This window comes from Lissotriton vulgaris, chromosome 2_1 (genome assembly GCF_964263255.1).
Source record: "Lissotriton vulgaris chromosome 2_1, aLisVul1.2, whole genome shotgun sequence".
Classification (NCBI taxonomy): Eukaryota; Metazoa; Chordata; class Amphibia; order Caudata; family Salamandridae; genus Lissotriton; species Lissotriton vulgaris.
This window is the reverse complement of record NC_141687.1, coordinates 187,343,467-187,415,555: the sequence shown is the minus strand read 5'-3', so window position 1 is coordinate 187,415,555 and position 72,089 is coordinate 187,343,467.

Here is a 72,089-nt window from a genome sequence, read left to right as displayed (position 1 = left end):
GCAACAAATTATGTGGTAAATATTTTACCGTATACGAGTTTGCCATATAATTTCAAGTATAAGAATAGCTCATTAAAATGAGAGGCAGAGTCCGGGGTGTCTGAGTCTTTAAGGGCTTTAATTCAGAATGACTCGAGTCAATGGAGATCTATTCCATCAATACAAGGGTTCGGATATGCAAGGAAAGATGTCAGGAAAGATGTCAACGATTTATTAACAGTACATGACATATATAGTAAAATGACACGATGGCAGTGAATACAGTAGGCGTGACAAGTGAAATGTATATGATAAGAACACATGTGCGTAGCAAAAAGGCGTGAACAAGGGTGTGCACAGAGGCGTGTACTAGAAACGTCACAGAAAAGTGTCAAAAGCGGGTGTATGCTTAGAGAATTCTTGCAGAGTCAGCTGAAACCTGTGGCCTGGATGCGCGTGCAGCTAATATGACGTGTGATTGACGTGCATCTGGAGGAAGCTAAGGGTCTGACTTTTAACACTAGTAGAGGAGACAGAAGTCTGGCATGTCAGATCGACCCGTCCCTATAATATATCTGATATCTAGTATTTGGAGGATGTTTAATCTAGAGTAAAAGGTCTCTTGGGCAGAGGCTATTCTATACTGAATGTATGCGTGTCTAGGTGCAATGCGCGGAGCCAGGGCCCACCATGGTAACGGGAGCAATGAATTCCATGAGGGAGGACAGGAAGGCTTGGCCCTTGCTCTGCAGTCGGGGATATGTTTACTTGTTTCACTAGACAGGAATGTGTTTTCGAGGAGCTGAGCTGGCTACACTGATAACTTGAAGGCAAAATACTGTTTGGCAGGCAGGCTAGGCCAAGCCAAGCACCGCTTCGCTTGGCAGGAAGTAAGGCAGAGGTCAGGGATGCACCTCATCTCCACGTTGCAGCTTTCGGAGACAAAGACAGAAAGTGGTTCAATGGCAGGAATCAGGGCCTAACGCGGAAAAGCCAGGAAAACGTGAAAGTGCACCACATAAAGACGGTGGCACGGCATACTTAGGAACGGAATTAGCGATCCATTCATGGTGGATCTGATAGAGGACATGTTAACGTTAGACGCAAATGTATTTGCGTCATCAAATTCGGTTGCGGAGGGAAGTTACATGCACTTTTGACTCGTACATGGAGACGATGGGGTACTCGTTAGGGGACATACCTGACCATAAAAATTTCAATTACCTCAGAACCACCACCGGAGGAAGATCTTTCTCCTACCTGGCTGCCAAGACATGGAACTCCCTCCCCACCCACCTCCGGCTGACCCAGGACCACCTCTCCTTCAGGAAGCAACTCAAGACCTGGCTCTTCAAGCAGTAGCACCCCCCCTCTCCTCCCAGCGCCTTGAGACCCTAGCGGGTGAGTAGCGCGCTCTATAAATGTGTTTGATTGATTGATTGAATATGCTGCCGTGTCTGTAAGACACCGCCAACCATATCAGGATGCAGGCTGAAAGCAGCCTTTCCATGGCGGCGTTGCCGCCATGGAAAGACATTCGAGTTTTTGCTGTTGGGGGCCTATAGTGGGCCCCCAGGATATTGAGGGGGTGGGGGTACACATGGGGGGTACCTATGGTACCCGCCTGCATTGGGATGGACATGGTGGCAGGCACTGCGTGGTGCCTGGCACCTTGTGCATACCAATGCACAAAGTGCATTCCTGGCATTGTGGCGGGCGGTGCTGTGAGCACCGCCCGCCACAATGCTGGGAATGGGGGATGCCACCGCCATGGCGGCAGTGGCATCCTAATTGCAGGTGTGGGACTGCCGCACCCCTGACGGACAGTCCCGCATACCGTTACGGTGGCGGGCGTACTTTGTCTGCCCGCCATTGTAATAGACCCCTCTGCTCTAAGAAACGGGATATCAGACTCATTCTAAATTAGTGAGGCTGTACTTGTTCCCCTGCTGTGTCTCTCTCCTCGGTGCACTCTCCTGCGTGTTACACTCCAGTGCCTACAGTAAAGCTCTATGGAAGCCCGTGGCTTACAGTATTTGGCACCGGCTTTTTAGTGTCAACACCGGCACTTATGACAGTCTTCCACATGGTGGTGCTATTTGTGTATTTTAGAGACAAGGACAACAATAGTTGTTTATTAATTCAATATATATATATATAAAAAAAATACTTACACCTACAGCCCAAGCAAGAGCTTGGAGGGCCTAGAAAAGTCTGTATTGTCATACTTATACGTATGTGATGGTTAGTAGTAGGTTTTGTGCTGTTATTGACAGAGCAAACGGGGAATTGATGGCGTAAGCACCACTGTCCTGACAAGAGCCCTGGTACTTATTACTTCACAAGAGAACTAAAAAGTAAGCAGAGTCTGACCCGAACAAAGATAGGGTAATTCAACAGAAGAGTTTTAGTATACACAACGGAGCTGCTTGAACGGTGGAAAGGGAAAGCACAAGACAGAATTTGTGGACAGGAACAGGTCAGGATTGGGTCCATAGAACTGAATATTATAATTACTGCAAACACACAACTATGCAAACAAGACATACATCGAACTATAAATCATGAGAAGGCTAGATGGCCGTACAAACTGTAGCACGATTAATAACCTATTTTACATGATAGTTTGTGTGCTCCTTGGGAAATCTCTGCAAGAGGAACACATTGTACAAAAGCCAGACAACAGTTACTCTCACAGAGTCCGGGAACACACCCAGCAGGCTTTATGGGAAAAGAGTGCTGAGTGAGTCTCTGTGGAGAATCACCAAGCCTCAGAATCTCACTAGCACCCTCAGTGAGAACAACAAAGACCAACACAAACACAAGAGGACAAAACGAAATAGAACAAGGAACACTGAGCTCAGGGAAAAGCAGGACCAGATTCAAGAACAAGGACAGAACTGAACTTGTGGTGTGGAAATAAAACAATTAGCAGGTGTAACGAGGAGAAATGTTTTCATTTCCCCAAGTTTTCTCCTCATTCATGTGTGCTGAATTCTGAGGCAACACATAGAATGAGGACAACACCTCCATGGATTGTTTTTGCATAGGAAGGTGTCCCTTCCTGCACAAAAACAATCCTGCCGACAACGCAGAACAAGGTTACCTGTATTGGTGCTTGGCACCAAATTGTGCGCCTGCGCTGTCTGAAAGCACAGGAATGCACAGTATCTCATAGATAGTGCATTCCTGCCCTTTTGAATTGGCGTAGAGCAGCAAAGCAAAAAGATATGTGGCACTGCCCTACAGCAAACGTGAAAGAATCCTTCAAGAATAAGCTCACTGTAATTCGAACTGAGGATTACGTCACCATACGCCATTGATCTAGATTGGAAAAATGCACTATAAGGACTCATTAATGTCCTCTTTTCAAACCTTAGACCTAAACATTAATTTTCAGATTGTCTCAATTTTCTTTACATGTGTACTTAAAGTTCCTCTTCATTATTCAATCCAAATGGGGTCTTAGTTTTTAATCAAATTATGTATTTGGATTCAAGTCTGCTCAAAGCTTAGTTTGTGTGTGTGTGTGTGTGTGTGTGTGTATATATATACACACACACACATTATATATTCCAAATGAAAGTGCCAGAAGGATGAGGCGCCACACACAACGTGAGTTTTAATCCTTTTTAGGTCTCGCCTGTCAAGGCGCATGTGCATTGAGCTTGCGAGACTATGGGGGCTTAAACAGACTTTAACCAACTTGCGATTCCAGGACGATTCCTTGCAGTGCCCGTGAAATTCAAGCTCAATGCGCAAGCGCATTGACATTAAAAGCGCGTGCACATGCCACCAGCCGCCTGCCTTGCATTACACATCAAAGGCAGCCCAGCCTCCCTCCCGCATCCCCTGCTGCTTCACACCCTCATCGCCGCCTGCCGGATCAAAGGCTTTCACGGCCGGCCGGCCGTGCTTTCAGTTTCATGCCGGATCAAAGGCTTTCACGGCCGGCCGGCCGTGCTTTCAGTTTCACGGCCTGTCTCCTTATTTAACTTGTTTTATAATTTAACAGACCCTTGTATTCTATACCCTCTTAGCCCACGGCCTCTTCCAGTCCCCAGCTCCCCAGCTTCCCCCAGCGCCCACCCAATACCCCCTCTCCCCTGCGTCCTTACCCCAGCCCTTGCCTGTTGAAGCCCCAGCTATTCCCACAGTGTTTACAGAGCTCTGACTAACTGGCAGGAAAAAAACGGAGCACGTCAACCCTTCAAACTCTAAAAATACTATGACTGCTACTAATAAAAACATCCACACATTACATTATTAGGAACTTGTCTGACCTTGAAAATAGTAGCAGGGAAACAAATGTGCAGACACCGGCTCAGCCAGAGCTGATCAGGTAATTACATCTCACTCATATCACTACCAGCCACTGCCGCCCGCGCCTCGCCGCCCGCGCCTCGGCAACCGTCGGATTACTCCGTGGCACCCCCGCTGTCTCTCTCCCGCTCTCGCTAGAACTCTCTCTTTCTCCCACACTCTCTCCCTAAAGCTCTCTCTTCCTCTCCCTCTCTCTCGCACTCTCCCCCGTCTCTCCCTCTCTCTCTTTCTCTCCCTCTCTATCTCGCATTCTCTCCCGTCTCTCGCTAGAACTCTCTCTTTCTCCCCCATCTCTGTAGAGCTCCCTCTCTCTCTCACACTCTCTTCCATCTCTCCCTAGAGCTCTCTCTCTTTCTCTCGCACTCTCTCCCGTCTCTCCCTCTCTTTCGTGCACTCTCTCCCGTCTCTCGCTAGAACTCTCTGTTTCTCTCCTCTCTCTCGCACTCTCTTCCGTCTCTCCTTAGAGCTCGCTCCAATGTTAGTTAATGTTAATGCAGAGGGTTTTGCCCAGGCCACACCTAGGAAAATGCAACTCGCAAATCACATCAGTGTGAACCGAATTTAATACACTCTGCTGTCCTAGCGAGTGTTTGAGCTGGTGCGACTTTTTTTAGTTTTTTAATGCATTTCGCTTCTCTCTTTAATGCCCTCATGAGAGAGGGTGGCGGCGGTGAAAGGGGGAAAGTATTTAAGCTATAAACCTTTTCATTCCGCCCCAGGGTCCACTGCAGCGGCTTTTTCAAAGTATGCACAGCACCCTGTAATCACAATGCATCGATACCCACCATCGGATCGGGCTTTCATTGGCTACAACTACGTAATTTTTTTTTCAGAATTGTAAGTTTCTTTTTTCTTTTATTCCAGTCTTGAATTCTCATGTCTATAGCAGATCATTACAAATGTCACCAAAAAAATGTTTATATTTCACTTCTGTTCTTGGATTTTCGTCACAATAAAATACAATGAACATAATCTTACCAAAAGTTATTTACAAAAATTTAAGCTAGTGCCATTATAAATTACAATAACTTTTATTTAAGTATTAATTATTTTACAAAATAAAAGCCATTGTTCTTTGTAATATCAATACATCTAAGTCATGTAAATACAACACATATTTCATTACAAATGCTAAAGATGTCACATTTGCGAAAGTTAAAACTATTGGCATTATAAATGACAAAGCTATTCATTTCGCTATTCTCAAAACCAACACATAAATAAAAAAAAAAGTCATTTACAATACTAATAGCTCAAACTTTCCTACTGCGAGACCTATTGACATTACAAAGTAAAAAATTATTTAAGTATTAATTATTTTAAATAATTAAAAGCCATTGTTATTTCTAATATCAATATATCTAAGTCTCGTAAATACAAAACATGTTGCATTACAAATGCTATAGGTGTCACATTTGCAAAAGTTATAACTATTGGCATTGTAAATGACAAAGCTATTATTTTAGCTATTTCAAAAAACAACACAAATGAAAAAATGTAATTTGTAAGACAAAAAGCTCAAACTTTCCTAATGCAAGACCTATTGCATTTCCAATGCTTGTTATTATGGCAGACAACAGCATACTTAGTGAAGCCCTCTCAGCTACATGTCTTTTGCCATACGCGTTTTGGGTTCTGGAGTCCCTTGTTCACTGGCTTACATCGGGGAAACAGATGTGAAATTTCAATCGCACTCACGATATTTCAATTAAATTCCGCCCTAATGGGCGTGCAGTGCATTGTGGTCTTTGCGGTTCAGGTAGGTATTAGATTCAAAAGAGAATACCAATGTACATCCCTCATATTGTCTTTATATTGGCGTCGCTGTTTGAAGCTGGGCTGAGCTGCTGCCACACTCTGTCTCACCAGGACAGATACACAGTTCCACTTGCACCCTTGATTCACGGGTGCACTGGCCCGCTACTGTCTGTGGTGAGGCACTCCTCGCGGCCAGGGCAGACGCCAAACATTCAAAATGAAAGCGCCCGAAGGATGAGGCGCCACACACGACATGAGTTTTAATCCTTTTTATTCTGGCACACAACAGCATACTCAGTGAGTCCCTTGTTCACTGGCTGATATTGGGGAAACAGCTGTGAAATTTCAATCGCACTCACGATATTGCGGTTCAGGTAGGTATTAGATCAAAAGTGAATACCGCTGTATATCCCTCACATTGTCTTTATTTTGGCGTCGCTGTTTGAGGCTGGGCTGAGTTGCTGCCACATTTCGTCTCACCAGGACAGATATGCCGTTCCACTTGCACCCTTGATTCGCGGGTGCACAGACCCGCTACTGTCTGCAGTGGGGCACTCCTCACGGCCAGGGCAGGCCGCCAGGGCCAGACTGGCTACCAGGCAGTTTTGGAAGGCTGCTGAGCTGGGGGCTTATTTCGTTGATGGGGACCTGCGTGTGCTAAACGAAATTCGTTTTGTTTTATTAGGTATATATAGTTAGGATTTTTTCTCTATGGAACTTTTGAAAATTCTATGTCTAATAACTTTGGCGTTTGTGGACGGAATCGGCTGAAATTTTCAGGAAAATGGCACATTTCTGAGCAGCCCCTGAAAATTTGGGGGGGTTCTGTCAAGGGGGGGCCGAGAAAGAAGGGGGGTCCCAAAACGCATTTTTCCCATTCATTTTTCCGTAGGGCCTTTGGCCTCACTTTTAGCTCGAACGGCTGAATGGATTTACACAAAACTTGGCAAAATTGTAGGGACTGTTTGCCCGATGTGCCTTTGCTGGGTCTCAATATATGTGCTCCAGTGGATTTTGAGAAATTAACGTTTAAAAAAACAGATATATCTGTGACAGCGTCCCAGATAGCGCACCAGATCGCGTACTTTTCGCGTAATGGAGCTTTGCGTAGCGAAGCTGATTGGCTCTCCGGTGTCTGTCAACATTCTAAACAGTCCGGTGCGGCCGCCATCTTGTCTCTCGGTAGGATCGAGAGACAAGAGGAGGAGAAAAACGAAGGGGGAATTTAATGAAAGGGGGCAAGGTAGATCTTTCTTGACCCCCTAGGAATGATGTTGGGGTTATTAAAGGGTACCGTGGGGCAAATAATAAAAATTTGATTTTTCGCGGTAGAAGCGCTTCTCGGTTCGCGAACCGGGTCGCAAACTGGTAGCGAAACGTGAATTCGCCATTTTGTGTTTCGATTTAATTAAATTACTAGGTATAAGGGGGTACAGGAGACGTATCCTGACCCCTTATGTTTTCTGAGGGTGGGTGAGGAGGCTCATATATGTTGATACATGTCTTCCAGCGGCTGTGCGTGAGCGTTTTTTTTTTTGCTGCGTGACGTCTGTTAACGTTCGATTCGATGGAAATCAGGAACTGTTGACCGCCATTTTGTCACTGCGAGTAAATATTTTGTTAAAAATAATTGTTATAAATTAATCCTTATTGATAAACATTGTCTGCGCCATCTTGCCTTTTTTGCAATGCCAGACTTTTGTCGAGCACGGCAGCCATTTTAGATGCCTTGACCAGACCCACTCTCTGCACGCCGCCGATCCTCAGCATGGCTCCCCACCCTTGCAAGCATCTCCCCCACGCACTGGTTACCCCCGCTCTCTCTCTCATGCATGGGCCAGAAACCTCCTCCCATCTGCGCTGTTTGTGAGCGTTTTTTTTTTTTGCTGCGTGACGTCTGTTAACGTTCGATTCGATGGAAATCAGGAACTGTTGACCGCCATTTTGTCACTGCGATTAAATATTTTGTTAAAAATAATTGTTATAAATTAATCCTTATTGATAAACATTGTCTGCGCCATCTTGCCTTTTTTGCAATGCCACACTTTTGTTGAGCACGGCAGCCATTTTAGATGCCTTGACCGGACCCACTCTCTGCACGCTGCCGATCCTCAGCATGGCTCCCCACCCTCGCAAGCATCTCCCCCACGCACTGGTCACCCCCGCTCTCTCTCTCATGCATGGGCCAGAAACCTCCTCCCATCTGCGCTGTTTTTCTCTGAGAATCACACCCTGTGCCCGCCCGACACCTCCCTTTCACCCTATTCACTACCGCACCCTCTGACACTCCTCTTCCTCTGTGTCCGATTGTCCAGGCCGGTCCCAGGCTATCGCCTAGCCCTGCAGATGTAGTTTATGGCCCCAGCTGTAGAGAATCACCCCTCTTCAAAGGAGTTACAGTAGATCAAGGCCCCCACCCGATGAGATCCGTCACACCACACGCGTTCCTACTATCTGATAACCATCCTGTATTGTGCTTGGGGAGGGGATTCTCACTGTGAGGGTGTGTGGGTCCGAGCCTGAAGCGGAAGATTCCAGGGATGCCTCTTTGTACATCAAAGTTTTTACAATTATGTGTCACATTATAAATATATAGCACTCCAACAAAGTTGTAGGATTATAACATTGTAATAACTTATAAATATATACAACGTAACAAAAACAGTAAATACATTTAAACATTTTTTTTTAAAAAGAAGCAACAATGGTCAGTAGCTGTGTTTTGTGCGAATAGTCCCAAGGCAGCACAACGTGCTGATTTCTGGACGGCACCCAGGTGATGTTACCTGGGTGCCGCACTGGTTTTTGGTATCCTACAATGCAGCTCCGAAAAACGGCGTGGGGCATCCCAGGTGGTGTGGGGGGAGGCCTCGTCAGTAGCGGTCTGTTGTGCGAATAGTCCCAAGGCAGCAGAACGCGCTGAGATGTGGATGGCAACCAAGTGATGTCCGGTAAGTTGCCGCACTGGTTTTGGCATCCTACAATGCTGCTCCGAAAAACGGCGTGGGGCGCCCCGGGGGGGGGGGGGAGGCGGCGTGAACGGGTCTCCCCAGGTGGAGGCTCGTCTGCTGTACTGGGGCGCCACTTTACCGTTTCAGTTGACATTCTGCTCGCTTTTGCTACACTGTGCCTCATCCTCCATTCAGCTGTTTATCGCCCGCTCTTGCGGCTACAGCGTCTCGCTCACCATGTAGTTGAGTTGCGCCCACTCTTGCGGTGCAGCGATAGGCGGCTGCCACAGGACTCTTAAAATGGCGGACGGCTCTTCGGATTTGGGCCTGGTCCACTAAAATGGCCCTGGGACACCTTGGAACTCGGATGTCCCCTGAGCCTTGAAGATTTTACAAAAGTCTTGGGGGCCCCCGACTCCTGCAGGCTTCCGGTGGGGAGCGGCTGCCATGATTGCTCGCGGAATGACCACGACAGAGCCACGAGATGGTGGTGCTCTCATGCTGATGCCAGCTTCAGTCTGAAACATCCAGAAACAAGGTGGGGCTTTCATCGTTTGGGAAAAAAAAATGTTTTAATCCAATGAAAAGTGTTATTTTTAAGTCATATGATCAAGCCTTCTATCATTAGGAAACCAAAAGTAAAATGAACCAATGAAAAGTTTTATAAACAAGTCACATGACCTGTTATGCTTACGTTACGCGCTGCTATAAAGAGCGTAGAAAATCCGTTGGCACGTGAGGCGGCGTCAGTAGCGGACCGATGTGCGAATAGGCCGAAGGCAGCACAACGCGCCAAGATCCGGATGGCACCCAGGTGGTGTTCAGCAAGTTGTCGCACTGGTGTGGCCATCCTACAATGCTGCGCCGAAAGTCGGCGTGGGGCGCCCCGTTGGCCTGTGAGGTCGCGTCAGTCAGTGGGGGCTGTTTGAGGATCTGACTGAATTGGAAAGCAATGTGATGCTGTGCGTCGCCCCCAAGATGGAGGCTCCTCGGCTGCAGTGGGGCGCCCCTTGGTGTTTCACTCGCTATCCAGCTGAGTTGCGTGCGCACTTGCGGCTACAGTAGGCCGAAGGCAGCACAACGCGCCGAGATCTGGATGGCACCGAGGTGGTGTCTAGCAAGTTGCCGCACTGGTGTGGCCATCCTACAATGCTGCGCCGAAAGTCGGCGTGGGGTGCCCCGTTGGCTTATGAGGTGGTGTCAGTAGCGGACTGATGTGTGAATAGGTCGGAACCAGCACAAGGCGCCAAGATCCGGATGGCAAGTCCTGGATGTTGGGTGCCATAGTTGAGAGTTCTGAGCAGTGCTTGTAACACTGTCTGAAGCTTATTTGCACCTGCTTCAGCTTCACTATTGCCCTGGTGTGGCCAAAGATCGCCCATGACATAGGTGGCCGGCTTCCGAGGTCTGGCGGAACTTTTTTCCTTTTCCTTTCTCCATCTTGTCCCACAATCCGTTTGACCTGAAGACACGGCCAGGTCCCTGAATGTGTGCAGGGGGACGCTATTGATTGAATCAAAATGGCGGCTTCACACAAAGCTGACTGAAGCGTTGCTGGTGATGCTATACAGACAAAAACTGGTTTTCAGTTTGTACATTCTTCAGGATTTTTCCATCCAAGGCTGGTTGAGAGTTTGTAGAACAATGGCTTCAGATCTTGCCCTCCCCTCTTTTGACTGTTGGTTCTTGTTGCCTATCTCTTCTGTTGTCATTTAACTGAACCTTTTTTGACTGCCGAAAGGGGTTCTGGTCCGACCGCTGGTTGGTGGAGACATTTTGACTATATCCTGGACCTGCCCGGCCTCGCCCAAAATGGCGCCGGTATAAATGGGACTCGTAACTCCTTGTTGTGTACTGGTTGTACATCTTTGATATCACGAGATACGTATGCAGTTTTGAAGCACATGGCGGGCTGGGACGAGAATTGATTGAATATTTCGACATCCTTATTGATATTAAGTTCTGATGTGTTATTGATTACTGTACTATTGAAAGTTCGAATTAACGTCACCCATGGTACTTGCCCGCAAATGTATATCTAGAAAATTTTATTGTAAGTGGCCCTGTCATATTTTAATTACAAAATGTACGTCCACCGATTCCGCAACCTAATGGCCCGCTCGTTACGTTCCTCTACAGTGTAAATGTCTCCTCATCATATACGATTCCAGTTTGCTCGGTGGCCGGCCCACGTGGTTATAGGCCCGTATTTGTATACTGACATTTTCACAATAAAGGTTTTTAAAACAAAACATGGTAGTAGTATTTACATTGGTAAAGTTTTAATTTTAGTCACTGTTTTCGAATCAGTAAAAGGCAAGTGAAATAAAGCAGTCCAATTACATGACGGATAAAAGGTATAATACGCAGGAATGCAGCAAAGATAAATGGTCAAGGGCTGTTGTATTTTTTACTCCTGCAACATAAAGTGATCGATAAGAATCTGATATTCAGGCGTATCGGCGACTAAGACAGCAGGCCGAGCATCTTTTGCTCAACGGCTCCGGGAAGAAACGCCCTTTTGCTAGAAAAAGGAATATATTTTACTTGCATGACAGTTGTAAATTTTCCGGGAAAGTACATTAGCCTGGAACATTATAACATATATGTTTAAGAAAAAATAATGTTCGAAAGCAATAAAAAGCGTAATTTTTAGGTCATATGACCAAGCCTTTCATCATTAGAATAACAAAAGTAAAATGAACCAATGAAAAATTTTATAAACAAGTTGCATGACCTGTTATGCTTACGTTGCGCGCCGCGCCCCGGATCGCTTCCGGGAAGCTGCGCTTCGCGCACCGAAGCACTTCCGGGTGCGCTAACCCGGCGTGTCATATAACGCATTACGCGACAACGTAGGTCCAGAATATACTCAAAATGTCTCCACCAACCAGCGGTCGGAACACAACCCCTTTCAGCGGTCTAAAAAGTTCTGTTAAATGACAACAGAAGGGACAGGCAACAAGAACCATCAGTCAAAGAGGGGAGGGCAAGTTCTTCCCTACCGGGTCACGTTGGGGCGCTACCGGAACTGATCGAATTGGTAGTCTACAGTGTTTCTGGATGTTTCAGACTGAAGCTGGCGTCAGCATGAGAGCACCACCATCTCGTAGCTCAGTCGTGGCGATTCCACGAGCAATCATGGCAGCCGCTCCCCACCAGAAGCCTACGGGAGTCGGGGGCCCCCAAGACTTTTGTAGAATCTTCAAGGCTCAGGGGACGCTTTTGAGAATGGGGCCCAAGCCCTAGCAGACAAGCGTCCGAGTTCCAAGGTGTCCCAGGGCCATTTTAGTGGATCACGCCCAAATCTGAAGAGCCGGCCGCCATTTGGAGAGTCTTGTGGCAGCCGCCTATCGCTGCATCGCAAGAGTGGGAGCAACTCAACTACATGGTGAGCGAGACGCTGTAGTCGCAAGAGCGGGCGGTAAACAGCTGAATGGCGGAAGAGGCACAGTGTAGCAAAAGCGGGTGGAATGGCAACTGAAACGGTAAAGGGGCGCCCCACTACAGCGTGTCTTCAGGTCAAACGGATTGTGGGACAAGGTCCAGAATGGAAGAGTCATCAAAAGGCAAAAAGTTCCGCCGGACCCCGGGAGCCGGCCGCCAATGTCGGGGGCGATCTTAGGCCACACCAGGGCAACACGAATTGGGGAGGGGGCAGGAGCAAAGCGCACCCTCCCAGTCCGCGCCACCACACCGTATGTTGAAAATCTGAAGCCATCGTTCTACAAACTCTCAACCAGCCTTGGATGGAAAAATCTTGAAGAATGTACAAACTGAAAACCAGTTTTTGTCTGCATAGCATCAGCAGCAACGCTTGCTATCAGAGTGCATGAGTTTCATGCTCGATCGATTGAGCTAGCCGGATCAGGCAACAAAAAGTATAAAATAGTTATGTAAATAGTTATTTAATAAAATGTTTTACCCTGTTACTTTGATGGTGTGTTGTATATATTTATAATATTTGCATAGAGTTTATCGTTATTTTGGGCGGGGTGGGTGGCGGAGCCGAGCTGTCTTGCAGCCATCATGGTGTGGAGCTCAGTTCATCTCACTGTTTTCATATTTCTCATGAAGGGTTGTTCCCGCATGGTAAAAACAGCTGAGGACAGGCAATTTTGGGGTTCTCTCTGGAGCATGATAATGGTTGGAGACCAAATGATCCCTAAGTGATCTGGCCTTTCTAAAGGTGACTAAAGGATTGGAAGGCAAGTCCGCCTTAATTATATTGTCAGACAGTAAGATATTCTTTAATATCTTCTTGACTTGCCCTGCATTTTGAGAGAAGGTGGTAATGAGACGGAAAGCCCCGTTGTTAGATGTCACTATTTTTTTAGGCTTTAACAACTCATTTCTTCTCATCTTTTTAACTCTCTCATAGGCACGTATTAGTACACCATCACTGTAACCCCTTATCCTGAATCTCTGCAGGCTAGCGTCAGCCGCCTTCTCAAAATCACCATCATTAGAATTATTCCACCTTAACCTTAATAGTTCTCCGTAAGGGATACTATCAATTAATTGGCGAGGATGACTACTCGTAGCAAAGAGCGTGGAATTACCCGCAGTCTCTTTTCTAAACAATTTAGTCTTCATTTTACCATCCTTATCAATATACACTGTAAGATCTAAAAAATTTACAGAAGTCCTACTGATGTGCCCAGAAAATTTAAGGTTCACATCATTGCTGTTTAGAGCATCAACAAAAGTACTGGCTGTTTCTACATAGCTTTCTAGAATAATGAAAAGATCGTCAATGTAACGATGCCACCCTATAATCCGGTTGTCCCACTCCTGATTAGCACTGCTCCAGGCCACCTGCTCCTCCCACCAGCCTACGAAAAGGTTCGCAAAGCTGGGGGCGGAGCAGGCTCCCATCGCAACTCCGGACATCTGCTTATACAGCTGTTTGCCGAATAAAAATATGTTATTGTTCAGGCTAAACATCATAAATTCTAGTAACATTTTGTTGTGCTCATAGAATCGTACTGGACGTTTTTCCAAACATGATCAAGGGCATAACTTCCCAGAAATGCGTAGCTGATCTCTGTGTATCAATAAAACTTACTGATGCTGATTCGTTGTGGTCCGTCTCCCTTTGCTTGCTGGTGTGCGAGGCTGTGCCTGAGACGCTGAGAGATTCGAGGAGGAGCTACATGGTATATATATATATATATGTATATATATATATATATATATATATTCTTAGAACAGCAGGCACTCCTTCAGCTCGCAATTGAAAGGCACACACGGAGTTGTATTTCAAAACCAAAGATGCTTTATTCTGTGCTCAGCCTTCTCCCACCTATCGACAGACGCGTTTCGCCTCGCGGCTTTTTCAATGTTGATTACATATGTAAAAAACAACCATTTTAAACCCTTCACATGTCGTCATATCCATGGAAACAAAAAATGGACTTTCCACCAACCTCAATGGTGTACTTTACAAGGCGGCCATCTTATAACAGGTTAATTTTATCATACAGAAATCGTGAGTAATTTCATTTTAGCGTGCTTGTGCAAAAAGTAATAAACAGTAAACTATAATTGTGCAACAGAGAATAATTCATTTCAAACATATAATTGTGCAGAAAATTCCTCAATTTCAATATAAGTCGCCTCTTTGTGTAGACCACAGTGGGAAAAAACAAGTATGTACATTAAATTCATTTTTAATTACAAGTTTCATTATGAAAACCTCACTGTGGTTTCAAAATTGTGCCCTGAATGGGCTTTTGACTTTTGTCTAGTTGGTTTTAACTGCTCCTTATTTTCTTATTAGAAGATTCTATTCTCATTTTGGGCAGTTAGTTTACCAGGAAAAAGGAAAAAGGAAAAGGGAAAAAAGAAAAAGGAGGAGTTAGAGAATGCTGTTACTCTTTCTATAGACATCTACATCTCTACTGCTTATTCCAGATGTGTCCAAAGCTCTTCATCATTGTTGAGTCCAGCCGGACTCATGCTTTGTAGCTCAATGATGTAGCGGGATTCCATGGCTCTCAGTTTCTTCAACCTATCTCCACCCCTTTCATGTTTGTCCACCCGTCAATGCAATAGAACTGTAACAGATCCCTGTTGCTTTGATGGTATATTTCAAAATGTCTTGCGACGGGGTAGGTTGGGTCTTTGTTTGAAATGGCCCGCATATGTTCTAATATTTGTTTTTTTTGTGGGGTTCTAAGTACTGCCTATGTATCTTTTATTACACCGGCAGGTGAGACAGTAGATGGTGTATTCAGAGTTGCAGTTGAAGAATTGTTTGATTGTTCTTATTGGCCTAGGATCCCCTGGTCTGCCTTCAAAAGTGGTGACTTTTCCACTAAATTTACAAGCTTTATATTTCCGACATGGAAAAAAAATATTTATATATATATATATATATATATATATATATATATATATATATATATATATATATATATATATATATATATATATATATATATATATATATACACATTTTACTTTTTAGCATTACTTTCTAGGTTGCGTTTTTTAAAGTCCCATCTTCCATTATTTCCTAAGGGTGTGTGCTGCTCTACCTTTAAGTGGCCATATGTGGTGCTTGATTTACTCCTAGGATGCACTGTTTTGTTACCTTTAAGGCTATAGCGACTTTATAAAGGCAGTCTGTGAATAGAAATGGGTTACTCTTTTGTGGGTGGGTGTTATTTGAGGTAGCCTGCCCATCCCTAAACCTCTCCTTACTTTCCCTAAAGCCCTTGCATTTTGTAGGAAGCATTCCCTGTTTTCCAGGCATTACGCCTTGTCCCTCCCACGTCTAATAGAAAATGGGACTTTTGAGCGCCACCATAGCAGAGATCTCTGCACAGAAGAGCTAGAAGATGAGGCGGAGGTCTGCACACGGCGGTTACTGAATAGCATTTTGCACTAAATGAGTACCACTAATGTAGTACTAGTTAATGCACTACATAATGCAGTTTGAGCTCTAGGAAGGCAAAGTACAATCGGGTGTTCGGAATGTTGCCTGCACATTGACCCCTTCCAAGTGGGGCTAATTCCCCCGTGGAGGAGAGGGGCTGCGCGCGGCGCCACAGTACTCATGACGAGTCCAGCTCGTCATGCTGCACAGTGGAGCTGTTCTCATGACAAGCTGGACTCGTCATGACTCCGCCCACTCCCATAGAACGTCCGCAGAGGTGGGGAATTAGCCTTCAGTGGGCCGACCGCAGCAGTTATGACGAGCTCAGCTTGTCATGAGCACAGCTCCACTGCGCCTCATGACGAGCTGAGCTCGTCATAAGCATGCAAGGGGTTAAAGGTTCTTCTAAAGGTAAAGGTGTTTATATATGAGGATTGTCTCTTATGGTCCAATTTACCAATGTTCACATGTCTTGCTGAGGGAATGTGCATGCCTCACTGCATTGAGTGCTCATTTCGGGGTCACTTGAAGACAACTGCTGTTGTGCTAATCCACCAAAGGATGTGTGCTCCATTAAGCTTCTTTAAATGAAGAATTGCACTCAGTGACTATCTACCTGCAATCCATGAAGGCAGCAACACATTGGATGCTCTCTGGGAATGTTTACAGCCTGAATGCTTCCGCCATCAGGTGACAGAAATGGGCCTTTGTCGACCACAGTGATGGTTTTATTTTAGCTCAAATTTGAACAATGTGCTGAGTGCTTTTGTGGGTGGTGTGAATGATGGAACAACCTTACCTTTATCACTCCTAACATCACCATTATGCAACTTATTAATGTTCTGTAATCAAAGTTTAACAGCAGAGAAGCAGGAATATCCAACAGGCACTGTTTCAGGCTACCCAGTGCAGGGTGTGGTTACTGGACTCAAACTGTGTTAATAAGAGGCTTTTACCATAGGTGTGCTGGGGTTTAACTTTACTGCTGAGCCCCAAACTAAGGGCCAAGTACATCCCTTCAGCAATTAAGCCTAGGGGCAGTGAGGATTAGCAGCTCCCTAAGGAAGGCAGAGGGGGTTAGAGACTCATAACTCAGAAGTACTTACCTTAAACACAGACAATGTAATGCTGGGCATGACATCACAGAAGGCAGTAAATTATACATGGGGTTACTGATAAAATACAGTATTCCAGGGGAGGCAGTTTAAACTGTCACTGTGAAGCAACCTCTTTGGTCCTCTCTCAACAGTACCTCATTAAAGTTAGAAGTACTCCCTTTTTGGGGCGTTGGAACACAATATGCCTAAGGAGTAGGCCAGCTGGGCTGTGGACCAGCACTTGCCAGTCTTTTCCCTCCTTGAGGATTTCCTCCTCCTTCTGCCGTGGCCCATTTCTGCGCAAACATAAGTTGCAGCACTGAGCAGTGTAACACATAAGCAAAGGCAGCATGTGTCAAGGAGGTTGTTGCTGAGTTGTGGTGTTCACTCCTAGGTGGACCTTACAGCCTGGGTTCTTCCTCAAACCCACATCCAAACAAGCTCTGTGCCCACCACTCTCACAAGAGTGAATACTTAAATCCTGGTGTAGGCCTTTCAGACAATGATGTTCTCCTCCAGCACTCTAGGGAGCAGACTCTCCATATTATTGCCGTGAGTGATTCGAAGAGTGAGATCTCTATGGTGCAGTCTTCTATAAATAGTGATGGTCTATATGTTGATTTTACTTTCTTGGGATATATCAATCAAACTTCTGCTGGAATCCATTTGGTTTGGCCTAGCCCAACAAGCGTCTCCTGGTCACAGAGGCAAGGTGAGGTTAAACAAGAGATTAAACAGTTTTTTGATTGGACTACAATGTGCTCACTTCTGCAACAACAACAATCCAGGACGTCACTTCACCACATGTAACTGCTAATTCAAGCAGAAACTTCTTTAAACTAATAGATGGCTTTCTGAATGAACGTACATGTGCTCCTAATTTCATATTTATTCTTCACTGAGGGTATACACTCTATCATTAAATGGGCACAGAGGTCCATGTTTTGGTTAGCGGATTTCGGCATGCTTGCTCAGCGAAGAAAGGGGATATGCAGGCCAATCACAATCATCTGCGGCCCGTGCAGGTAACAGAGGTGGGGTGGTGGGGCTAGGTGGGAGGGGATTTCGACAGATGACGGTGAGGGAAAATTAATTATTTATTTAATTTTCCCTCGTCGGCATCTGTCAAATCCCCCTCCCCAACCCGGCCCCACCGTTCTTACCTGCACGGGCCGCGGCTGATCACAATGCATCTGCTGTAACAGCATATGTGCATAACATTAACACTGCCCTCACAGTGCAACACTAGTACGTAGAAAATGAGGACTAAAGAGGTGGTGCATCTGTTTTGAGATTACAGCACCGTTGCTTTCGCACCGCTCACAGCAGGGCTTCTTTTTATGAATTTGCATGTGCCCTAAAATCGCTTTTCTATATTTGTGGAAACATGGCAATCAAAGGCCAGCCAATATATGTTCACAATGTATCACAAATACAAACAAGCATTGGCATAGGTCTCGCCTCTGGGAGCTTATAAGTCTGTAGCCATGCAGCACATCATCCCGGATACTACAATATCTTCTGTTACTTCATGTGCCACTGGTAATGGCAATATAATACTGTTTACCTACTATTGTCTAGATTAGTACAGAATAGTCGCAAGGAGCGTGGCTATCTGTGGTGCAGCAGGTGCAGTGCAAACACAAGGAGATGATGGACTGAGTGCTGAAACTTTTTAGACACTCACCCTCAGTCACAGATCTGGGTTGAATCCATCATCGTTCTTCAGCTCACTTCGCCACCTCAGTTCAGACCCAGCTATATGCAACTCAGTCTTGACCCTGTGCCTCATGGGACCAGTCCAGCCAGAACTGCCAAGCCAGGTCTTCCCTGAACCAGACACAAGCATATGGGGACCGGTATCAGGCTAACACCCCTCATCAGTCAGGCAAGCTTGAATCCAGTGGCAAAGTGAGCAAAGGACCCACGTCTGGGCATACCCTGCCTACTTAGGGCGAACAAAGCAAGGACAAGGATATTTTGGACAGTGTGCTGAAACTTTTCAGACACTCACTCCCAGTCACAGATCTGGGTTGAATCCATCATCGTTCTTTAGCTCACTTCGCCACCTCTTTTCAAACCCAGCTATATGCAAATCAGTCTTGACCTTTTGCCTCATGAGAATAGTCCAGCCCGGACTGCCAAGCCAGGTCTTTCCTGAACCAGACACAAGCATATGGGGACCGGTATCAGGCTAACACCCCTCATCAGTCAGGCAAGCTTGAATCCAGTGGCAAAGTGAGCAAAGGACCCACGTCTGGGCATACCCTGCCTACTTAGGGCGAACAAAGCAAGGACAAGGATATTTTGGACAGTGTGCTGAAACTTTTCAGACACTCACTCCCAGTCACAGATCTGGGTTGAATCCATCATCGTTCTTTAGCTCACTTCGCCACCTCTTTTCAAACCCAGCTATATGCAAATCAGTCTTGACCTTTTGCCTCATGAGAATAGTCCAGCCCGGACTGCCAAGCCAGGTCTTTCCTGAACCAGACACAAGCATATGGGGACCGGTATCAGGCTAACACCCCTCATCAGTCAGGCAAGCTTGAATCCAGTGGCAAAGTCAGCAAAGGACCCACGTCTGGGCATACCCTGCCTACTTAGGGCGAACAAAGCAAGGACAAGGATATTTTGGACAGTGTGCTGAAACTTTTCAGACACTCACTCCCAGTCACAGATCTGGGTTGAATCCATCATCGTTCTTTAGCTCACTTCGCCACCTCTTTTCAAACCCAGCTATATGCAAATCAGTCTTGACCTTTTGCCTCATGAGAATAGTCCAGCCCGGACTGCCAAGCCAGGTCTTTCCTGAACCAGAAACAAGCATTCTGGGACTGGTTTGGGGGTAATATCCTTCATCAGCCAGACTTGGTGTAGTGGCATTGAGTTCCAGTACAATAGGGGCTCATTGCACCACACTTATTGGTGCTTTTACAAGCCAACACGTTCATTGAAGTGGTATATTTTGCATGCTTCCATTAGGGCCCATGAAACTCTAGGTATGCCACTGAATAACTCTCAACTGTTATACTAACAGAGCCCAGCGATGGCTGCAACTACCCTAAACTGTGTGCGGCCAGTAGTGGTGGACGCAACTCAAACACAACAAACATTGAAAAGTGCCACATCAACGCGGTGGTTCCCACAAAGGACCTGTGATTAAACACAACAGACTAGCAGGGTGTTTGGGGATTGTTACATCTCAATTTTGTCATTACTAATCTGTGCTCTTGTTATCCATTTTATTGCAAAGCATGTGATGCTAGTCTTTCACATAACTACAAGTATAACTGTATCACAAAAAATATGCTATGTTGGCCTGTACATGCCATTGTTGTATCATACACTAATTTGAAAACTGCAATAATATATGTTTGAAAAAAAAACTAAACAGGTGAGGACCTCAGATTGTGCCAAACTGTTCGGAAGCAGAGCACTGACTTGTGGAAAAGACTGAGATTTGCGTGTGCCAACAAAACGGCAATTTGTTTGCTAGATTCATGCATGCAGAGTCCAGTGAGGAAAACTGTTAGGACGTGCGCTTCTACAACAGACAAAAGTCACAAGAAATGCATGCCTTTTGTTTACTCTTTCAAAGACCCCTTTTACGCCCGCATTTTACTTATTAGACAGACCAACTGAATCAAAACGTGGACATCCTGCGGCAGGGGAGACACAATAGAATACTTGCGTGTGTGTGTCAGGGGTAGGGTTGGGAGAGTGTACTCCAAGCAAAGGCGTGGCTTCACAGACTAATTATCATGCAATTGTCTGATAGAATCTAGGGCTACACAGCTGCAATAACCAAACCCATGGAGAAATGAACGAATATTGCGAGTACACTGTCCTGCTGGGGGCAAAGCGAGGGAAAAGCCTCCGACACTCCATCTTCCTCACCACAGCAAACTCAGGCTGAATATACATCAGTGTGGCTTCGCAGGCACCTGGGTGATTTCTTACACAGCAGAGTTCCACGTTTGAATGAAATCAATTAGGACAAAGCAAGCAGGTGGATGGACAGTGTTGCAAAGTCATACGGTGCCCTGGGCACCACCCAACGTTTTAGTGAATGGTAATGGTGGTAACTGACTCTGACTGTCCCTGGACTCTGCCTAACCAGGCCCAGGGCCAGTGCTATACTGAAAGAGACACATTTAGAACACATTTACCTACATACACTAGTGTACACTAAGGGTTGGGGTACCCCTGTGGTTGGCATGACCTACCCTATCAGACCATATTAAAATCTTATGGCAGGAGGATTAAAACTACCTAGAAGTCCCTAGCCCACAGTAGGCCATGGCAGTTTGGAGGCCAGCAGCTTTTCTGCAATTGAATGTGTGCACTGCTGAAGCCTAAGGTCAGTTTTAAAAGTAGCTCTGGGTGGTAGGACTGCTTTTAAATAGTAAACTGTTCTCAAACTCGACTTTGGGGTGCTTAAAAATGGGTAACCTACAACGTTTTGCATATTAGGTACCCCCAGGGTCTTCCCTAGGTGTCCCAGTGGTGGAGGGTCCGGTATTTATAAGGCAGAACCCTATAAAATCAGTTTTATATGCCCTGGGTTCAGTGAAATTTCACATTTCACTCCCCACATTGTGATAAAGTGCTGCCCAAATTCGACTTTGATGCTAGGAGCCCTGTGGAGGGAGGATCTGCAATATTTCTACAGAATCAGAAACCCTAAATTTTCCCCCAGTTGTCCCACTAAACAAGAAGTTTGCCAAGTGGCATGGGTTTAACACTGACCCTCAGAAGGATGATGCACTTGACAAGCCTAAAGCAACGTCATGGCCCCACTTCGGTCCATTAGCGACACTACCCAAAGTCTCTACCCCCCCAGCATGGGTGAGAAGGCTAAGCGTCAGGAACGTAGGGACGGACACCCCCGAGGAGGAGGCTCCCCCCAAGAAGCGCTCACGCAAGACGAAACATGTGGAGCAGGAACTGCCCCAGACTTTGAATACCCCCTTTACCTTTAATCCGGCCGACATCATACATCCTAGCCTAGGTCTTCGGATTGGCTCCGGCTCCGGAGGTTGCAGCATATGCCCACGGCAACCTACGCAAGAGTTTTGATAAAGACATGCGTAACAGGTTGCGCTCAGATTGTACCAAGCCTGATATTCCGAATAAGGTGGCGACATAGACGTAAGCCTCTTTACCTTCGTAAAGAAATTTGCTGAAGACCCAAAGAAGGGAATTGATCCGGTCTGGCGCGGCTGCCAGAACAAGCTCCTGGATGTGGCGGGCCATTAGCCAAAATATTGGAAATGGCCCTCGAGGCTAAGGAATCTGGTGCTCCCCTAGATGCACTGGCGGTTTCCTTTCAGTTGACTTATTCGTCAAACCCACTGCTAGGAATACGCTATTGCATTATGATAGTTTTCACCCGGAGGTACAAAGGAACAGCATACCTTTCGCGGAATTCTTGCGACTGCGGCGCAATTGTACTGATATCAATGATTATGATATCAGGTCAGCAGATATGAAATGTAAGTTCCTGGCAGGGGCTACCCACATAAGATTGTACGGGACTCCTACAAGAGAGCCCGGTTCTTTGATAGGCAACACTTATTGGAACATACAAAAACTAGGAGACCAATGCTAGACCCACATTTATTGTTCGCCATTCTATGGTGAATGAAAGAGTCAAGCAGGCAGTGTTCTCAAGTTTTTATCAAAAAGAGGGAGGAAGGTTGATCTCCTGATCAGTGGACACAGATTACCACCAAGGATGGTGGAAGGTCCAGTCACAGCTTGTGTCCGGTACAGAGGATACAAAGGGGAGGTTGCTGTACTGTTCCTACTCGAGCTCGGCGGCGACGGGTAGGTCTTACGGCCAGGATACAGGCTTGCTGAGCCTCAACTAATGGGCTCGCCCCTGTTATCCAATCCCGCCGACCCTCATGTGGTGTCTAGTCCTTGACCCCTGGGCATAGGAGACCCCATAGAGGTAACACGCACCGCATACATGACACGAGCATGTTTCCCCCCCTTCTCACTGTTTGTAAAGGTCCTGATGAATCGCGGGTGACTCGACCCCTAGCGAGAAACATGTTGACCACTTTGACTTCTAGTCTTTTCTAGTATCACTCAACCTAATCTGTTGACATCTAGTAGGCTAGTCCCACGTTTTAATTGCAGCCAGGGGACCCCCAGAATAAAGTTAATTCCGGTACCCCTAGCTACATTTTAACAATCATCCAATCATTTCATACCCTCCTGCCCACACACCCCCACTTCACCATAAGGCTGTTGGATAAAAGATCTCCGCCAAAGAGCCCCTCTTGAGGTGAGCCCGTCGGGGATTGCACCGCCTCCCCGACGAGGAGCAAACGCCGATGATGAAGCATGACATCCTTCGGGGTGTGTGAGGCAAATACATCCAACATAATGGATGCCCCAGGGTGCTATTCAAACACCTTTGGTCATGCCAGTTAAACCTTCCCCCCTTTCTACATAGGAACAGTACAGCAACCTCCCCTTTGTATCCAGTGTTCTCAAGTTGGCACATCCTGAATGTAGGCAATCAGAACTTCCCAAAACCTATGTTTGCCTACAAACGTAACAAAAATCTAAAAGATTTTGTGGTACGTTCCCACATGAACACAAAATGTCATCCTAAACAATTGAGTATCACTGGCCTCACGGCAATAACAGGTAACTTTAGGTGTACCAAATGCAAGTCGTGTGAAACGGCGATACAAGCACCTACATTTAGCTTCAATAGTCACACAATTGTACCTACTGAACTCAATAATTGCAGAACATCCAACGTGGTATATTTATTCATTTGCCCCTGTGATTTGGGCTATGTAGGTGAGACAGGGAGATCCCTTGAATATTAGATATTAGATTAACGGAACATAGATCTGCAGTAAGAACAAACCAAACATCTGCACCATTAGTAAATCATTACATGACAAAGGGCCATACCCCAGATGACATACGCTGGTATATTTTAGAACATATACATGCAAAGGAAGGCAAATCTCAGGAGGCTATATGCAAAATGAGGGAGGTTTACTGGATTTTTCTCTTAGGTACTGCCACTAAAGGCTTAAATATGGAAATTCCTTGGGAACAAGCCATTAAATTTAACTGAGAATATTTGTTGCCAGTAGTTCCATAATTGTTGCACCTCAGAAGAGTTGAGTGGGATCAGTAGGGCCTTAATGATTTCTTGTTTGTGCTGAGTCATGTTATGATGAATATTTTCTTAGTAATCGTGAACCATTTTGATATACGTATTAAAATATTGGATATGGAAATTTTAGAATATCTATTATTTTAGATTTCAAGCTCCCAGTTATGGCCAGTGCAATTCTCACAAGAGCATATACATCTTACAAACACTAATTATTGTCTCTTAGCAAGCATTTCAAGCTCTTATGCGTTTTTAAGAGCTATACATCCTGTGATACAATAGGGTAGTATGCTTGTCCATGCGTCTTTAAGAGTTATACATCCTTCAACACATTAGGGTAGCATGCTTGTCTATGAACCATCCCTTTTTCTAATATGGGTTTTCCACAATTGTGTTTTTAACACCACTCTTGGTTATATATATATAATTCTTCTCACTATTCCTTATTGAGCTATGAGATGTTGGTTTATAATTAAAATCACGGTGTTGTGATTCAAAACACCGGTTTTTCTGAATTACATTAGATACCTGCAAGATGGCTGCCACGGGTGCATTCGACTCCGTTTTCTGCATCTATTGTGACCACTGATTAGCAAGTCTCAGTTGATAGTGCAGAATTGATTTTAGTGTAATTATCATCTCGATGAGGACACTTGCATTCTGCACTCTATTAACATACGAGACTGTATGCATTGTCATTTGCATTATTTTTCGCTTTATTTTCCATCTTCAGCTCATTATATTCTTATATTCCATCATGGCGCTCATTTGTTTGCGGCTATCGAACTACATGAAGTGGTTCTTTTTATGATGGTATCATGCTTCAGATGCACTTCTTTGTTGTATTATTAACGTGGCATCAATTATTGATATATGGGCTCCCTTCAGTCCTTTCAGTGGAAGCTGTTAGTGCATAATCACAATTGGGATTGGGTTTTGCGAGTCAGAAACTTCATTCTTGCAACTAATTAACTATCTGCAAGATAGCCGCGAGCCAATGCTTAACACCCCCCCCCCCCCCCCCCCCCGGGGCGCCTTTTCCCTGTCTTTTCTCTTGTCTATGTTTTCAGCTATCTTCCATGTATATCCTCTGCACAATGTAAATATAATTTTCAATAAAAAATTACTGAAATAAAAAATAAAAATAAAAAGATGGCCGCCATGGGCACATTTAAAGTCCGTTTTTTGCATTTAGTGGTACTATTGATCTTTATATCGTTGTTGTTAGTACAGTATTGTTCGTGCCTATGGTGGAATTATCATATAGAGAGGGATATGCCTGTTTCCCAATATATACATTGGATAGCAGCTATATAATTGTGGTTTCACGCTTATCTGGAACCTAAAACACGCCTACACTCCATCATGGCGCTCATGGTCTTACGGCGCGCGATATACGGAAAGCGCTTTCTGATGATGTTAGCATACACCAGGTGCACCTTTTTGATGCAGTAATAACGTTGCGGCAACCATATATAAACGGGCTCTCCTTACTCCCTTTTGCTTTATGAACAGCGCGGACATCGACGTGTCTGTTGATCTCTTAAGAGATTCGTTACATTCGAGACACAGGTAAGAACTAGGCTTTTAGGGTGCGCTCGCTTTTTGCTTGCATGTGCAATTGATATCGAGTCTTCAGGTCGCTCTCATCATGTTTAAAAGCAACTTTGGGGGTATGGTGCTTTTCGAGTATTTCGAGTGAGGGGCTAATGTTTGGCAGCCTAGGTAAACAAAGTTTTGCCTCTATCACTACGCTCGCATGTGCAATTCTCATCGAGTTTTCAGGATGCTCCTATTATGTTTAAAAGTAACTTTGGGGGTTTTGTGCCTTACGAGCATTTCAAGTGAGGGGCTAATGTTTGGAAGCCTAGGTAAACCAAGTTTTGCTTCTATCACTACGCTTGAACATATAGCTGGTAGGCAGTTTTCCAACATAATATTTATCTCTCGGCACAGCCTAGCATTGTGAGTCATTGTGCTTAATTAGTTTTTCCAGTGAGGAATCCATGCATGGGTGTTTTTAGGAAGCAAGGTTACGTTTCCACTACTTTGCCTGTACATATGGTTTACGTACAGTTTTCCATCTTATCTCGGCACAGGCACAGAGCAACTTTGGGGTTGGAGTGTTTAACCATTAAACATCCCCGTATTCTTTTTTGCATGACATTGAGTAGGTATCTCTATTAAATTTTAACGGCTGCGACATATAGAGTGTCATTTCTAGATATCTTCATATGTGTAGACTACACAATAGGAAACTTTATAGTAATTGATCCAGCTTATTGCATTTGCATACGTATGGTGTCTCTGAAAATTTTAGGTATATACAGTAATCTCATGACCTCCGTTTGTTTATGTTTGGCGTTACAAGCTCGAAAAAGGAAGAACCTTTTCTATGAGAAATAGGTTATAAATGTTGCAGTGGGCCTCATCAAGGAATTACCCTATTTTTTAAACCAGCCAGCGGGATAATGTGTTTCATATTTAGGATTCCCAAAAAGTCACACGAAAGGTAATAGTTGGTCAGAGCTCACTTTTGTTATTGCCTAATTTTTCTTTGTAAGGCTCTAGGCTAGATTCTGTTTCACTTTTGTTTTTACCTTTGTTGCAGATTCACATCCTTGAGCTTTATCGTTTGGAGACTTAGCAGCAGGGCACACAGTCATCATTTTATGATCATAGGACAGTACTTTCATTCAAGCAGACAATTTGATCATCCACAAGCACTAAGGTAATAGCCAGGTGCAGTCTTTACTGGGGATATGGTATAACAATTCTTCATTCTAAATTATGTTTTTGTCGTATTCATTAGGACATGTTTTGCAACTACTCCAAATTCAGACATATATGAAACAGCACCAGGTGCCCCATTGTTTTACCAATATTGGTGGTCCTTGAATGATTATAGACAGATCCACTTTTTAGGTAAGTCTGTCTCTGCTTTAGAACTGCAACTTCTTATTTAATTGCCAGCAATAGACCTACATCTAGCCCAAGCTGACACCTTGCAATTCTTTTCTTATAATTATACAGATATAATCGCATTTTTAGCACATTGGTACAGAATTCAGAGCTTGATATCAGCACAATATACTCTATTTTTGACAGTAATTTAGGTAAGTGCTCCTTTGAACACAAACCTTATCATGAGTGCGACTTAAGTAGAGGACTTGCATGCATGCGTAGCTTACAATGGAGTTCGCTGTTTGTTGTCCCCAGATCATTACATCTCAAACGTTTGGCCCTTGGATCCATCAAAACTTTGCAAGAAGCACTCTAGATTGGATTGGTAAGCGATATAGAATTGTTGAGAATCGCTAGCTCAGGTAGTGTCTTCAAATAGTAATACGATCACTCTTTTTCTCCCACTAGAGATTAGAGACAGAATTGGTCAGATATGTATTTATCGGCCTTTAATAAGATAATTCTCTTCTCCCACTAGCGATTAGACACAGAACTGCCCATATATTCATTTTGATAGTTTTTTTTTTTTTTTGGGTGTAAAACTTTTATTGATATTCATCATCCATGTTACAACAGTACAATTACACCGGAATCAGTACAGGAGATAAGAACAGAATGTCGCGTACTTCTACACAGCTATTCAGCCGACAACCCTCCGGTCCGGCAGCGCAGGATGAGGATGATGTGGTAGACCACCAGGATGTAAATATCGGAGTCATCAAGTTTTACTTTTAAAGTTCATTTTTGTTTTTGTTCCATTTATGAAAAATAAAAACCAAACCAAACATAGTGGCTCAATAATAGTGTATAGACATGAAGCAATATAGAACATAAGATGCTAGTAGAACACGCCGAACCCCGACCCCAGGCCTACCCCCTTCACCCCCCAGCATAGCATGAGCAGAATTTCCATCTATAAAAGTACATTTCTAGTCCTACCCCGCAGTGACCCACAGGTTAATCAATCATTCCCTCCTCATCTTCTGAATCCTCGTCTTCATCCTCCTGCAGCGGGTCACACAGGTCCCCCCTGTACCTATTCCAAGCCTCCCATACCCTGTTCCACTTCTTTGGGTTCGCTCTGAGTTTGTAGACAGTTCTTTCAGTTATCATCAATTTGTCCATGTTTTTACACCATAGCGCCAAAGTAGGTAGCTCCGCCACCCCCCATCTCTGCGCCACATCACGCTTCGCCATCATTGTTCCAATTGTAACCCATTGCTGTTGTCTGAGGTTAAGATCAGTGCCCTCCCATATGTTCAGGAGACAAAGGCGCAGCTCGGGTGTGAGGGAGGTATCAAGGGCCTGTGAGATCGTGCGCATGACCTGCTGCCAGTATCTGGCGATGAGAGGGCAGCCCCATAGTGTGTGCAATAATGTGCCATCCTCCCCACATTCCCGAAGACAACGAGGGGAGTCAGCCCTGTGCATTTTGTGTAGGGTGGTCCTCGTATAGTACGTTCTGTGTAGTATTTTTAACTGTATGAGCCGGAACCTAGCCGAAACCCCAGCCTCTCTCGGGGACGCCATAGCAGCGTTCCAATCCGTCTCATCCATAGCACCCAACTCATCCTCCCATTTTTCTCGCAGTTTCTGCAGGGGGTCTGGGAGATTATTTAGCAATTTACGATACGTGAGCGAGGTGGCCCTTGTTTGCATGAAGTCCGTGAGGAGCCGGTCTTCTAGGGGCGAGGATTCCGGGACTGTAGTTCCCGGTTCCAACACCGCCAGGAGAGCGTGTCTGATTTGGATATATCTGTATGTTTCTGTGGGGCCCAGGGCATATTGTTGTTGAAGTTGCTCGAATGGAACCACCCCTGTGGACGTCCAGAGATCTCCCACCGTAGAGATGCCTATATTATCCCACTGGGTGAACCCTTTACTGGTCCTCAGGCAGCCCAGTTTTTTGGTATCCCAAAGCGGGGTAAGCTTCGTGATGATTCCCTTCCACTGTAGCTTGGTGAGTGCCCTGTACCATAAGGTGACTGTGTGCTTAGTGGGGCCAATCAGGTCCTTAAGGAGACATGGGTTATAGAGGGGGGCCAGGAGACTTTGTGTTCCCAGTTGGGCCCTGTCCGCCATGTATGCCGGGTCAGTGTGTGATGCATGGATCCACTGGTTGAGTACCTTGAGTTGGGATGCCCAGTAATAAAGCTGCACATTCGGTAGTGCAATTCCACCATCGTACCAACCGCGGTTAAGTTTGAGGTGAGCTATTCTCGGGGGACGCTCACCCCAGAGCAGAGTGGTGACAACTGCGGTGATTTTCTGCAAGTAGGAGGGCGGGATTACAGCTGGCGTATTTTCAAAGATGTAGAGGAGGCGCGGGAGCGCCATCATTTTAAACAGTGCGGCGCGGCCTAAGAGTGTGAGTGGCAGGGACGACCAGTGTTTCACGTCTGCCTTCAGACGGAGGAGGGGGGGCGCCAGGTTCCGGTCGGTAAAGACAGCTGTATCGCTAGTGACATGGATGCCCAAATGTTTGAAGGAGACATCGGTCACCACCAACGGACAGTGTTCAGGGAGGACTGGCCGAGGGCCCTTCAGAACATAAAGGACAGATTTCGTCCAGTTGATTGTGTAGCCGGAGGCCGCACCGTGTTTGTCGCAGAGTGCCAATAAAATCGGAACACTCAGTTCAGGGGCTGACATGTAAACCAACATATCATCCGCATACAATGATATTCTATCTTCCCAGGTCTCCGTCCATCTGATGCCCTTCAACAGTGGTGTCGTTCTGAGAACGATCGCGAGGGGTTCAAGGACCAATGCGAACAGCAACGGGGATAAGGGGCAGCCCTGGCGAGTCCCACGCGCTAAAGAGATCGCTCGGGAGATATGGCCATTGGCCGCCACGTGGGCTATTGGGCCTGAGTAGAGTAGTCGGATCCATGATAAAAACCTCGGTCCGAAGCCCATCCGATGCAAAACTGCGAACAGGTACTGCCACTCTACCATATCGAAGGCCATCCTGGCGTCCAGCGACAAGATGGCCGCCGATTCTGTCAGGGAGTGCGCTCGTGCCAATGCGCCGTGCACTCTACGGAGATTTAATGCCGTGCTCCTGTGCGGCATAAAGCCGGACTGGTCTGGGTGGATCAGCTGGGATAGGTGTGGGGTCAATCTACTAGCAATCACCTTCGCTAGGATCTTCGCCTCTGCATTGATGAGCGAGATCGGGCGATAGGATGTACAACACTCTGGAGGTTTATCAGGTTTTGGGATAGCTACTATCGTTGCCAAGCGCTGGTCCAAGGGTAGCGTTCCGGTCTCACGGCAGTTCTCAAACATGGCCAACAATGGTGGGCTTAGTGTGTCTGACATCGTCTGGAACCATTCGATTGGTATCCCATTGGGGCCCAGCGCTCTGCCCGTGTGTAGTGCGCCTATCGCCATACGGAGTTCCTCTACCGTGAGGTCCGCCTCTAACTCCGTTTGCGCCTCCGACGTTATAACCTCCACTTCTAGATCCTGAAGTGCCAGTTCCGCCCCGTCCGCCGTGACCACCACCTCTGGGGTGTACACCCCTTGGAAGTGGTCTGCCAGGAGGTCAACGATCTTAGGAGGGTGCGTGTGATACGTCCCCATTTGGTCCCGTAACTGCAGAATGTGCCTGCCTCCGTCCCGCTTTTTGTCCAACCAAGCCAGCAATTTGTTGGCTTTGTCGCCCACATCATATACTCTGCATGCTGTTGATTCTATACGCTCTAACACCCTTCGGCGGAGAAGATCGTCATGCTTCTGCTGGCAGAGAGTCAGCGCGTGTCGAGTGGTCTCTGACGGTGTGGTCATATGAGTCACATTAGCCCGTTCCAACTGCAGTTCCAGTTCCACCAGTTCTAGTTTTTGTTTGCGTTTATGATCGGTTATGGTCGCAATGGCCTGGCCCCTTAGTACCGTCTTGTATGCTTCCCAGAGAATCGTTGGTGAGGACACCGACCCGGAGTTCTCCTGGAAATAGTGTTTAGTGGCAGTTTTGAAGGATTTTCGGATCGAGGGAATTTTGAGATAACCAGGATAAATGGGATAGAGACGTTTGCGGGCCGTGGCCGAACAGGACAGTGTAGCGATCAAGGGGGAATGGTCTGAAATACCCCGTGGCGCAATCTGTACTTTGTCAAAAGTGAGTTTGCCGCCCCCCAGTGTGAGAAAATAGTCTATGCGTGACAGGCAAGCATGGGTGGAGGAATAGTACGAATAATGACGATCAGTAGGGTGAAGTGGTCTCCAAATGTCTACCAGACCCTGTGCCTCCAGGAAGTCCCTGAATTTCGTTGGGCCAGTAGGGAGGGAGCGAGCCGGGAACCTGTCCATATCATTATCAGCCAATGCATTGAAGTCTCCGCCCACTAACAGATCCCCTTCCGGGAGTTCCAGAAGAAATTTGCCCAAGTCCGGAAGTGCCGATGAATGTAGCGCTGGTGGGATGTACACAGACACCACGTTAATGGGCACGCCCTCCCATTGCCCACACACCGCCGCGAAGCGGCCATGTTTGTCCGCTTTCGTGGAGTGATGTATGAATCGTGACGCCCTCTTCACCCAGACACCCGTCCCCCGGGACCCCGAAGTAAAGTCTGAGTGTATTAACATGCGGTATCCTCTCCTATCCAGGGCTTTGGTGGCCACCCCCACTAAGTGTGTCTCCTGGAGGAGGGCGATATCACAGTTCAGTCTTTTAATACATTGTAAGACCAGCCCTCTCTTTACTTTATCTCCTAACCCCCGAACATTCCAGGACGCTACCCGCAGTGGTGGTACCGCCCCCACCCCAGTGTCATGCGTTACTACAGCAGGTTGTGGGGGGTTCGCCATATTGTGATCAAGCGTGCAATTGGGTGTCCTAGAGGGTGGGACGGAGCCATATCAAGTAGGGAATTCCCCAACCCCGTGCAACTAAGCGTGTGTTTGCGCCGATTCAGTGTTCGAGGATCGGAGGCAATATACCCGGTGTCAGGAATACGGTCATATGTGACCACTAGCATTTTCAAAATGAGAAGTAGAGCCGAACAGTTCAAACCAATCAACCAACATAACCCCCCCATATCCAACATCCCCACCCTCCCTGCTTCCCTGCTACACGGACTCCAAACTGCCCGCCACCCCAATTTAGCAGAGTGCTTAAACCCACCCCAAAGAAAACACACAGTTACTTGCTCGTTGGGGGTGAGGATCACTCCGGAATTAGCGACCCCTCATACCCTCCACGGAAGCCCTCGGCCCAGTGTCCTTGGCGGCTCCAGCCACAGTCCCAAACTTTAACAGCACGTACATGTGTTCAGGGGTCCACCTCCAGGCTTAGAGTAGCCTCATCTCGTACAGGAGAGCTTCTGCCACTGTTTGTACCCTCGGCTCCTGCAGCGTTGCGATCAGAGTGAGGCGAGCCGTTCTTAGTCCGTCCAGGGCGGCGAGAGTGAGAAGCAGGACGCCAGCCGTCCAGCCAGTCTCGCGCAGTGCTTGGGTCGTCAAAAAACCATGTCCTGTTCTCCGCCACCACCCGAAGCCTGGCAGGGAAGATCATAGAGTAAGGGAGTTCACGTTTCCTAAGTTCTTTTTTAACGTCCAAGAATGTTTTTCGCCGCCTGGCCACCTCCGCCGTGTAGTCCGGGAAAAATGCCACCGTTGAGTTGAGGATTTTCACCGGTGGCGAGACACGTGCCGCTTGTAGGATGAGGCGGTAGTTAAACAGTCTCGCTAGGATTGGCCGCGGCGCGGCCCCTGGTTTTGGTTGACCTCCCGGGACCCTATGGGCTCGCTCCACAGAAAAGAAGGTCGACAGGCCTTTGGGTTGAAGATGAGCTCCTCCACGTATAAATCCGTAGCCCTCACACCTTCAGACTCCGGAACGCCAAGAATGCGTACATTGTTCCGCCTGGAGCGGCCCTCCTGGTCGTCGAGCTTGTCCTTAAGGAGCTTGTTTTCCGCCATGACCGCTTCCATGGCCGTCTGCAGTTCCGAAACATCCTCCACCAGCGATTTCGTGACAAGCTCTAGAGAGCCGACCTTTTCGGCCATCTTGTGAAAGTCAGCGCGGATAAGGGTGATTTCGGTCGAGATAGAGCCCACCGTTGTTTGGACCTGTGTGAGAGCCTTCATAACATCATCCAACGTCGCCTTCTTCGTTCCCCCAGTCTCGCCTGGTTTTACGGGGGGAGTCCTCCCCTCCGCCGGAGGGGAAGCGGTCCTATCGTTTGTGAAGCGGTCGATACGAGTCTGGGTTGTGCCGCCTTTCACACCTTTCCCGGCCATCGTTCGATCGCGGAGGGAATACAGTTCGTCGGTCCGGTGGGGTATCAAGTGAATGCGCAATCACAACGCTGATCTCAGTTCAAGATGGAGGGGGCTTCCGTTGCTAAAAGCGAGACGCCTTGATGGTCCCCGCAGGGCAGACTGTCGGGCAAGTTCGGATGATAGTCTTGATAAAGTACAGCCACCCTTCCAATGAGTCTCCGCTAGATATAGCGAGCCGAGTGACGCGGAGCAGGACCGTCACTGGGTGTGGGCCTCCTGCACCGACCACTTCCTGTCTGTAGCAACCGAGCAGGCTGCACTTCCGGTCGGTCTCAGCTATCACTTGAGGGCCCGGAGGTGGGACTGTGCTTCGGTCGATTCAACATTCGACGATAACTCCGTTATCCAATGCGCGATTTTCGTCTGGGAACCTGCCGCCAGTCCCGCCCGGTCCCGGGCGTGCGGTGCTGCCGTTGGAGGTATCAAATAATCACGGATTATCGTGCGGATAGATGGAGAGGTCGCTTCCCCGCCGGAGCTAGTCCTCTATGCTGCCGCCATGTTCGGCCGCCAGCCACGCCCCCTTGATAGTTTTTTTTTAGTTTTTTAGTTTTGATATGGATACACATAAACATGTCCATTTTACTTTAACATCCAGTTAGCAGTCAGCAGACTAACTTTTTGCAGAGGGATGTTGGTGTTTTGCAATGGCCAGATTGCGTTGTGCCTAATGACAGCAGAGACTTTATTAAATGTGGGGTGGTAGGGTGTGACACATTGGTTCATGTTTTATTTGTAAGTGCGTTTACAGTTGTATCACATACACATGTTTATTATTTTTTGTCTCTCTTTCAGTTTTGTAGTATGCCACTGGTAAAATCACCCTAAAGAAGGTTGAACACCGAAACGGGTTGGTGATAATGGCTGTTTTCTACCAGTGTTTTCTGTACAGTATTCATTAATTAATTGGTGTTTACATATTGGACAAATTCATCTTTACAAAGCATTATACTTAATTTGTTCATTCATTTGTGTCTTTCTTAGAGGCCGTAGTTACTCAGGAATTAATTTATACTTGTTTAGAAAGAGATTGGATCTGATTCATTGTTATCTGATCATGACTTGATATAAAAAAAGTTTTTAACACACTGTTTTATCATTTTTTGTTAACTGTGTGAGAAAAAAGAGAAAAAAAGAAAAATATATCATCAATTTTGAATGTAAGATAAAAATCATATAAGACTAAATAAAGATATATTTTTGACAATAAACATGTGTGATGCATATTAAGCCAATAATGTTGTTGTGATACAATTGTAGCACAAAATTTACAGTAGCACCGTAACCCAGTGCTTGTTCTTCTTTTCCCACATTGCTATTTCCCTGTCTTGGGTTTCATCCAATTTTGACTAGGGGCCCCAATTTTTCTCAGACTACTTGCTCCCCTAGATGCCGACGTTTTGGCTGGATGGACCCAAAGGGCAATTTGTTTGCTGGGAAACGCTGATTGTGCAATTTCCACTGAGAGGCGTAAATCGCTCCTCATGAGAATGGACTCTAACTTGACGGAGCTGGCTGCAGCAGAGTCAGGTCCCCTGTTGGTAGGTACTTTCACCTCCCTTGATAAGGCCCAATCGGTCATCAAACAAGTTTTCCAGGGTGGCCGTTTTAATCGTGCCGGGTGAGGCAGAGGATGCTCGCCAGGTCGCCAGTACAATCAAGGTCCTCCACGAGGAGACTACGGATGTGGTCGAGGAGAGTGGGACTCCACTCGAGGGGGTACCTTCTACCTCACCAGACAGCGCTTCAACAGAAGGCGCTTCCACAGAGGCAGACATCGAGGGGGCTTCCAAGCTCCAGAGTATGCAGGTAAGAGTTTATGACAAATTTCAGTTACCCTTCGGGGGTCGTAATCAATTTTTCTATCGCAATTGGGCTCTGATATCGCAGGATGCATGGGTGCTACAGACAATTCGAAGGTTTCACCTAGATTTTTATCAAACTCCCTTTCAGGACATTCCACCCCGACAACTATATTTTTCCCAACTAGAGTGCGATTTTATTGATGCAGAACTCAACGCATTGCTGCAGAAACGCGCAATTGCGACAATGGTCCTCGCGGTTTCTGCAGCAATATTTTCTTGGTTCAAAAGAAAGGTGGAGGTCACAGGTTGGTTTTGAATTTAAAGGATTTCAACCATTTTATGACGTACAACCATTTCAAGATGGAGGGCATCCATTTGGCTCTTGGCAGGCTTGCTGAAGGAAGGAGACTGGATGGTCCGGTTGGACCTGAAGGACGCCTATCTGTTGATCCCTATATTTCCTCCTCACCGTCGCTTCCTCTCATTTCAATGGCAGAACCGGTTTTTCGAATATTTGCTCTTTCCTTTCGGACTTTCCTCGGCACCGTGGTGCTTCACCAAGATGATGAAGCTGGTGATGGCGCACTTACGGGAACAGGGCATGCGCATGATAGTGTATTTGGACGATATACTCATCATGGCACAAACTCCAGCGTTGGCTGTGCAGCATGTGCACATGACCATGTCTATTCTTCAAAGCCTGGGGTTCGAGATCAACTAATCCAAGTCAGCTCTTTGTCCGGCTCAGTCCATGGACTTTCTGGGGTTTGTCATAAACTCGCAGACGGCCTAGTTGACCCTTTCTCGCTCCATATTGAAAGATATCAAAAAGGAGCTTTCCGCACTGCTGTTTAGAAGCAGACGATTTCACTGTGGGTGATTGCCAGAATAGTGGGTTTTCTGGCATTCTCGATACAGGTGATATTTCCAGACCCTCTGCATTAACGGGCCCCTCAGAGATTGAAGATTCAACACCTTTGGAAGTGTCTATCCTACAAGGATCAGGTTCCTCTTTCCAACGAGGTGAAAGAAGAGATTCAATAGTGGCTGGCCCACGTGGAAGAATGGAGCAGCAGGGCCATCTGCTGCTCTCAACCAGAAGTGGTCATAGTTTAGTTTTTGTTTAGTTTAGGTTTTAAATTTATAGTGCGCAACAGATACCCAAAAAGGGTTTCCACGCGCATAGGACAGGTCGGGGCTTAGAAAAAGACAGACAAGGCAGTTTACCTGTCGAAAATCCAAGAGTTGGACGCCAGCCATTGGGGCTGGGGAGCGCGTTGCGGAGATATCTTCACCGGAGGTTGATGGTCCCTGCGCGAGCTCGAACTACATATCAATTGTCTGGAACTGTTAGCGGGGTCGTTCGCGATCCGGACGCTCTCTCCCAAGCAGGTCTCATGCTGCATCCTTCTGCGGATGGATAATATCTCAGCGGTGAGGTATATCAACAAGTTGGGAGCAGGCGCGGTGCGTCCATTGGGGCGTTGGGGTGTAGCCCCACTAAGCAACATGGACGCACGCACGCTAAGCAGGCAAAATGCAATTGTATTTGCCAATGCTCCTTACCTTGACCTTCCGTCCTCGGCTCCTTCCTCACCTCAAGCATCATGCTGCTGAAGCCTGGGGGTGGGGCCGCGCCGGCTGGCCTGCGGCAGCTTGTTTGAGTGGCACAGGGCTATAACCAGCCCAAGCATGCGCGGCGCACAGGCTTCCACCTTTACAAGGACCCATGGGTGCTGCTTCATGCCGCCAGGGCCGCGGCAGCCCCCGGGTCTAAATGGGCGATCAGGTCGAATACTAACTGTGCCCCCCTAGCCAATCCTGGCGCTGCATGCAGCGCCAGGATTGGCTGGTCCTCCGCGCACCTCCATTATTGGGTGCCACGCGTGGGTGGTAGCATGCACTACACAGTATGGCCAATCACTGTGTGACTTCAGTGAAGCCATGCAGTAGCGATTGTCCATGGCTGCCTGTGTGTGTGTGGTGACGTCCCAGGCGCAGTGTAGCTCATAGCACCGGCGCACACAGTCACGCTAGACCTTGTGCTGGTGCGTGTAGTGAGTTTAGTGACTGTCTGCTGAGTCTGACTGCTGGCTGGCTTCGTCACGTCGTCACTGTGACCACCTCACCTGCGCTTCCTGCTGTTTCTTCTGGTTGTGTGTGTCAGGTATGTTCATATGTTGGTGTGCAACATTTTATTTATCACTCGGGTAGTGGTACGCGGCTGGCCTGTAGGGCTCGCGACATCATCCAGTACCTCCCTGGTGAAATCTCTGCTCTGTGATCTTAACACTTTGGGACTCCCCGCCGGTTGTAGCATTTGTAAAATAATTTTTCGAAACCAGGGCCCACACAGCTGCAGAGAAGCCTCTTGCCCCCGCGCACAGCATGAGGAAGAGAAAGAGTGCGAGCCTTTGTTTCCTAGGGACGCGAGGAAGGACAGGGGCCAGCGCTGATGGATCATAGGATGTGTACCGTAGAAAATAGTCTTTTAATTTTCTGGGGAGGTGTGGGGGTGTCGTCCGCACCTGCATCAATCATCATCATTAGGCTTGAGGGCCTGGCTCCCAATGTTGAAGGATCTCCCTTTCCTGACTGGGGGCTGGGATGCCTCTACACTCGATTATCTTAATATTTATATTCTTAATTTTCTATCTTGCAGTAAACTTCACACTTGAAGTTATTCTATTTATATTACAACACTCGCGCAGACTAATTGCCGGATCGCGCCTCATATGATAAAACTTGTGTCAGCGCGAAACGGAACATTAGGAGGAGGCCTGGAAAGCTGACTATGATGCCTGCGAGACGAGTGCCAGGGCCCCTTCTGGAAACGGGAAGAAAGGAAGGGAAGAGAAGGAGAGGAGAGGAGAGTTAAGGAGGGGAGAGGACAGGAGGAGGGGAGGGAGGGAGGAGAAGGAGAGAAGAGTAGAGAGAGGAGAATTGAGGGGAGGGGAGGAGAGGAGGGTAGTGGGAAGCGTAGAGAAGGGGAGTGGAGTACATGAAGGAAGTGGAGCTAAGGAGAGGAGAAGCGGGCTGGGCTGGGGAGGGTGACCGGCAGAGGAGGAGAGGACAAGAGGGGGAGGGGATGGGAGAGGAGAGGAGAAGAAAGAAGGAAGGAAGAGAGAAGGTAGGATGGAAATGCCAAGTACAGAAAGAAGGGCAGGTTGAGCAGAGAATGAAGGGAGAGATGGAGGAATTAAGGCACCCACTTCTACAGTCTTTAAATATTACCATTCTACATACTGTGGTAATTACTGTGCAGTAATACCTGTGTACCTGTCATTACAGATTAATGGCCAATCACTGTGTGACTTCGGTGAAACCATGCAGTAGCGATTGGCCATGGCTGTGTATGTGGTGACGTCCCAGGTGCAGCACAGCCCACGTCACCGGCACACACAGTCACACTAGACCTAGTGCTGGTGCGTGTAGTGAGTTAGTGACTGTCTGCTGACTGCTGGCAATTGCTTTATTAACCTTCCTGCTTTCTCAAATTTGCTTGAAAGTGCACCATTTTTCTTCTCTTTTTTCAAAAATTTCTCTTATGGTGGTTCGGGCTCACGGCGCAGTATGCCAATGATTTTACCACTTTCAAATGTCACCAGCCGCCCCTGGTTGGGACTGGAGGCATGAGGTCGTCATTACTAACCGAGATAGCAAAGGACTTCTGGCATTACTGCCTGAGTCTTCAGATTTCGGTCATAGCTGAGTACCTTCCAGGACAATCCAACGTAGTGGTGGATTGGAACTCACAATACCTAAAGGATTACAGCGACTGGCAATTCCAGCCCCAGATATTCAGTAGGCCTGGGTGGTAAATCCTGTTTCGCTCGTGGAATTTGCGGAATTTGGGTAATTTCGCGTTCCGAGGAGAACGCGAAATTGCCCAAAATTCTGCATTCCGCAACTTCATGAAATTTTTTGCTTGTTCGCGTTTTCAAATGCATGTTCGCGAGCTATTTCTCCCAGAGCAAGCAAACAGCAATTGTTTGCGGAATTCCTGCGTGTTCGCAGAGATTCTTTCCTGTTTTGAGGAGATTCGCGTAACACGATTACGCAAATTCTGGCCACCCCTAATATTCAGTTGGTTGCAAGCTGTGTGGGGCAATTGCCAGATGGACATCGTTGCTTCCAGACTGAATTGTCAACTGCAGACGTTTTTCAGCTGGGAGACCGGGTCCATTGGCGAGAGGGACGGATGCGTTTTCCCAGGATTAGTAAAGAGGTCTGCACTATGCTTTGGCCCCCTTTATATTGATTCCGAGGGGGACCACTCATGTAACCCGACAGCAGGTGTTGATTGTTCTGATAACCCCACTCTGAAAGTCGCAGCCTGTGGATCCCGTGGGGGCCGAGTTGTCCCATGTTGTGAACTTCTTATCGGAGAAAGCGTCAGAGGGTTTGGCCTACAGTTCCATTAATAATTTTAGGTCAGCCATTTCCGCTGGTCATTCCCACATAGATGGCAAACCCGTGGGCATGCACCCGGTCATTTGTAAGTTGTTAAAGGGTATCCGCGTTGTGAATCCCCCAAAACTAAAATATACTTCCTTGTAGGACGTTTCCTTAGTTCTCTCCCTATTCGATAGATGGCCAGATAATAACTTGTTATCTAGGAAACAATTCTCGGCCAAACTTGATATTTTGTTATGTCTATCTGCCTGTTGACGTTTATCCGACGTCAAAGCTCTGGATCTTACAGGTAGGGTATTTACTCCGGAAGGAGTTTCTTTTAACATTACTGCCAGAACTAAAACTTTCTCAAAAAGTGTTGATTATCATGCTTTCCCTTCTAACGCAAAGTTGTGTGTGGTTCAATGCCTTAAGGCCTATGAAGAGTGTACTAGGTCTATAAGACCGTCTGGTTCAGTCCAATTGTTAATTGCATTACAAAAACCTCATAAACCTGTGTCTGCAGCTACCATTGCCAGATGGTTAAGATCAGTCATGCAGGAAGCCGGTATTGATACCCAGGTGTTTGGGGCACATTCTGTTTGCAGTGCCGGGGCATCAAAGACTTTCCATTTAGGTTCTACCATTCTGGATTGGTCTTCCGAGTCTACATTTAAAAAAAAAAAAAAATTATAAACCGGTGGGTGACATAGCTTCAGTTGTGTTTGATACGCGTTAAACTAGCATAATCAGAAGCCTCCGGTCCTGTAATAGAATAAAAAATTAGCTAGCAATCGCACCAAGAATTTTCAATTCTATCAAGGATACGGAGGCGAGGATTACCTCACCGAGTTATATTACAATGTTTGTAACGATTACCCACCCGTATGTATTTTATATTCTGTCTAAGCAGAAATGACGGGTTTTTCCTGTGTTTCATTCCTTTCAGGTTCTGAAAAGAAGATGGAATAGGAGCACTTCTGGTTAGGAAGACATTTACTTCCAGTTGGGTTCTTTCTTCCACTTTGGAGGATTGTTGTTTGACTTGTGTTAATGTTATTGGACTAAACTGTTCGAGCAAAGAAAGAGGCTCAGCTACAGGATATGGTGGCTCTTATAGGGCTTGACAGGATGTGATGTGCAAGCTAAGCACCATGGGAAATGTAATTTATTTTGCAAACAAAAAGGTTTTCATTGGCTGCTGTGTGTAGCAAAATAAATAGAAAGAGAAGCATAATCCTCTGCTCCGTGTCCTTAATAGAATTGAAAATTCTTGGCGCGAATGGTAGCTAATTTTTTACTCTACCTTTTGCTACAGAGGTCTTTGGGTAATTTTCATTTTCTTAAGCACAAACGTGTATGTTAGGAAATTACATATTCTTTATTCAAAGTTTGCCTGGAGGCAGTCAGTCTTCGATAGGCATTGCAGTTCATACGTTTGGTGGCTGCGGGGATAGGGGAGGAGGGGAACTAGACTAGTATCGTATGTCAGAATTGAAGTCTCTTCATGTGAGAGACTTTTGAATGAGGTAGTTACTGTAGCAAGCAGGGCGGTAGCTCCGGCGCCATACTTGTGAAAGCCATCAGCAGTTTTTTTGGGGGGGGATTGATTTACGCAATGTAACTTTTCTCCAGACGATGTTCGTTGAACTGTTTGAAGTTGGATTCTTAGGGGGTTTTGAAAACGAAGTGGAACTCAGCCTTGTTGCATGTTATGCCGCTCCCCACAGCACTGATTGGTTCTGTGGGTGCTGCCCTATTGGAACTGGTTATATCGGGGCTGTGGCCCCTCTGCACCATCCTCAGTCACCTGTATCTGATTACTTTATGGCTCTAACCTCCATAAACACCGTGTTCTTAGTTTACTCATTCAGTGTGGTTTTATTGATGACCCTATTGCCACAAAGTACATTTCTGGTGAGAACTCACCTTGCGGGTGAGTGTCACCTCACTTGATCTTGATGGTCACCTGTGCTCCGTCCCAACAAGCTGGTTGGCTTGCTTCCGAAAGTTTACACTTCCCATTGTTTTTTATATATAAAGAATGGGCTCACCACACTGAGGTTAGAATCGGGCATTAATTGCTATTTCAGACTCCGGTAGTAGTTGAAAATTCCTTGCACAGCAATTAATTTCGAGTTCTAACATATGAATTGATTAAAAAATAGCATTTGAATGCAGTGTCTTGAGTTAGGTAAAACTGTATAGGCGATTGGAATGCATTTTTCCAACACATAAAACATGAATTGGCCTTTGTACCTCTTGATTTTTATGAGGAACTAGCTTACCCATCATGTGTTGCTGCGATCTGAGAAGAAAGGAAATTTAAGGAAACTTGTTATGATAACATTCAATTTACTTTGTGTCATTTTTATTGAAACTTATTCATTTTAATATGGAAAACATTTAAAAGTGTTGTTTTAATTCTGTTTATTTATTCAAGTGCTTGTGGATACACAGTATTTTTTGTTTTTCCGTCTGGTGCATACACGAATAAATCAGAAGGTTTTCCGACGCGTGAGCTGGCCACATGCAATTGTCCATGTGAGAAGCACAGATTCTCCAAATGTAGTCCGCACACTTGCAGCGATTGTCCTTGTGCTTTGTTGATGGTCATTGCAAAAGCGAGTCGCACCGTAAACTGTAAACGTTCAGTATTGGAAAGATTATGAGGCCCCCTGGGGGGTCGGGGGACCGATATTTAACACTTTTTTCTTTTTTTTTTTTGCCAGAAACCTTCGCTGAAATGTACTCAACAACTTTTAACAATTTTTTTCGCCAACAACTTCCCAAAGTTTCATGCCGATCGGATGAATGGTGTAGTAATGCATAAAGGACAAACAGACATACTTTCATTTTTTTATATATATAGATGGAATCATTAGTTTCCTAATTTGTCATGGTGTTCGTTTGGCACTCTTTGACCTATAATATTTCATTCCAGTTGATTGCTTTTGAATCATCAATCTCATGTTTTAAGTTCTGTTTTACTACCAGGTTTTAATTAGTAATAATCATGCATGTGAGGATTTAGGTTTGCCATATATATATTGCTAACTGTGTGCTTGAGACTAAGGGCCTCATTACGATGGCGGTGGCACAGAAATTGTCAGCCCATCAATGGCGGTCCCACTACTTTGGACTAGGGCTGGACTGACTGCCACGACAATGCAGGCTTCTCAATCTCCCCATCCTTTACCTCTACACATCTTTTTTTACCCCACCTCTCGTCCTGCCCTCCTCCCTCCTTACCAGAATGAACTGCACCTTGTTCTACAATCTAATGTTTAAATGCTCTCCGTTGCCTGAGCCTTACTTTACATTTGATTACTTTGGCTGAGATATAGAGAGCGACATTGTGGTATTACGTAAAAGTTTATATTCATGCTTTCAATAGCAAACGAAACTTCTTGAAGGGCGTAGAATGGTAGGATCCTTTGAAGTCCGAAGTCACTCGCAAGAATGTACTTAATTGTTTTTATTAGTATGGGCCCTTTGTTTGAAGTAAAGTCAGGACAGTCTAAATTCAGGTGATCACCAAAGAAACGTTTGGCATTAGGTCTTATAGCTAGTGTTAAATGAGGTCTTTTGACAGTTTATGGGAGAATAGTTGTGGTCATTTGAGTTTGTCAGCTTTGTGTGTTGAATGCCATCTTGACTTGGTGTATCTACACAGCTCTCTCAAAGCCACCATGAGTAGTTACGATGAGGGCTCTGAGCAAACTGGAGAAGCAGGCACAGTGCTCTTATGGATCCCAAATATATTTTTTTAGGTTAACACAGATTTTTGTGCTCTGCTCTACCTAATTAGGTTAGCTAACCATCCTAATGATAATGTCATTCTCCCATTCTCATGCAATTAATCTTGGACTTTTACGTTTACTGTCTCCTTCAAACATTTTCTTTCAATAGGGCCTATCAGAAGCCATATCATTTCTTGCCAGAAGGATGTTTAAAGTTACTCCCAGTTAGCAGTCTGATCGAAATGTACACAATGTTCCCTTTTTGCCTCTTGGCTGTTACAGGACTCAGGCAGAACAAGCATTTGCAATGCAATAGAAAATGAAAGAGGCGCAGTTACTGCCAGCCTTGCTTCTCATAAGCAAGGACTAGAAGGACAAAGTGCGTGTTTGTGCACTGCTTGCAGGTTTTCAAAACACATAAATAAAAGGCATTGTCATTTATAACTCTCGTAAATGCGAGACCTATTGCATTGCAAATGCTTGTTTCTCTGGCTGCGGAGCAGGTAAGGCAGCTTTGCACGCCACTTTTCTTTTCATCAGGGGTGCCTCAGTCCCGCTCAGGGCACCAACATGCCATTGCCATTTTTTAAGGGATCAAAGTGAGGAGTCAACAACAGCACTGCTGAATAAGCTCTTTGACCTCTACCTCCTATGCTCTGATTCCGACTTGCGGGGACAACACTGTTTTTTCTCTCCCTCAATCGTGTGGATTTTGGGAAGATGCTGTGATTGAGGGCCCTCTGCTCGCCCCCTGACACTGGTACAGGAGAGGGGGCCACCACATCGCTGCCGGGATTTCTGGCCTCCCCGGGGACACAATGAAGAGCACGACGGTTCTCCAACTACTCATCTTCTCTGTCCCCATGGGGCCCTGGCTATGGGTTCACGGGCCGAAAGAGGCTTGGAGATGTGGCTACATGCCCGCTAGTTGGAGGAGTAGACACAAGCAGGAAGGTAGAGATACTGCAAGCACAAGTCGGAATAAAGACCATTATAAACAGAGACATGCACAAGCAGGAGTAATTACCAAAGAAACAACTGAACAGTGGCAGCTAGTATGGAATAGGGTTGGCGGGAGGGGAGGGGGATAATGGGGTGGGGTTTGAAAAAATATATTTTTAAAGCACTTACCTTTTCCACCAGCCGCATCTCTCCTCCGCTTCTCTGCTTTTCCTGACTCAAGTCTGGAAGAAGCTGCAGGAAGCACCCGGCCAGACAGGCTCCCCTGAGCCAATCACAGTGCTGCAATGCATTTTGATTGGTCACAGTGCCGTGGATCGGCGCTCAGATCGGGACATGGAGCCTGTGCATACTCCCTACCAGGCTATCCAAAATGGCTGGGCAGCAGTCATGCGCACTTCCACTCCACCTCCATGAGCCACCAGCCCTGTCCCACCCTAACCTAGACCTGAAGCAACCAAAAATAAAATGATAATAACGTTCAGTTATTATAATTTTAATTTTCCCTCATTCACTGCTCTAAAAGCAGTGAGGCGAGACTCCTCTGCCCTAGCAGAGGAGCCGCCACTGCAGCAGAAGGAGCTGGCACATGTAGGAATGGATACAATGGCAACGGTTGCAGGAAGAAGTAGAAATAGACACAATTTCAACAGCTTTAGAAGAAGGCACAAGTAGGAGTAAAGGCTATTGCAGACAGAGACAGGCACAAGCAGGAATAGCGACAATTGCAACAGGTGCATGTGCAGTGACAAGTAAAACAGACATGATTGCATCTTCTGAAGGAGCAGGCACATATAGGAAGAGATACAGTCGCAAGGTGCAGGCACAAGAACACAATGGCTAAAGCTGCAGGAGCAGGCATAAGTCGGAAGATATGCAGCTGCAACAGCTGCAGGAACAGGTATTAGTAGGAATAGACGCAACTGCAACTGCTGCGAGAGAAGGCATAAGTATGTTATGTTACATTATGTTATGTTAGGACATTTTTAAAGCAGTGATTACCAGAGGTGTCTAGGCGCTATTAGAAGAGGTCAGAGAGTGGAGACTTAGATGTTAAATAGACAAGTTTTTATCTCCTTCCTGAAAGATGTCAATGAAGGGATAGCTCTGAGGTGGGGTGGGAGGCTGCTCCAGAGTTTGATGGTGTTGAGGACTATACCTCTGCCACCCCCAATGCATTTTTTTAAATGTCGGAACCGCTAGAAGGTTGGCCTTGGTCGACCGGAGTTCTCTGTTAGGCTTGTGTCTCTTGAAAGCTGTCCTGAGGATATCAGGGCCTGAGTTATGCAGTCCTTTGTGGGCCAGGCAAAGGGCCTTAAACTTAGCCCGGCTGCGCATGGGAAGAAAGTGCAGCTTGCGAAGTCCCTGACTAATGGAATGGTATTTAGGAAGCTTAAGAGCCAGTCTTGCTGCAGCATTTTGGACTAGTTGTAGTCGACTCATAAGCTTTTCTAAAACAGTTAGATAAAGAATATTACAATAGCCTAGGAAGTACAAGCATGGTTATTAAAGTTTTTCTGTGTCTGTCTGGGATAAAAGGAAGAATCTTTCTTATCATTTTAAAGATATAATAACCTGTGGAAGTGACTGATGATTGTGTGCTCATGTTCAGGTTGTCATCAATGATGATTCCCAAATTCTTAACTTTAGTCACAGGACGAGGAGGTTGTGGCAAATTATCAGGCCACCAATTGGTGGATCAGGCTGGGGAGGGATTGCCAAACACCATCATCTCTGTTTTCCCTGCATTAAGCTTCAGGCAGTGCCCACTCATCCAGCCTCTGATTGCCTTGATGCAGTTACAGCATTTTAAGGGGCCTGATGAGTCATTGTGAGCTGCAGCAATGAATAGCTGGGTATCGTCTGCATAAGAAGTAGGAGCAGCCACAATTGCAACTGCTGCTAGAACAAGCACATGAAGGAATAGAAATCTGCAGTAGCTGAAGGCGCAGGCACATGTTGGAAGAGACACAATAGCTACAGCTGTAGGAGCAGGAATAAGTAGGGAAATAATCATAAACACGGACATACAAACAAGCAGCAGAAGACACAAGTAGGGACAGCCCTAATCCCATACACAGTCAACGGCATGCAATAGTGAGCAAAAAGAGAAACAATGATAGCGACAGGTGCCTGCAGGAGGATGACACTTGCAACATATACAAGCATGTACATGTCATACACATTCCGGTGCTAATACAATGACGTGAAGGCACAAGTAGGAAGAGATAAGATGAATCGGAACAGCTGCAGGAGCAGGCACAAGTAGGAAACGACACAACAGTAACAGTTGAAGAATCCGGCAGGAAGAGTCACAAGGTAAAAGCTGGAGGAGAAGGAACACGCAGGAATAGCCACAATAACAAGGGCAGCTGCAGCAGTCACAAGCAAGAATAACGACTGTTGCAGACAGAGATAGGCACAAACAGGAATAGCGACATTTGCAATAGATGCATGTGCAGGGACAAGTAAAAACAGACACAGCTGCATCTTCTGCAGAAGCAGGCACCAGTAGAAAGAGTTACCGTGAATTTGAACAGTTGCAGGAGCAGGCACAACCATGAATAAAGCCTGTTGCAGACAGACACAACTACAAGTAGGAATATCTACAATTACAATAGCTGCAGGAGCAGGCACAAGTAGAAATATCTACAATTACAATAGCGGGAGGAGCAGGCACAACTAGGAAAAGAAACACTATTAACAGCTGAAGAATCAGGCACAAACAGGAAGTTGCCGAAGAAAGACCAGGCAGAAATAACTACAATTGCCAGCACAGAAGGACCAGGAACAAGCAAGAATAATGACTATTGCAGACAGTCACAGAGACAGACATAAGTAGGAAGAAACACAACTGCAACAGGATCAGACACGAGTAAGAAGAGAACCAATTGCAACAGCTGCTCGAGCAGGCACGCGTAGGGGCAGTCATAATCATAAACAGAGGCAGTCAAACATGCAACAGAAGGCTCAAGTAGCACTGGGCACAACCCATGCACAAGGAAGAACCTGTAAAAACAGACAACAATAGCACGTAAATAGGAGGCGCCGACAGGAACCGACGCAATCGCCTGCTGGGATAGTCATGCAGAAAGGGTCGTATGCAAGTGACAAATAAAGCAACCCCAGTCAAACACTAACATCTTTCTGTTATTTAAAAAAAAAACACTCACCCACACAGTGAGACTGGGTGAGGGGGACCCCCGCACCGCGTGGGCTGCGGGGGCCTGTGTTACGACCCTGCCACACACACCGTGTCTTGTGTCCCCGTTAGACGTCTTTAGAGAAACCGCTTCTTTCTGGCAGCGGAGCGGTAAGGACTATAATGAAAAGACCCTATCGTGTTGCTGTGACTTTTAGTGGACACTTGGTGGCAGCATAGGCCAATTCGTTTAAGGCGACGGGTTGGAAAATTGAAGGTGTGTACACTGTTAAGCATAAAATATTAAAACAGGGACATTTTTCACTGTGGTATAAAAATGTTAACCGTAAAACAATTGTGAAACAAAACTAGAGTCATCACACTAAATACAATATTATACTTCCTAGGCAACAGTTTAAGGACAAATGGCTAAAATCTGATAGTCGTGTCCATCAGTTTAGAAAGTGTACTGTTCTAACACGTTTTAAAGGATGTTCAAGACTTTTTTTCACAGTGAGTGTTTTACAGCTCGCGTCTGAACGAGTCGCCTGTGAGCCTCCAAAACTATAGAAACCTGAGGTACGTGGGATATTAAACCAAAATGTTTAGTATTCCTTTGGTGAGATAAAAACAGACTGCCAATAATAGTTTGTGCAAAATGGGGAAAAAATACAAAGGGGCAGATTTACAAGCCCCGTACGGCACATTTGCGCCGCCGTTGCGTCACTTTTGTGACGCAGCGGCGGCGCAAAGTCAGCGCCATCCAGCAGGGTATTTACAACGTGACGTATCTGGGAGATGCGTCACGTTGAAAAGCACTGCGCCACATGTGGGCGTTCCGGCACAGAAGGGGGCGTTCCAGGGCAGGAACGCCTCAGAAAAGTGGCTGAGTGAAATCTACCAGATTTCACTCAGTCACTGTTACGGCCATGCTGCATCAGAACGCTGCGCCTGCTTGAAGCAGGCGTAAGGATTGACGCAGCATGTTAGGCATAGGGCCACCCGAGCCTTGCTGGAGCAATGCGCCGCCTTTCCGCCGGGGGACACGCATCTTCCCATCTGTGCGCCAAGGTGCGCTGCATTGTAAATGCGGCGCATCAGTGGTGACGCATGGGTGGTTTGGCGTATCGCAACTGTTCTGGCGCACCCCTGCTGATTAGCAGAGATGCGTCAGCAGTTGTAAATGTGCCCCAACGTTCTTTTGGTAGTAGTGCACAAGAGCTTGAGGGTAGCCAGACTGTAAAGAGATGACAAATGATGAATAAATTATGTCGACTCTGTGCGCTTGACTTGACTTTTCTGACCGTTTAATTTGCGTCTTTCTGAGATTTTTGGGTATAGTTTATTTATTGATTTTAAGCAGTATTCTGTATTTTCTACGTCGGATGCACTGAAACCATGGCCCTGATTAAGAGTGTTTGAAACAATTTGGGTTTGCCAGTTGAGTCATAATCAGCCCACAAGCATTTGAGCATGAGGGCCGGGGCGCTGGAGCAAGCACTGCCCCTAAACTGCTAATGCTATATGCCAAGCCGGGAGTAAATTGGAAAAAATGCTACTACAAGTGCACATTTAGCAAGCGCAAGCATCAGCTTGCTATTCATGTTTTGTTGCATTTAACGCTATTTCTTAGAGCATCCTCATGTTCATTTTGCACTGGGAAAGTAGCACTAAATGCAGAATTAGACTTCTTGCGTCATCTCATGGAATTTTGGGATAATTCCGTGTGGTTACACTATACAAAATGACGCGAGTTACGGCCACCCTATTTCTAAGTCCTCTGCCCTTATCTTGGTGCTGCAAACACAACTGGGCTCAGGAAGCAGAAAGCCGCAACCAGCTTCACATCTGAGAAGTTGGTGGGCACTGCCCAGTGAACCAGAAGAGCTGGTCCAGCCAGAGCCCTAGACAACTCACACATAAAAGAAGAAACTTATTAGGATATCTAGGGTTTGGAGGAGCGGGAATTTTCACCAGACCAAGCCCTCAGTTCCCCCACCCCCTCACCTCACCTCTGGAGATGGCTCGGTAATCAGGGGTGCATTTACTTGATGTGTCCTGATCCCATTCTGAAATGGATGCTGGCACTTTCTGGTGCCCTCTGCACGCTTACCTTTCCCATGCTCCAGTTTGTGGGGTAACTAACCTGTGCCAACTGTTTGAAGTTTAACAGGGCCATGCGTAAACTTCTGCTGCTTTACAGCTCTCCCTCCTGTTTGCAAGAAGAAAGTAGCATGGTCAGTATCCACTGATGGATTCCTTGCCACAGGAGAGTAGGGAGGGGCAGAGGAGAACATGGTTCCTGCCTTATTCTCGGTCAGTTAACATCCGTGCTAAGTGCAGTGGGTAATATTGTTTAGGGTGAGTGACTTGACTATTTGTTGGCACATTTCCGGTTTTGATTCTCCTCTAAATGCCCATGCCCACTTAGCCTAAATCTAAAATCAAGTGCAGGAAGTCACCCTTCTGTTCCCAATGGACACTGACAGATTTGCCCAGTTGGTCGCATTCACTCCTTGGATTTATGATACTAAAGCTGGTTTCTTCAAGCGTGGTGTGTTATTCATCGTTTTGTGTGTTTGGCGCTTTAGACAAACGAGATATCACAGTTTAGTAACACCACTCAATCAAACAAACCATCATGTTATGAATTTGTCATGAGTGGGTGTCACATGCACACATGTGAGAGTCAACACTACGTTACAGGCACGTAAAAATGTTTGATTATGACTGCTTTTATTTTGTTCCTCCCACAGGTCTTTCTTTGTCCTCTCGCCTATTTTAGGTTTGAGCTTGTGCCTATTGCCGATTTTTGCAATCAGGCTGTAGGAATCTAGGATTGGGTGCACGTTAGTGTGTGTACACCGTCCGTTTTCCTTTTTCTGGTCTTGATGAAAACCTGGGATTGACCTTTCATAGGTTGAAACATGTAGACCAATCACATAGATACTCACGGTCATAATCACCCACAGTATCTTTTCACTATTTCTAATATTGTCCAGTTGCTTGCGAATAAAGTTTTTTTCAACAAAGTTATACCAGGAAAATTTCTAACTTCACTTTCCTTTTTTTGCACCAATCACTCAAAAAACCAGCTCCACTGTAGTTCAGGTGTCGCAGCACACCTTGGTGACACTCGGTCATCAGGGTGGACCCCGATGATGAAGCATGTCACCAACCAGGTTGGTGAGTGAGGGTTTTTTTAAGAAAGGATAATACCCCTTTGGCTCTAAAACACATCCCATTCAGAATCTCCTCCAGATTCCTATGGTGATACTACATTTTTTGTTATATTTATACTGTAATACAGGGGACTTGGAGTATATCCCTTTCACATATGTGAAAAAAATCCTTTACTCTCTCTCTTGTTTACACGTGGCTTCAATTCTAACCAATCCTCACATACCCATTTCAGGTACAATCCTGGGAAACAGCCATCTTCGTGCCCTACCGGGCCTGTCCCTTCTCCACCTTACCCCACAGGCAGTAGGGATCTTATCTTATCTTATCTTAAGTGACATTTATAGAGCGCACTGACACCATAAGTTTCCTGGCGCAAGAAGAAAGAGTGCAGGGATTGTGAGGAAACAAGCTAACCGGTTTGGGTGAAAAGACGGGTTTTCAGAAGCTTCCTAAAATGTAATAGGGAACAGCTAGACTTAACTGACAGCGGAAGGGGATTCCATAGTTTGGGGCCAGGTGGGCAAATCTGCGGCCGCCAAACTTTTTAGTTTTTACTTTGGGGGCGACCAGCAGGTGGAGGTGAGCCGACCAGAGATTGCGCGCAGGTCGGTGCTGCGTGATCAGTGTTTTGAGGAAGTCGGGGCTGGTGCAGTGAAGAGACTTGAAAGTCAGGCAGCCGATCTTAAAGGCTGCCCTTTGTTCAACTGGTAGCCAATGCAGTTTGCGCAGCAGGGGTTTCGCAGACTGCCACTTTGGCGTTTTGTGGATAAGTCTGGCCGCCTGGTTCTGCACAATTTGAAGACGGCGGAGCAGTGATTGTGGGAGTCCATGGTATAAAGAGTTCGAGAAATCGAGGCGGGATAGTACCAGGGAGATGACAACCTAGACCAGTGCCGCATGCGGTAGTAGATGGACTATTTTACGAATTTTGCGAACCTGGAACATGCAGGCAGAAATCACAGCCCCTACTTGAGCCTTAAGAGAGAGCTCCGTGTCAATGACCACCCCTAGGCTCTTCACCGAGCTTGCAGGGGCGGGGGGGGAGCCCAGCTCCTTGGGCCAGAACTGAGGGCCCCAGTATACTGGGCTGTTTCCAGGGAGAATAAGCTCAGTTGTTCCGGGATTTAATTTCAATTGGTTGTGGTTCATCCACTGCTGGATACGGATCATGACCGTTTGGAAGCTATTAGCAGCATCAGGAGAGTCGACAGGGAAGGTGATCTGCAAATCATCAGCATAATTAAACACTGTGATATCCCACCTCTTGAGCGAATGAATCAGTGGCCGGGGGTATAGGTTAAACAGGAGGGGAGAGAGGGATGAGCCCTGAGGGACTCTACAAGTCGTAGGTGTCTTGGCTACCGTATAAGGGCCCAAACGCATGGCTTGTGCTCTGCCGACGAGGAAAGACTCAATCCACTCGAGGGCAGGACCCTGGATGCCGGCCTGTCCGACACGGTGGAGAAGGATGTCATGGTCCACCGTGTCGAAAGCAGCCGACAAATCCAGAAGCACACGGGCCTGGGGTGTCCCTTTGTCAGCGTTCCCCCTCAGGGGGTCCAATACAGCCAGGATGACGGCCTCGGTGGAATGGGTCGGCCTAAAGCTGGCCTGATTAGGCTCAAAATAGCATGAGCTCTCGACAAAGCTTGAAAGGCACCGAGTGACGTGGGCCTCGAGGAGCTTGGACAGGTAGGGCAGGAGGGATATAGGACGATAATTGGAAGGATCAGCGGGGTCCGCACCTGGTTTCTTCAACAGAGGCACTAAGATGGCCTCTTTGAAAGAGCTGGGAAATGTGCCAGTATTAATGGAAGCATTCAGCAAGGGTAGTATATGATCCGGCAGTTTGAGACAGACATCCCAGAGGACCGAGGGAGGGCAGCAATCGTTGGGAGATCCTGATTTGACCCGGGCCACAAGCTCGGCTAAAGTGTTGGGGTCAAGGGCAGTGACCTGGGTAAGGGACAGTGGGTTGGTGAGAGAAGTGTCTGATGACCGCGCATGGGTGAGGGGGGGAATGGAGTTCTTGATTTTGACAATATTCTCAATGAAAAAGGAGTTAAGGGCGTCGCAAGTCTCTTGGGTTGGGGTATGAGTATGTAGAGCTCTGTCATCCATGTTAAGCTCATTCATAATCTTAAAAACTTCCAGTGATTTATTATGAGCGGACAGAATTCTGTCAGAGACATGTGAAGATTTAGCCGAGGAAATCGCACTTTTATATTCTATGTGGACCGCCACGAAGAGCAGACTATCTGAGTCGGCGTAGTTACGGATCAAAGCTGTTAAAGCAGCACGGATTGGTAATCAAAACACCTGACCAAGTTAAGCCCCCATCCCACAACTGGGGAAGGAATGATATAGGGTATTATTATGGTAATACAATTTATGATAATATTGAAATACCTGACATGGGGTAAAGGTAACCCCACATTCCACTATCCTATAGGTCGAGAACCTTAACAATAGAAGCCAAGGTGTCTTTCAAAATTCATATGTCGACATCTAATGCTGCGTGTCATTATTGTGGCACATTGGTTCCTTCCCTCTGCATTGTGGATACCTCTCCAGTGACTCTTCTACTGGCCAGCTTAGTCATTTTCGTAATCATTTTGCAGACTAAAACAGTGAGAGATTGACGCCTGACTTCTTGCATCCTCCTCTTTCCATTGACCCCTGAGTCTACAGGCAACAACTTTTGGAATGATCCGGGCACAGATACAAGTTTCGCCCTTCCAAAGGCGGCACACTGTCATTTCTACTTAAATGTTCAACCAACAGCTCTAGGAAATAGGAGCGCTGTATGATGAAGGGAAGGGAGGATCAGTGACTGCGACTGCATACGCACTGGCCATTGATCCTGATCCAGTGATACATCAAATTACCAGAGCGACTCATAAATCCTCATAGGGGGATCTTCATTTTGGAACGTTGTCTATTTCTCAAAGCAGTGCCCAGTAATTCAGTATCACTAAACTAAAACAGAAGATATAATACATTTTTACAACTAACCCATTAACTCTAATTGATCAGAGCAAGTAATGATACAGATCAAATGTAAAGCATTTACATTTCCAGTATCTTTTTTTTTTAATGTCTTTCAATCCAAGATTATCCCAGCTAGTGTTGCACCAGATTGGAGGGAACTGGGTACTAGGATAAACCTGGGGATGTGGGAGACAGTGTTTCTCTAAAAGGCACCCATCACCAGTATGGTGAGTGGGACCAAGTCCCTTGTGTGCTGTGAAGGGGCTCGCTGGAAGCACCAGAGTAAGAGCTGTAGTAAGCACAAGAGATGCTGGTGATCCAGAATGCTTCACTTGAAGCAGTGCACCAGAGTAGGAGCCACAATAAGTGCAAAGGATGCTGCTGATCCAGAATGCCTCGCTGGAGGCGCCAGAGTAAGAGGTGCAGTAAACACAAGAGATGCTTGTGATCCAGAATGCCTCAGTTGGGACTCCAGAGTAGGAGCTGCAGTAGGCACAAGAGACGCTGGTGACCCAGAATGCCTCACTAGAGAAGTCATAGTAGGAGCTGCAGTAAGCACAAGAGATCCAAAATACCTTGCCAGAGGCGCTGAGTAGGAGCTGCAGTAAGAGCATGGGATGCTGCTGATCAAGAATGCCTCGCTGGACGTGCCAGAGTTGGAGCTGCAGTAGGCACAAGAGACACTGGGGGTCCAGAATTCCTCACCAGAGGCACCAGAGTACGCGCTAAAGTAAGCGCAAGAGACGCTGCAGATCAAGAATGCTTCGCTGGAGGCACCAGCGTAGGAGCTGCAGTAAACACAAGAGATGCTGGTGATCAAGAATGCCTCGCCGGAGGTAACAGCGTAGGAGCTGCAGTAAGCACAAGAGATGCTGGTGGTCCAGAATGCCTCGCCGGAGGCAACAGCGTAGGAGCTGCAGTAAGCACAAGAGACACTGGTGATCCAGAATGCCTCACTGGAGGAGCCAGAATAGGAGCTGCAGTAAGCACAAGAGACACTGGTGATCCAGAATGCCTCACTGGAGGAGCCAGAATAGGAGCTGCAGTAAGTGCAAGGGATATTGCTGATCAAGAATGCCTCGCTTGAGGTGCCAGAGTAGGAGAAGTAGTAAGCGCAAAAGACGCAGGTGATCCAGAATGCCTCGCTGGAGGTACTAGAGTAGGAGCTGCAGTAAGCCCAAGAGACGCTGGTGATCCAGAATGCTTGAACAGAGGGACCTCTACTGGTGAGTGCACATGTAAAAGGTACCTTGGGACGCAAATTCTGCAACAGTGGTCCACATGGACCACTTTACTTTGTGCCAAGACTTGATATGGGAACTGTCTCCTCTTGATTGTGAATAGTGCCTCCATGGCCACCATGCACTGTTCCTCCCAGGAAGGAGCTCATGAATTGCAAGCCACGGATAGGCGGCACTACACTGACACACTTCCAAACATGAAGAGGTCCACTCGGCCCAAATACCTCAAGTGAGCGCAGCACGCAAGAGCCAGCAGGGACAGGAGGCACTGATTGTGGCCACCAACACCCAGACAAGAGGGTAGGGCATGAAAACTCAAACTGGCTTTGGAAGGGAGAAGGACCTTGACTGAAGACCCTCACAATTACACCCCTATGGCACAGGGAGGCCCGAAGCGGAAGCGGAACCAGACGAATGGCCCAAATGAAGGCAGTACACAGAATAAAACCCAAACCCGCAGACTTGGGACACAGGATGAAAAACAAAGCGATGGGGTCTCTAGCATGGGGTTTTACAGCACAAAGCTGATGTGGCTCCTCTGAGACCATAGGAAACATCCAGCAGTAAAGGGGGAATGAGGAACCACTGGAGGTGGTAGAATTGTCCTCTAGAACTAGTGCACCATTGTGGTGCTAGTGTTCCTGGTCTGCTCCCCAATATTCCAGGCAGGGCACAAGTCCTAAAAAAAAAAGTGGGGGGATGCTGACGTCACGACAGGAAGTGACGTCACGAAAGGTGGCTTGCACCATCAGTTTCATTGCCTTCCCTCGCTCACCCCTTAGATGCGATTGCATCAGAGAAGCCAGTGAGTGAGCAGCGTTCTAAATGAGCTCCGATTTTGCCCCAGAGAGGCCAAAGAGTGAATGTGGGGCTCCATTTGCTCCAGTAATCAAGCTCCTGGTAAAATAAGTGGGGGGACGCCGTCCACCCACGTGGTACCCCGACTCGAGCCCTCCAGGTGTGGACTTCCCAACGGGCGGAGGGTCGAAGAGCACCCCATCACACCAGGGGAATCCTGACTCTACATGAGAGACCCGCTGATTACGTGCATAAAAGATATAAGGTTGTTAAAAATACATGTGTTGCAGCTCGAGTGTCAATAACTTAAACATAACCAATTCATGTTCCTCTCTTCCCGACGTGGGCTCCGCGTCAGGAAGGGACGCCCCATGCCATCCCGTACATAGTGCCAATATCGGCAACACTCCCCATCCCTCCCACAGCAATACTCTGGAAAAATAATCAGACACAACACATTTTTTAGTGGAGAAAATCGCTGCAGGTTTATTTGCATAACAAATATGCCAACATGGTGAGTTATCTTACTGGCGATCCCAGGGCAGGCAGCCCCTCGCCGCTTGCCCACCTGATGAGCTAAATACCCGGTGGCCCTCGCCAACCAGTGTTTGTCGATTTGGGGGAGGGGATAGCCCCTCCCACTGGTGGACCGCCAGTCCACCCCCTTACTCACACCCTTCCCAACTCAGGGGGGCAGAGAGTTGCAGGCAACCCCCGGTTGCGCAGGTCCACAACCGCCCGAAGGAGTAACGGGGTGCCGTCGTTTCTCCAGGGTCCAACGTGAGGACCTCCCTGGGGATTTTTAGCTTTCGCACCCTTAGTGTGCTCCTGGCGGGGGTTACCCTTCTGTACCTTACAGCCTCTGGATCGCCCTGTAACTCCACCTGCAACACAAAATAATAAGTTAGTGAATCACACCCCCCTGCCTGTACGCCGGGTACGCGGTGGGGAGGGGAAACGGCGTCAGGGCAGCAAGAGAAAAGAGGGTGATCAGTGGGTGGGAGAGGTATAAGTACACTCCCCCGCCCTCTCCTGCCCGGAAGTGACGCAGGCCTGGGGGACCCTTGCGATTCCCCCCAACAATGGGAGGCTAACAGTGTGCCATCCTGTGGCACTAAGTGGGGCTGCCCTCTTAGGAGGGCCCCTGCTCTGTCTTGGTCCTTGAATATAGAGCCACTGTGCTCAAATCTTATGTGTGACCTATGTGCTAGCATTCTATGTGATGTAACTGGTCACATATCACCGCTCCTGACACCCACAGGAGGGGTTTCTGTTAAAATGTGGCGCAATAATGACCGATAGTTGGATTACCTACCCAGTACAGTAATGCCATGTGAAAGTTCCCCGTCTGACGCCCAACCACAGAGCTGCTCGAAAACGTCCCACACCGTAGGGCACCCGGACGACTACCATGCTGTCCAACAGGCGCTGAAAAGCGTCCTGCTGTTCTTACACTATGTTACACTTTCTGGAGGGTGCTACAGTGGTGTGTACTCCGTGTTCTTAGCTTGTCCACATCCTTGGATGACTCCCCTCTGCGGACATTGCCTCAAGCTCCCTACTACAAGGAACTCAAACCTGCATGCCAACCTCAATGGATGATCATTGCTCAAGCCAATAATACTAACTGACTTCTGAGGCTGAAAAATGTGCATAGCTCCTTGTGCTGCTGACAGGCGATATGCGGCCTCTGACCTGGCACAAGCTACATAAATCAATCGCTTTTTAGCAACGTCTGTGCACCACATGTAGATGACTTACAGACAAAAGAACATTCAAGCAATAGCCCCCCCCCCCGCCGCAACTGCCTGCCCAGCCGAAAAAAGTGATTGTCCAGATATATACAAATGTAACATTACACCAACAGCAAGCCAGGACTATTCTCATTGTCAATGGTTGTTCGAACATGAGTTAAATAAGAACAACTATGGCTTTGTTGTGAGAATATTGAAAAGGCTTCCAAGACAGATTTCAAGCACCAAACCAGTGACCAGCACCAGGCGGGGAAATCACCGGCTCAGAGCTCGCCTCAAAGACACCGAAGCTTCCAGCAGACACTGAGCGTAACGTGATGCAACACAAGCCAGAAGCCCTGGACAATGCGTAGTACATTCTCAATATATCAGCAGGCAACCACAATCCCGCGCACATCCTCGACTTCGCAATGACGAAATCAACATAGGGACGCAAAAAGTGTTTCCGCACAAGCTCCCTGGCACACGTCACACTCCTTACCCTGGTGACAGGAATTGGGGGCCAGGAATGTCATAACAGGCTGTTGTGAAACGCCGAAACCGAATCCTCTCTCATCCGCGCACCCGCGAACATGCAATCAAGACAACACGACCGCCGGGGAGGAGCACAATAAAGCCATGCCACAACTACGCCGTCCCGTCCACCAGCACAACCGGCCCCATGTGGCCAGCGGCTCCCGTGGGGAGGAGGGGTAAAAGTGGCCAGCATGATCTGCCCGCCACAAGGAGCACTGCAAGTACCAAATGAACCGTGCTTCCTATGTTTAAACCAGGGAGGTAAGCACACGAGGCAAACCTGGACACCACTGCCCCCACCGAAGCGCTCATCGGGCCCACTAGCTCCACCCCTTCTCAGCGCTGGAGCAAGCTGGCATCAGATAACTAGATAACTTGTCCCAAGCTGTCTGCAGCCCCAAGGGGCTGAGAGTAAGCGTGTCGCAAGGCCCGCTGCCACCACAAAATCAAAACCCCTTGCCATGGGCTGCATCGCCTCTTCCATGCCCTCAAGGCATATATTTATTCTGAAAAGGGGTCTTGTCCTTACGGGACCGAGTCGGACAAATATAAGTGTAATCAAATAAAGATGACTCGGGCTCGGTTTTGTTAAGGGCAGCTCTATTTATTTGTGAGAGCCCTACAGCATCTAAATAAACTTCTCCTTAGATGTCTGCATTGATCCACAATGATTTCATTGTTAAATTTGTATACATTTATACAGTTTCAATATCCAAGTCTTGACTCACCATAGTACATATAGATATCATGTGTGATTAAAACAATTCAAATCTAAACAATAATACATAAACAAATTAATTTCAGCGTACTTCATGCTGTTCTAAATACACATTTACAGTGAGTACACCAGTAATTTTTTTGAACAAACTATCAGTCCCATGTATTGTATTGAATCTTTCTGTTTTAAGGACTGAAATTGCGGGGAGCAATATTTTGTGAAATACAATGTCCTTGTGGGACCCTCTGCGAAAAAGATGAATTTTAAAAGAAACAGCCGACGCGTTTCCAAACCCGATAATAATTTGTCGGATTTTTCATCAGGGCTTGACTGGGTATCTATTGGAACATAAAAGGGGAATATTTAAATGTTTTGACCGTCACCTATGTGCTTGTTACATACTATCTATGTGGGGATGAAAAAAGGATTACCTCTATCTTTTAAAGTTACTTTCTTGCGATGTCTTTATACTTGTGACATTTGTTTGTGGGAAAACACCTTTCAGGTCTGCAATTAAAGAAGTGAATAGCTTCTATTATCATTGTGAGCCACACTTCCTCATCTTTTATTTTGACGGCACATTTATTCAAAACTCACTGTTTATGTTGCGGTCTCCATGAATGTGAGCGATTATCTGCTACCAATCGTTTGAAGCCTGCGGAGGCTGGGGTGGCGTTTATCTGTTAAAAATTACAATAAGGCCATTATAGTCTGTAATTAATGTGCGCTCTGACATTGAAACTGTATAAAAATATGCAAATTTAACAATGAAATCATTGTGGATCAATGCAGACATCTAAGAAGAAGTTTATTTAGATGCTGTAGGGCTCTCAAAAATAAATAGTGCGGCCCTTAACAAAACCGAGACATCTTTATTTGATTACACTCAAGGCATACAAGCATGCCAAGATATGGGTTGTGATCCATTCGGTGATTGTACCTCACACATTGGCTTTGCTAGCACCATTCGCTAAGCAACTGGCCTAACCCTCTCTGATACATTCATCCCAGGGCACCGGCTGACTCCGCAGGCCACCCTGGCCTCCCGAAAACCTGTGGTCTCAGGCCTGGCCAAGCCACAGGCCCACAGCAAACAGCTCTCCTGTCCTCCCATAAACCAGGGAACCAGGCAGCACACTGATGGGGCAACTGCCAGATCGGCCCAGTATCTCTCAACAAACGGGTCAGGGAACCCAGGCACCCACAACAAAGAGGCTAATCGGCCCAAACTTAGGCATTCACTGCCCAAGACTACTCAGTGCTCCTCCCCAATTTCTTCTCTATAGCGCATGGCGGGGCACAACCCCACGGTGCCCGGAGTCACTGGCCAAGATGGCGCTGCACAGGTCCTACAGCAAGATACAACACTAAACAACCCACAACAAAGTGCGACCTCCCGCTGACCCGTGTGCCTTGTCATTGACCGGAGCGATACAAAAGGGGATAATGGACGGAGCGTTTGAGCAAATCAAACACTCACCCCAGTCAACTGATCTGGGTTTATTCAATTACCATTCTTTAGCTCACTCTGCCACCCTAGTCCAGACATGGCCATATGCAAATCAGTCTGACCCTGTGCCTCGTGGAAACAGTCCAGCCCGAACTGCCAAGCCATGTCTTCCCAGGACCGGAAACAAGCATCCTGCGACTGGTTTTGGATTCATAATCCTCATCAGCCAGGCTAGCTTGAATCCAGTGGCAAAGTGAGCAAGGGACTCACGTCTGAGCATACCCTGCCAACTTAGGGCGAACAAAGCGATACAAAAGGGGATGCTGGACGGAGTGTTTGAGCAAATCAATCACTCACCCCCAGTCAACTGATCTGGGTTTAATCCATCACCATTCTTTAGCTCACTCTGCCACCCCAGTTCAGACATGGCCATATGTAAATCAGTCCGAGCCTGTGCCTCATGGGAACAGTCCAACCCGAACTGCCAAGCCATGTCTTCCCTGGATCGTAAACAAGCATCCTGAGACCGGTTTCGGATTCATAATCCTCATCTGCCAGGCTATCTTGAATCCAGTGTTAAAGTGAGCAAGGGACTCATGTCTGAGCATACCCTGCCAACTTAGGGCGAACAAAGCGATACAAAAGGGGATGATGGACGGAGCGTTTGAGCAAATCAAACACTCACTCCCAGTCAACTGATCTGGGTTTAATCCATCACCATTCTTTAGCTCACTCTGCCACCCCAGTTCAGACATGGCCATATGCAAATCAGTCTGACCCTGTTCCTCATGGGAACAGTCCAGCCCGAACTGCACCATGCCATGTCTTCCCTGGACCGGAAACAAGCATCCTGGGACCGTTTTCAGATTCATAATCGTCATCAGCCAGGCTATCCTGAATCCAGTGGCAAAGTGAGCAACGGACTCACGTCTGAGCATACCCTGCCAACTTAGGGCGAACAAAGCGATACAAAAGGGGATGCTGGACGGAGCGTTTGAGCAAATCAAACACTCACCCCCAGTCAACTGATCTGGGTTTAATCCATCACCATTCTTTAGCTCACTCTGCCACCCCAGTTCAGACATGGCCATATGCAAATCAGTCTGACCCTGTGCCTCATGGGAACAGTCCAGCCCGAACTGCCAAGCCATGTCTTCCCTAGACCGGAAACAAACATCCTGGGACCGGTTTCGGATTCATAATCCTCATCAGCCAGGCTATCTTGAATCCAGTGGCAAAGTGAGCAAGGGACTCACGTCTGAGCATACCCTGCCAACTTAGGGCGAACAAAGCAATACAAAAGGGAAAGACCGGAGGCATATTAGGGCCCAAACCCAATGCACAGTAAAGTTTTTAATAAGCAAAATCACACCTCTGCACCCTGAGCAGTTAGACTTTACCATTCATAAAGAGAAGAGAAGAGAAGAGAAGAGAAAAGTAGAACACATTGGGCTTGCAGTAACTTCATGGTGTACAAACGGTGTTAAAGGTTAAAGATGATGGACTGCGATTACTTCAACCGCTCCGTCCAGCAATTATGGGTAAGTCAGCACGGAGACTCCTCCGCTTGCCCCAGACCCCTGCCTTTCCTTGTCCAAAGCCTCATCGGCCTCCTTCATTCCCCCGCAGCCTACACCGGCCTGTCTACAGCGGATCTACAGCGGATCCCTCGTTGTCACCGGGATTCACAGCGGATCCTTGCTGTCACTAGTAAGACCTTGTCTCACCAACTTAGCAAGACCCCTACCATACCCTCCCACCCCACCTCCCCCCCTCATCCCATGCCCCACACCTCGTCATCCCTCCCTTCGCCCGGCTCGGCACCGCCGCTACTAGCGCCTTCCCACACGAGCTGCTTGCCTTAATATACGATCTACCTTTCACTGCACACAGCCTCATGGCGTTTTTACCACCCGCCAACTACGTGTATGACTGACTGCTTCTTCACTCCCTTTCCATTAGTATACTCTCTCCCTACACAACCCCACACGGTTATCTTTCACTTCCTCCGCTCCCCATCAATAGAGACACCGGGCGCTTATAATTCACGGTCCATAACCTTCCCAATCTCAACATTGTGCCTGTCAGATATTACGGGTCACTCAGTAACTGGCAGTACCCGACTCCTCTTCCAGCTAGCCACTCTCCACCCCAGTCGGTGAGCAGTCAGCCAGCCTACTCTACTCCTTTTCCCCCCCCGCCCCTGTTCCTCCCCAGCTGCCCTAGGTCTATGTGCCCACCGCCTGCTGCCATATAGCAGCCTTGGTCCACACGCCCTAGCCTCATCTTTTTCCTTTACCCCCATGCACAGCACTGTCTTCAACCCATCCTTGTCCTGAAGATGATCCCGAATTTTGTGGATCGAAACGCCGGCGACACACCAGCGCAACCATAGGCGCTTCTTCACAAAGTGGTTCACGAACAATGAAATAGAATTGAAGTATAAACATACTCGCTCAGTCACTCTGAACCACACTGTGATAACCAATCACTGTATATATATCTACACTAGTCACCTTGTGCCGTCCACGCTGCTCACACTGTCAATTGAGCAGCTACCTTGGTTTTCACTCACAAACCACGAGCACCATGTGCCACTTGGGTTAAACCAATTATTTTCATTTATGTATTACAGTGCTGTTACAACTGTATTATCCATTTTGTTTCCTTACCAATTTACCTCAAATTGTTTATATAAATGATGCCAAGAGCACATACTATAACTAAATAGAGTCTCCTTGTTTTTCCTTCTGGATAATGTTGCATGCATATCCTTAATAATTGCCAATGAATCATACCAGTTGGGATATCCCTTGTTTGTATTACATCCCTGAAAGAGCAGTACTGCTCCATTACTGCAGGACAAGCCGCATAACTCAATCAGCCCGAAAAACAATCAAAGCCCATCTAATCACGGCACCTGCCTCTAGGGCTGGGGGGGGGGAACCCTGAGGGGCGCTCACCTCGACACCCCCAACACTGCAACCACAAGCAAAGAACTGCCCTGACTCACTGCACAAACACCAACTTGACCTGCGGCACGACGCGATCCGGCCGCGGAGCCGACCTATCGCACGACCAAACGGCATCAGGGCAGCAAGAGAAAAGAGGGTGATCAGTGGGCAGGACAGGTATAAGTACCTCGCCCACCGCCCTCTCCTGCCCGGAAGTGACGCAGGCCTGGCGAGTCCCCCCAACACTGGGACACTAACAGTGTGCCATCCTGTGGCACTAAGTGGGGCCGCCCTCTTAGGAGGTCCCCCTTCGTGCGCCCGGGGCAGCCCTGCTTTGGCTGCATCCTATAGTGCTGTTGGCTTATCCTGTTCTCAGACAAATGCAAATTATCTCTGTTTTCGTGCTGGCTTTGACACCAGAGCATGGTGGCTCTCCAAAATAAATCACTACAAACCACATGCTCGAATATGGTCTCAGCCGAGATGTTAAGAAAATATGAGTGGCAGGAAGTGAGTCAGAGCAGAAGATAGAAACTGAAGAAAGACAATGACTGGCAGCAGCTCTGTCTATCTTGTTTGACTGCTTGCTTGACTCAGAAGATGCCACGCACAAAAGAGACATTGAGGAGAATCTCTGCTCCGTCACCTCCTGCGTGGTTCCTTCCTAAAAAATTCTGGAACTATGACAAATGTGAGATTCACGCTCGCAGCCTTGCTTCTGACCTATGCATCAGCCAGAACCAGCAGCGTTGCTAATAATGGTGCAGCAGATGCAGTGGCACCGAAGCCCAGGGGTGTGAGAGGTCCACTTCACCCCATTTGAAGCTTTTCTTTGCATCCAACTGAAACTGAGGAGGCCTATCGTCTTTGCTTACATTTGGGCTCATGACAGTCACCCTTGCTGAGCCACTGGCTCGCTAGAACATACCTATCTGCAAATGTTCTGTGCATAACTTAATTTACCGGAATCCTCTGGGCAGGCTTCATTTCCCAGGATCCTCTTGGTGTCTCTCTTGCTCTCATGTTGTTTATTCAAAGGATTTGTAAAGCACTCACTCAGGTCTGTAAAGATATCAGAGAGCTAAGGTAGGCAGGAAAGAGAGGTTACAAGTCATTGCGTCTAGAACTAAGGGGAATATTTGTAATATGTTTGCGTAGGGCAGCATTACAAGTCTTCAAGCTGCACTACCCAACGTCAAAAGAAAAGGGCAGGAGTACGCTCAAAATAATGCGCATTCCTGTCCTTTCTGCCAACGCCGGTGCACAACCTGCAGCTGAGCGCCAATGCAGGCACCCTTGCACCGTGGTGGAAGGGTATCAGGGGGATATTTACAGTAAAATGGTGAAGCGTGGCGATGCAAGCAATGTAGCTATGCGAAGCTGCGTCATTTCAAAGAACACAGAGATGCGCTATAATAACAGAAACACTGCTCACCCCTGTGCTCTCTGCTCCGATGCAAAAAAAGCTGCTTAGTGCCAGCACAGGCGCCTTTGCACCGTGCTGCAAGGGTGCCTGCGTTGCAGGGATGATTGTTTTGTGCAGGAAAGGACACCTTCCTGCACAAAAACAATCATTAATGGCATTTTGCTCCTTCTGTGAGGGCTGCAGAATGCAACACACATAAAAAAGCAAAAAAGAGGAGAACTAAAAGTATTTCTCCTAGTTGCACCACATTAATGCCTCTTTTTGGGTTTGCGCTCTGCCTCAGCTTTACAAATCTTTGTAAATATGGGGCAGTGCAAAATAGGAATGGATTTTGCGTGGGAACGCCCACAGCAACATCAATTGCACTCCCCTTTGCCCCAGAAAACTGCCTTGAGGAGGGCCATATTGAAAAGGCAGCATGAAGCCACGCAAAGTGGCTTAGCACTGCCTTGTAAATACGGAGCAGCGCACAGCGCCAACAGAGTGCTGGGAAAAGTGACACTCTGATGGCGCAATGCTCTTGTATATATGCCTCTCTGTGCTGTTGGCATGATTGTTTTTGTGCAGGAAGGGTCACCTTCAAAGGAGATGTTTTGCTTGTTGCATGTGTGCTGCAGAATGCAGCACACGTGGAAAGGGGAAAATACAAGTAGAAATGTAAATATTTCTCCTCGTTACACCTGCTTTGGGAAGATGTTGGTTTTGGCACTGCACTGCCCCAGATTTACACTATTTTGTAAATCTGAGGCAGTGTCAGAAACCATGGGTGATGTGTGTGAACACTCACAGCAACACCCATTGAACGCCCCTTCTACACAAAATAAGGCAGTGCCTTGCTCCATATTTACAAGCCCATGAAAAGCCACACAGGGTGGCTTTGCGTGGCCTTGTAAATATGGGCCGGTAAACTGCGCCTCTGGAGTGCAACAAAAGTGTTGCTCCAGCAGCGAAAAGCGCCACAGGGGCATTGTAAATATGCCCCTTAGTGTCAATAGGGAGATAGGCAATGGTCCACTCATGTTGTTGGCTCTCATAGGTTGAAAAATGCAAATTCTCCTCTCTGTTTTCGTACTGACTTTTACACCAGAGCATAGTGGCTCTAAAAAAGAAATCAGCACACGCCACATGCAAATAAGGTTTCAATGATTTTAGGAACTTCATTTAGTCTGATGCTAGTAAGAGGTGGACTTAAAAAAGCTGAGAATATCTTTTAAGCAAGTATATATTACACATATTTTTTTAAACCAAAATGTCTTGTCCAACGCCATACCTAAAAAAAACACACAAAGTGGGGCTTTTTTGAAAACATTTCCAGCACTGCTTTTAGTTCCTAATCCAGCGCTACTAAGCATTTAAGTTGAATTTATGATTCCATAGCTAAACCTAACAAGCACTGGCAGAGACAATCAGTCTTGCATAGCAATTGTCTATGCTAATGCTTGCAGAGTTGCCAACCATCATCCGCCAGTACTGGAGTTCCCAATGAGTGTTTGTCGCAATTTGAATTTGATTTACTTGTTTACATGTGTTCAGGTACAACAATAATAAGGCATATATAAAAACATTTAAAGATGGCTGTCCTGAGCTTTTGCTATTATCAATTCATGTGAGGTTCAAAAACACAATGGCAAAGTCAATACCAGCAAGCAGCAGTGGGTGATTTGTGGTGGGCAGCCATGTTTGTTGTGCCGAGGCTCCAAGGTGGAGCTTGGATGCAGGAGAAATACAAGGGTGCGACAGGAGAGTTCAGGCCTGGAGCCTAGAGGGCCAGACGTGGCCTCTGCTAGGATAGCACCATGTGCAGAAAGAAATCTGGCACCCTCGCTCCTGCTGCTGAATAAAGGAGGCAGCAGTGGGCTCTTCTTGTGTACAGCAGTTTCATGCTCACGAACTCACCTAACCGGATATACAAAAGGATGAGCTCTTCAACGCCTTTTAGTCGAGATAATGTCACCAACCCTACTGAACTGATTTACAGTAAATGTATAGTTTCACGTCACACGGGTGTACCTTCATTCAGCCGTAGCGAAATTGTTATTGAAACTCGAACGAGAAACACGTCTTTCCTGGTCCTCTCCTTTCTTACCCATGGATGAATTAGCAAGAACCCTGCAATGCGGGCGTGGCAAGTGAATGTTCAACTTCATAAAAAGTGGCTTTTAAATGGAATCGGCTCCTTAACCACGGCCGGAGAGTCAACATCGCCATCTGTATGACATTTATACTCCCCAAAAAACGAACATTGAAAAGGAGCTAAGATGACTAATAGAGCAAAAGTAAACTTAAGTTGCATCCTCTAGCTCCTGTCCCATTCTCAGTTTACCAGGTCATAGTTAACGCCGTCTCCTGTTGTAGCTTGAAAAACGTGAACTGAGATATCTGTGAAATACATATTAACTATGATTATTAGTCTGCAAATGGTTGTAGGATTGCATCAATAAGTTATTCGATTTACACTAAAGAGCAGTAGTAAATGATGGCTATCTGGGTGCATGATGGTGTGTTGCATATCCTAGTGTGTGTGTGTGTGTATATAAGGTGGTAATGAGTGTTTGGTTGGTGGTTGGATGTTTTATGAAAAGTGTCTTGTTTGATGGTGTATGTGTCCATGTATGGTGTTGTCTTTGTAGGTATTTGAAGGTAGGAGAACAAATGTATGTTAAGGAGTGGGTCACAGGGGTCAAAGGGGTTTCTGTATAATCACCTGCTACAGTGTAAATGACATGACATAGGTTGTGCATATGTATTATAGTGTGTGTATCTGTTTAAGGTATCGCCTGGTCACTCGTGGTGTTGAGTTGAAAGGGGACACCGGAGCGATCGTATTAGGCTATTTTGACGCTGGAAATCGTTTGTAGCAGGAAATGTTTATGTCGCAGACTGAGATGTTTCAACTTGTTTTATTAAAGATTTTTCAACACTGTGGACATTATTCGGCTCAACTATGGAAGGGCGCTAGACTTTTTGGAGGATAATATTGACAAATGGCTGCGGCTGCCGCTATCTATGATGGGACGCATTGCCATCGTAAAAATGGTGGTACTCCCCCGTTTTTTGTATCTATTTAATAACATCCCAATACTCCTGACTAAGGTTTTTTTCACACAGCTGCGAACGTTGCTGCTACGGTTGATATGGGGAAACAAAACCCCTCGAGTCACGTGGCACGTTTTGACCCAGCCCTATGAGAGGGGTGGCCTGGGGGTCCCCGATTTTTACCTGTATTTTTTGGTGGCACAGTGTTCCTTCGCGTATCCATGGTTCCACCCAGATGCACGCATATTATACTTGAAACCAGAGGCTGATCTGGTACTTCCACACACCTTGGCAACACTGCTCCCGAAAGGATTCCCACGTGACCCCCAAGACATCCAAACCGTATCATCCACATGCTGGGCGTGGGAGAAACTTTGGAGGGTAATGAAATTAGACATACTCTACTCCCCACTCCTTCCTCTCCCCAATGCTCACTGGCTCCCAATCACTGGTGAAACGGTAGTCCGACATACACTCTCCAAGTACGGCTTAAACACAGTGGGCGACTTATTCCCAGACGGACATGCCTTTAGTCTGTCGGAAGACCCCCGTTTCCTGGATCGCAACTTCATGGACTCCTTTGTATTGTCCCGACTGCGGTCCTTGTTGCGAGCTACATTTCCTACCTTCCCGCTGGCCCCTGAAGAGGCACTGCCCCTGACTGCTATCATACAACATCCATCAGGGGCACACATGGTCACCAAACTTTACAAACTCAGCATCGCATCCACTCCCGCAGCGGATGCGAGGGTCCGCCTGGCGTGGGAAAGGGATCTGGGGAAGCCGATCTCCGATGAGGAATGGGCCCAGTGCTGCGCTGTAACCAAGAGAGTGTCATTAAACACCCGGCACAAACTCATTCACTTTAAATTCCTGAGGCGTCAATATCATACTCCTGCTCTGGCCCATAGGATAGACCCCACTTGCTCCCCTAAGTGCCCTAAATGTAAGGCCGGGGATGCCGATTTTGCACATTTATCATGGACTTGCCCCCGCCTACGTGATTACTGGCTACAGGTACACAACACATTTGGTAAAATGCTAGGTATCCCCCTGACCCCTACCCCCGAGATTGCTCTGTTGGGCTACGTAACGAACTTTCCACAAGCAGTTCTTAGACTTGCAACGCTGGGCTTCTTGCTAGCTAAGAGAGAAGTGGCCTTGCTTTGGTGCTCCAAGAAATGCCCGACGGTGCAGGGTTGGCTAAGGAGCCTGGCCTCCGGTAATATCAATAGTATTAAATACTCCTCCACCATCCCTACATCATCTAGACCCTTGGACATTTGGGGTCCATACCGCACTTACATTGCTAAGCTCACAGCGGAGCGTCAGGAGCGACATGACAGTCAACTGTACCCAGAAGGAGTGGGCTAAAAAGTGAAATTGTCGCGCTTTCTACACTGTGATTGAGCATTAATTGCATATGTCGGGTGGGAATGTTCATGGGACTGGGACTATTGGATAGCTGTGATTCGTCGCCGTGGACGACCCCCTCCTCTATTGGTTTACCATTTTTTACCGGTGTGTGGGCTGATGGGCTCAGTGTCATGTAATGTACGATGAGATGTGTCAAGAATTTTAGATTTTTTATTGTTTCATGGCTGATGATCTTTGTGCGCTGTTTCTGCAAATGTCAAATAAAGGTCTACAAAGAGGATGGAAAAGGAAAGACACGCGATATTTAGGTCTGGAGTTCGGGAGTTGTTACCGTTTCCTGAGGGACAGTAGACCAAATGTGATAACTTTTTAGCTAGGTTCAATGTTGTACGTTAAATAATAGAAAATTAGACCTCAGTGATCCGTATTAAGATAATGCTACACCCATAAGGGGGACAGTGAGATGCCGCCGCGCCCCCGGGATGGTGGCTACTGGGCTGTGTGTTACGGCAGATACAAGGTACTACAGTAAGACTGCGGGGATGTAGGCCAGATGCTGTGTAATGTGAGTAGTTATGCTATGAAGGTCTTAAAAAAAAACAAAAAAAACGATTTTTGGCCACTCTATCTCCGCATACCCGCACTTTAAAAAGAACTCTGCTCACCTGCTGTTCGAGCGGGATCTATTACTGTACTCTCTATTTAGCGTCATCTTGGGTGAGGATTTGCCACTTGGGGCGCCATTTTGGTGAGCGCACTAGTGGCAAGGGGAACACGCTTGCTTGCCTATTTAATCTTGGGCAATGCAAGCGCGCAGCGTGTGCACGCAGCGGGCGCGCTGATGGCCCCCGTCTGCGCCCATCCGCGCCCGGACGTGCCTAGTGCTAGTCATGCTGCCCGTTTGGGTAGAGAAGGATGCCGTTTTATTTACACAAGGAAACAGCTACTGGAATTAGGTAAGAGGGCACATATTGACACCACCTATCAGGGACCCTTTGTGAATGATGCGAGTATTATTAGGAATAACACCTTGAGATGCGGGCTGATCAATAGTCGGTCGCTAGTTAAGCACTACGCGGAAATCTCAATGTTGATTGAAGACATGAATCTTGACGCATCGTTTCTAACAGAAACTTGGATCAGAGCCGAGTCCGCGGTAGAAATAGGATTTACCTGCCCTGCTGGGTTTAAAATCCTGCATAATCCAAGAACAGGGGGCAGAGGAGGAGGGGTTGGAGTGATATTTAGGGAGGAGCTGAATTTCGCCCCCCTAAATGTTGATGAGGGAGACAGGATTGAATTTATGGGATTCTCGCTGCAGGAACCTAAAGGCTGCCAGTTTCCGGGTTTGGTCTGTTACAGACCCCCAGGGAGTGCCACTCAGTATCAATATTTTTTAGATACCATCACCAATCTCTCCCAAGCACATTCCAGAATGATTATCCTGGGTGATTTCAATTTGTGGGGGAATGCTGACTTGGGAAACTATTTGAGAAATGTGAATCACACCTGCGCTAAATTTAGCCTCCAACAACTAGTTCAATCCCCGACCCATCAGGGAGGACACACTCTTGACCTGCTGTTCGCTAATGGTATGGATACTGAGGTATTGAATATTATACCTCAAAACTGGACAGGCCACTACTTAGTTCATTTTCAAATCATGCTATCTGGTTTGAGGGACCAATCCAAAACTACTGCGGCCTATCGGGAAGGCAGGAAATGGGCGTTGATAATCTCTTCTGTGCCTCCGCTACAGTAGAGGTGAATTATAACACTTACCAGAAATATATTATGGATGCTTTGGATCAATTAATCCTGGTAAAAAAAAAAGAACTAGAAATAAAATCTCAGCACCATGGTATAACGACGAACTAAAACATTTACGTCTGTTATGCAAAAAGGCTGAGAGAAAATGGAGGAAGAGATATCTAGAGGGTAATACGTTAGAGCTGAGGACGGCACAGACTAAGTACAAGATATGGATCCTAGAATGTAAAGCAAACTTTTATGCTAATTCCAATTTACAAGCCTCTAATGGGACCAAAGAACTTTTTAAGATAGTCAGGGATATCTCTGCTCCAACTTGCTTGAGTAACAAAGTGGTGGCCTCCCAGAAATTATGCGATGAGATCGCTTCGCATTTCCAGGATAAAGTTGGGAAGATCGTCGGCTCCTTTGCGAATAACAATACTGCTGCCCAGATCCATGATATACAGGAGACGGAAGGGGTTTTGGGTCAGTTGTGTATCCTGGATAGCTTTCAGATTTTTACTGACCCTATTTTTAACACCGTTGTGCAAAGCATATCCTCAGGATCCCCACTTCACCCTTTGCCTCAGAAAGTGTGGAAGACCTATGGCCAAACGACTTTTCCCTGGCTTCGACAGATATGCAATCAGTACCTGGAAGAAGGCACCATTCCGGAGGGATGGAAGCAGGCGGTGGTAACACCCCTGATTAAGAAGCCCTCCTTGGATAGGACAAATCCGGCTAATTTTTGACCAATTTCTCTGCTTCCCATCCCAATCAAAATCTTGGAAAAGGCTGTAAGCAGATCTTTATCCTGCTTTCTGGAGGAACATCATTTACTGGATAAGGATCAGTTCGGTTTTCAGCCCGGGCATGGGACGGAGTCAGCTCTGTCCACTATGATAAACAACTTACGAATACGGGCCGACAACGGGAATGTCACGGTTTTAGTGATTCTCGATATGTCGGCCGCGTTCGACACAGTGAGCCATTCAATCCTTTTGGAGAGGCTGGAGAAAATAGGAGTAAAGGGACGGGCCTTGCAATGGCTGCGGCCTTATCTGACAGGGAGACAACAGGCAGTAACCTTGGCACCATTTACATCACGCAAATCGCCTATTGCCTATGAAGTTCCGCAGGGCTCTGCCATCAGCCCTACTCTTTTTAATATTTATCTGCAGCTGCTTTTTCCCATTATTAAACCTGGTCAACTACGCGGACGACACGCAATTGGCGTTGTCCTTGGAAGGAAAACAGGCAGTCTCTTTGGATCTAGTCCAAGAGTGTATGCGTCAGACCGCAGATTGGCTGCGGAGGAACTCCCTGGAGTTCAATGGAGGGAAGACCGAGGTGCTATACTGTTCACCGGCCAGGCTGCCTTTGCATACACCGGTGGAATTCAGGCTTACCCCTGAGGAGGATCGTCTGGCTCAGGCCAGTACGATACGA